Source organism: Platalea leucorodia (assembly GCF_965183815.1).
Source record: "Platalea leucorodia genome assembly, chromosome: 3".
NCBI classification, from domain to species: Eukaryota; Metazoa; Chordata; class Aves; order Pelecaniformes; family Threskiornithidae; genus Platalea; species Platalea leucorodia.
This window is the reverse complement of record NC_138825.1, coordinates 46,946,988-47,012,551: the sequence shown is the minus strand read 5'-3', so window position 1 is coordinate 47,012,551 and position 65,564 is coordinate 46,946,988. Positions and strand designations below refer to the sequence as shown.

The 65,564-nt window shown below is 44.0% G+C and overlaps 2 protein-coding genes across 3 annotated transcripts; one reads left to right on the top strand and one right to left on the bottom strand.

Annotated features, from left to right (window-relative positions):
* Positions 1–5,164: 5,164 nt before the first annotated feature.
* Positions 5,165–20,643, top strand: CCSAP (centriole, cilia and spindle associated protein). Its single transcript, XM_082305646.1, has 3 exons — positions 5,165–5,520; positions 14,414–14,697; positions 16,749–20,643. The coding sequence occupies exons 1-3, from the start codon at positions 5,226–5,228 to the stop codon at positions 16,920–16,922; spliced, it is 753 nt and encodes a 250-aa protein (XP_082161772.1). The 5' UTR covers positions 5,165–5,225; the 3' UTR covers positions 16,923–20,643.
* Positions 20,644–21,963: 1,320 nt separating this feature from the next.
* Positions 21,964–41,737, bottom strand: RAB4A (RAB4A, member RAS oncogene family). Of its 2 annotated transcripts, XM_082305433.1 has the most exons (8): positions 41,662–41,737; positions 33,688–33,768; positions 32,333–32,447; positions 30,719–30,781; positions 29,319–29,473; positions 28,292–28,387; positions 26,082–26,242; positions 21,964–24,822 (listed from the first exon to the last, which is right to left on the bottom strand). In XM_082305433.1, exons 1-7 carry the CDS (start codon positions 41,690–41,692, stop codon positions 26,127–26,129), a joined length of 657 nt encoding a protein of 218 aa, XP_082161559.1. In that variant the 5' UTR covers positions 41,693–41,737; the 3' UTR covers positions 21,964–24,822; positions 26,082–26,126. The 2 variants fall into 2 exon arrangements, with proteins under 2 accessions (XP_082161559.1, XP_082161558.1); XM_082305432.1 differs by lacking the exon at positions 28,292–28,387 and having other exon boundaries at positions 41,662–41,732.
* Positions 41,738–65,564: the final 23,827 nt, after the last annotated feature.

Genomic DNA, 65,564 nt, shown 5'->3' with positions numbered 1-65,564 from the left:
TGCAACCTTAAGGAGCAGGAGCCAGGAAGAAAAGAAAGGGGGGAAAAAAAAGACTGATACCAGCAGGGGCCTTGTTCTTTGCCCACGGCAGCAATTTTTAAGCTGGGAGCTGAGCTGTGTTCACATCATGTGGTGAAGAGCCAGCTTTGCTGCGTGCCCAGTCCAGGGCTTGCTGCTGCAGCAGCCAGAGGACACCGGGCAGTGGGAGATGTCTCTCCCTGCTCCTGGGAACACATCCCTAGCACACAGCCCCAGGAGTTACATCTCTTAGAGAGGTGGATGCAAAGCATGGACGGTCAGCAAGGCTTGGAGGAGCTGCTGAGGTTGCTGTAAACTGTGCTGCCGTGGGTGCTTGGAGGCACAGCCACTCAGAGCTGTAGCGGTAAAAAGCTTCAAGTTGCTCCAAGAAAAATGTGAGATTTGCACATGTAACAGGATTTGTGCTCAGAGCTGCTGGAAGCGGGGTTGCAGGGCTTCCCCGGCGGGTTGCAGCCCATCCTGGCCATGACCAAATTTCCCAGAGCTCTGGATAACAGCATCAGGCAGTTCTGGGGGACTTTTGCAGCCAAGTGCGCTGCCGCTGGCTAACCTGCCCTGCAGAGCATTTGAACCGGCTCTTCTGATCCTTCTCTCATGACAGCATTACCCTGTGGGCAGCTGGTGCAGACCTAAAAGGGATAATAGCCCGTGAAACCAAAGACCCCGCATCTGCAGGATTAACCAGGCTTCTATTAACAGCGCGATGGCTTGTTTTGTGAGGTGACTGGGACAGCTACCCCTAGTATTTGGCAGAGCTTCACCGATCTAGGTGAAGGCAGAGTTTCACAGGTCTAGGAAGCCTGTGTTTTATCCCTGCCTGGCAAAAGGCTCTTGCTCATTTGGATTTTATTCCATTAAACACTTAAAAACCACAGTTCTCTATGAGAAACAGCTTCTTTCTTTTCCCTGTTTCTTCTCTCCCCCAGACTTCACCCAAGCGATAGCTCAGCAGCCCAATTTCAGATCATGACAGCTCCTGTTCTGGCTGGAAGCCAGTCTGCCGATCTGAAAGCTGTGTTGACATGTAATTTTCCACTCCTACTACATACAAACTGTCCGCTGTCCCCCCTTATTGCCCAGAGCCACAGAGAGGTGCAATGGCAAAAGACTGCAAGTCAAAACCATGTGTAAACTACCTCACGCAATTACCCTGTGTCTTTCTGTGACCGCGCTCTGCAAGATAACATATGTGCTTATTTTTTGTTTACTGCTACTTTTTGCATAAAAATCAAGTTCTCTCCCTACTGTTGACTTTGCTGTGGTTATTTCAGACAGAAGTAACACTGTTTCCCAGGCCAGGCTGCTCTCCTCACGAAAGAGAAGCTCTGGTGCTCCCACTCGAATGGAAGTAGCGGAAGAAATGGGGACTTCTGGGGTTTGGCATTGATCAGTCATCTGCCATTGATCTCGTCTGAAAATCTCGACTTACCTGGGCACCTGGTTTGCTACCTGTAGGAGAGCAATAATCTAGATTAAGAGGCATAACTAAGATCCTCAGGGGAAAAGTGCTTTCACAGGAAAAAGCATGTTTAGAATTTCAAGTGGTGTCTTTATTTCATTTTTTAATGAAGGAAAAATCCCAGCAAAATATGCAAGGGAGGAAACTCTAGTATTAGTACTGGCATCATAAATATTGTAGTTCCTCATTCAGGAATCATTTAATAACTGGCTACTCTCAGCCATAGAAGTCTCTGCCACGAGGTATTGAAGCCAAAACTCATTAGGCTTAAAAAAATAATAATGTTTATACAGCTACGCTGAGAACATCCAGAGCCGCTGTGTTGAGGACGGGGAATGATTCTCATCTGGCACATACGGAGCCGCTTGGCTCTCGCTGGAGGGGTGAGGGAGGAGTTGTCCTTCACCCAGGACGTCTCAGCATCCTCTCCCAGAGCTGCCGAATGTGCTCCGGAGCCGGTTTGGGACAGTGGCTGGCCCGGAGGGACACTGGGCCCTGTTGCCTGGTGGTTTCTGCACTGTAAGCCTGAAGATTGATTGTGGCAGGCTGCGGGGAACGTGCCTGGCAGCCACCGCTGCTGCGTGCATCAGCCTCAGGTAATGTGTGATTTGCAACACCAGCGCTGCTGGGTGTCTCTGCATGCTTCTGTTACAGGTCTTTTTATACAAATGGTCCCCAGTCATTTCAGCTGCTGCCAATCCGCCCGGCACTGTGGGATGTATGTGCAATCCGTCGGGTGGGAGGGATGCACTAAGAAGGAGAAACTGGAGCGGGAGTGTGAAGGTGCAGCTTGCCTCATAGCACACGGGCGGCTGGGCACTCGTTTTCATGCCAGCAAGGGACAGAGCCCCCAAACCCAGTACAGTACAACGAAGAGGATGGGTGGAGGCAGCTACTAACAATACCACGTTATTCACGAAGTGCCGACACCTTGCAGGCTGATATGAAGAGTAGATGCCTGCTCTGAAGAGTGCAGAGTTCAGGGAAAAAAACACAGAAAATGGGAACTGACAGACCGCGTGCCAGGATCTGGTGTTTGTGGTTCTGGCATTTCACGTGTGACGGCCGAGACACGGGTTAATGACTGGGTGGCAGGTTTACGGGCACCCCAGGAGAAGTTTGGCCCTGCAAAAGGTGAACTCTTTTTTCTCTGTCAGGAAGGGGAGCCATCAGAGTATCCATGTACCTCTGATACAGCTGTGTCTTCCTAAACTGGGGACAGAAGTTCTTTGGAAAGGAAAAGCCATAAACAAATGTTGCCCGAAATTGATACCTGGGAACCACAGCAGCCTTTCATAACCACAACTGCCAAGCTAATACTTTGCAGGTTGGCTCAAAATGAGATTTCATACCAAATAACATTTTCTAGATGGAAAGCAAATGCTGCAAACCGCAGACCTTGCCCATTTATATGAAATCCACTAATGTCATCTGCTCGCATAGACTGAGCAGAATACCAGAGTAAGAAACCAGAGCCCCAACTAATTGGGGAGTAATCTGTTCTCCTCTCTAGCCAGCGCTGCTACGGCAGCGTTCTCTAGTGCCGTCCTCAGTTACAGGTATTTTCATACCAATTGTCTCCTCTTATTTTCCAAGAAACGTCCCCCGTTACAGCAGGTGGTGCTGAGGGCACGGCTGGAGCGCAGTGGGACCACAGGGGTACCAGTAAGGGCAACCGGAGAAGGCAGCGGGGACAGCCCAGCTGCCACCGGAGCCCTCAGTGGGGTAATGAATGAGCGAGGCAGCTCCCAAATGTAATCCCTGGGGTAGCACTGAGAGGGGGAAAACTGCTGCACTTGCCTGTTTTTCTTCCAGCGAAGCATGTAGGCAAGGCTCCTGGACATCTGCCTGGGATAGGGCACCACGCATGGCACAGCACGGCGAGAAGGTGCTCTCAGAAGGAGTTCCTCACTCGTTTTTGAAGCTGTTGTGTGCGTGTCAGGGGTGCTGTTTCTGTGCCTGTCTTCCCGGTAGGTAGGCTGCCCAGGCTCCGCTCCCTTGTAGCTCCATTGCTGCCTACCCCCGAGCACAGCGGCAGAGCCCAAAGGAGCTGGAGAAGCTCTAACCGGTTTTAAAACTGAGCTTAATAGGTTTGTGAACGCAGCTGTACGATGTCCAGGCCCTGGCCTCTTCTGATTCCATTTTCCTGAATCGCAGGGGGCGACCCTGGATTTCCCCAACGTCCTGCTCTCACGGGGCTGTTGCCATAACTGCAAGGGCTGGGGGGCTGTGAGGGCTGGAGGGACGTACCCCAGTGCTTCTGCAAAGGTCAGGCAATGTCTGCGCCCCCCTCCCTCACCCCAGGGCACCACCGGCTTGCAAAGCCTCAACTGGTCCATGCAAACACTGAGAGCTATATTCTGCTTGGCCTGAGCATCGATTAAATGAAACCAGTTTGGTTATAGTAGCTGTACCAGGGATTGCATCAACCTGCTGCACAGGCAGAGGTGCTGTGTACAACCACCGTCCCCTCACGTTAAAGCCACCAGCACTTTCGTTACACTGAACAGGCTGGGCCAGTGTTTTCCATCCCGGGTATCCGCGTCGGCTTGCATTTTTTCGTTTGTGCCAGTCAGCGGAGGCACAGGGCAAGGCAAGGAAAAAATACTGCTTCCCTCCTTATATAAAAAAAAAAAAAAAAAAAAAGTAGCTTCCCACAACTGTTTCTGAAAATCCGTCAGTGCCCCCGTGTGTTGGAGCGGCGGCCGGGGCGCTGCGGGGGGAGGGCGGGCCTGAGCCACCCGCCGCCCGGGGCTGGGCGAGGGGGCCTCGCCGGCGCCGTCTGCGCGGTGCGGCGGCGAGGGCACGGCAGCCGCCCGCCGCGGGCCCTCCGGACCCCCCAGGGGCGGGACTCGGGTGCGGGGCCCTAAGCGCGGCGTGTGGGAGAGGGCAGAGACACCCCGAAACCGCCGGGGGCCGGGGGCGCAGCCGGCCGGGGAGAGGCGGGGGGGCTGCGCCAGCGCGGCCGTGCCTGGGCGCCGGCGGGCGGGGGGCGAAGGCCGCCTGCAGAGGCCGCCTGACGCAGGGCTGGATGGGGCACATCCTGTTCTGGCGCGGGACGCACGGACGGACGGACGGACGGATGGATGGATTTTTAAAGCAGATTAACGCAAACCGGAGAGGGGTCCCTGTCGCTGCAGACGCCTCTGCCCCCGCGGCAGGCCCCCTGCCGCTACCCGTCCTTTTTGCCTGTCAGAAACGGAGCCCGAAGCGGCGGCTACCCCTGCCGCGGTGTCGCACGAAAAAGGCGCTGCCGTTGCCAACGCATTCGCCCTGACGCAGTGCGCGCACCCTGTGGGTTTAAATGTCCCCCGGCAGCAGCAGGGCTGCGCTGTCCCGCCTCGAGCCGGCGCCGGGGCTCCAGCACCCCCACCGCGGGGCCCCGGGCCCCGGCCCCGCGGCCGCCCTCGCCCCGTTCCGTTCCCACTGCGTCGCACGGCGTGGCGCTTTAACGTCGCTTCGCTTCACCTGGCCCCCCCGCGACATCCCCGCGTGACGGGCCCGCGCGCGCCCTGACGCCAGCGCGGCGGTGGCGGTTGGGGGGGGGGGAGGAGGGTGGCGGGGGCGCGCCGCGATTGGCGCGGGGCGGGCGGGGGCGGGGCCGGGCGCCGCTGTTTGGATTTAAACGTTGCAGCGGGAGGGGGCGGGCCCGGCCGGCGGCGGGTCCCGGCGGCGGCGGAGGCGGAGGACCCGAAGGGCCCGGAGGACCGCGGCTCCCGGCCCCGCCATGGTGGTGCCGGCGCGACGCGTGAAGACGGAGTACATGAAGCGGTTCAAGGAGCCCAAGTGGGAGTCGTGCGGCGCCTGCTACCTGGAGCTGCTGCGCTACCGCCTCAGCCGCCGCCTGCTGGAGCAGGCGCACCGGCCCTGGCTGTGGGACGGCTGGGAGCAGGACAGCGGCGGCGGCGGCGGCGGCAGCAGCACCGCCGGGTCGCCCTCGCCACCGGGCGCCGGCAGCCCCGCGGCAGCGCAGGAGGAGGAGGAGGCGGCGGCGCCGAGCGAGGCGGGACGGGCCAGCCCCGGTACGGAGCGGGGGTGACGGCGGCGGCGGGGGTTGGGGGGGTCTCCGGTCAGCTCGGGGGCGCGGGCCTGCAGTCCGAGCCCCGGCTCCCCTCCGGCGGGGCCGTGCTGCCCGCCGCCGCGGCCAGGCGGGCCCCGCCGCCTCCTCTGCGGGGGGCGTCAAAGATGGCTCCGTCCGGGCGGCCGCGGCGAGGTGCGGGCTGCCGCTGCGGGCTCCCCGGCGGCGCCCGGCCCCCGCGGCGTGACCGTGCGGGGGGCGCCCGGACCCCCCTTCGCTCGTCTTACCGCCCTGGGGGCGGGGGTGCCCGCAGGGGCCCGGCCCGGGCGGCGGCGGAGGGGGGGCGGTGGGGGTGCAGGGCCGGCGCCGAGGAAAGCGGGCGTCGGGGCTCGCCTGGGGCGGACGGGGGGCGTGCGAGGCTTCCCGCTGGCCGCCCCCCGGACCAGGGGTGCGGGCAAAGCGGAGCAGCCAGGGCTGGGGGCGAAACCTCTCCTCTCGACACCGAGGCCCGGTGCCTTTCCCAAGCGCTCGCCCTTGCCGAGCGAAGGCAGTGAAGTGCCATTAACCCGGTCCGGGGTAGGCCTGCGGAGAAGCCGCAGCTGCGGCATCGGAGGCGTCTCTTTAAAGAGCCAAGTGTTGGGAACGCTCACCCTGAGTCACAGCCGCTTATGTAAACTGTTGCCATGGGAGCGGAGCATCTCTGCCGTGATACAAGCAGCGTCTCTGGCAAAAAGCAGTGGCAGTAAGTTGGGCTGCGTGCCAGCGACCGGCACTTAACGCGGGTGCTTTCCGGGATCTGCATGCGTAACCTGTCTCAGCCCAACACTCGTTTTTTAACGCTACCTGAGGTTTGGTCTTGGGTTTGTAGCTGAGTACAGGTAACTCCATAGCCTTGAGCAGGTGCAGAGCTAATAGTACTTTGCTCTGTTCTAGTGTATCTTGCCTTTTGATGCCTCAAGAATTAACTGTGCACAGTGTGTAGACAGGTAACAACACCATCAAGCTTCCAAAGTTGGTATTTTTTTTATGCCATAGGATATCATCTCTTACTTATAATGAAAGAAAACTTTATCTGGCAGCCATTCATTGGTGTTTTGCAATGTCTTTTGAATTGGCTGTATATCTGTTGCACAGCAGCAGGGAAGATCCTGGAGAACTGTTCAGTTAAGCCTCGTGCTGCCTGGGGGTTGTTCTGGGGCTAGACCTGCTTGTTTGGAGTGGGGAGACTACTTAATCTGTTTCAATGTCCCTTGGGGCCTGAGCTTACCAGAATTATCTGTATTCTGATATTCAAGGCTAAACTGCATTCATTGTCCTTAAGAATACCGTGTTCCACAAAAGCTTTAGCCATGCTGTCATCTGTTCAAGAGGCCTGGTGCTTCAGAGCATGCTAGTGACGTGGGGTTTTGCAGTGAGCGGTAGTCCACGGTAGCCCACCCGTGGCTGGGTGGGCCTGTGGTACCCAGCCCCCTGTGGGGGTGCGCACAGCCTCTGGCTGCCAGGGTAACACACGCTACATCTCCAAAGCTGTGCAGTGAGGGAAGCACCCCAGTTACCCAGTATGTAACAAAGTATTAGTGGGTCTAATCTTGCTTTCCTCAAGCAGGCCTTGAGGAAGGTCGACTGGGGAGTATGTGCAGAAGGTGCAAGTATGCAGCATCTTGGCGAGAAGAAGCACTCAGGGATTGCAAAAGAGGAGGCAATAGTTGCATGGGAAAAGGTGATGTGTTCTGATGGGCAGTCTAAAGGCTTGGCTTCCAGTGAGAGGAGGGTGGAAGCTGTTGAAGCTGCACTCAGAACTTGGCACTTCCACCTTTTCTGATGGAGTCTGAACACGTGCCAGTCTTGGGCAGTTGCGGTAGGGACCAGAATTTCATTCTTCTGCTCATTGAGCCAGTGGGGTGGAGCAGGTAGCCTGCTACATTCTCGATGGGACTGGCAGTTGCCAAGGCTAGAGGCTGCTGGCCAGGGCACTCTGCTCAGTCCTTGGCCTGCTCCCTGCTGCTCTCCCTGACTCCTCTCTGCGAAGAGATCTGGCTGGAGTTACTTGGTAGCCTGATTCTGGTAGGGTCAGTTTTGGTGGTAGATAAAACCTTGATAGCTGTGGATATGCTGCTCATGCAGCCACTTTCTGTGGTCAGTGATGGTGTGTGTGACTCCCCAGTGCATGCAGAGTTGTGTCCTTGCTTACTGTTTCCTAGTGGCAAAGGGACTGTGGGGCAACAGTGGCCTGTCAATCTATGGGGTCTGGGGCAATTGTGCCTCTATAACTGATGCAACTTTGCCATGGCTGCTGTAAGGGAATACCTAATGTTCTATTAGGTCCTTGCTGTTTTACACCTACAAGGGGAGAAAACTCTCTACCTAACATGCATTTCTTTGCCAAGTGGCTTAGGATAAATGTTTTTCTAAGTTCTGCCAGTATTTAAGAGCTTTGCAAGTCCTTAGCAAAAGGGCTGAAAACAACTCTGCTTAGGCAGCTGGATTAAGTGGAAATTTATTGTATAGTAGTGTGTGCACTAACATGTAAGCAAGCAACTCATTTGGTATTGGACAATTACAAGGATGTATTTTTCTTTTGCTTAGTGGCTGGCTAATTAAAGCATGCAGAGGAGATAACATAGAAACTACCACTCTGTGAATCTTCCATTATTCAACTGCTTTTTTCTGGAAGAACTTAATTACACTGAAGTGCTGTGGGGGTAGCTGAGTGTGCTCGTGCTGATGACATCTTTTGTCTTCTGACTCTGACATCCACCCACACGCTGCGGCATCCTGGTCGTTACCTGGCTACTGCTGCTTCCCTCTGTTCTGTGGGGACCCTGATCTCTGGCTGAGCGGTACTGACAGTGCTTGTGGCCAAGTATGCTTGGCCAGCACTAATACTGCCTAGTATCTGAGGTAAAGCCGGTTTGTAATGGTGTTTGTGGCCACTGTTGCTTCTTTCCCTCATTAAGATGAGCCTGTAGCCATTTGTAAAGCTGTTTGTAAATGCTTCTGGTGTGTGTAGAGAAAGCTGATGTATGCAGCTTGACTTTGAAGTTTAGTGGTGTCGGTCTAAAGTACTACCAAGGTGAACACCTGAGATACAGTGACAAAACGAGTTTGTCCTACCTGCTACCTGCTGTCTTGTGTTTAAGCTATAGCTGAGTGGTACGAAGGTGCGCTTGGTGGCAACTTCGGGTTAATTCCTTCTGGCCCTGCACTTGCAGGAACTGTTTGTGGGACTGTTCTGTAGAACGTGCCCAGGCACAGAGGTGCTTTAAACATAATCCAACAAAATCTTGACCTAAATCAACTGGTCTAGTTGACACATCCTCAAAACTGTCAACAGAACCCAGTGGGCTGGTAAGTGAAAGACGGGAGCTCTTGGCAGGAGCGCTGCTGTCAGACCTGTTGCTTGTGAAATGATACTGCTGCACACACATGCAGGATAAAGGCATCTTTCAATCCTGATTGCAATTTCGCCTTCAGCATTTTTATGCAAGGGTCTTAAATGACAGCAGTGACAAGCTGGTATCGAGGCAGTTGCCACACAGTAGATGGAAAGTGACTGATCTGGATTAGTGCAACTCAGTAGAAGATCCAGTTTCAAACTTGTTCCCTGATTTTGTCTGTCATGATGTTGCAGGTGTATTTGCTGGCCCAAAACATGGGAAGGAGTAGCTTGTGGTGGGGGAAGAAGGCAACAGTGTCAGTTTAGGGGTTTATAGTACTGCGATTCAAAGTTGCTCCCATTTTTTTGGTTTGAAACAAGCTTTGCTATCAAGCCAAGCCAGTCATTGCTTTCTGAACTCTGCTGCAGGTGATGCCTCTGTGAATATAATCAACTCTGAACTGCTGTGGTGGTGGTTGCTCCAATACTGCCTCATACAAGATCTGTCTTGAAGCAATGATGTTGCAATGTTTCAGCTGTAGTAACTACTTTCTGCCTAGCTGTCGTCGGTTCATACCCACAACTGAGTATATGCCCCCTTGGAGAGGCCTTGGAGACCTGCCCTGTTTGGAGAGGTGTTTCTACTAAAGCAGGAAACTCTGAATTCTGCCCATGGCGTTTAAGCACAAAGTGCTTCTCCTGAACCTGAGGAAGCAGCAAACATCTCTGTGTAGAGATAATACTGTTGATCCCTAGGGCCTGTGGGTTTAATCAGAAGGTTGTTGATACTTCTAATAAGTCAGCAGAGCCTTTGAAATGGGATTCTGGTCTGCCCTGTAGGGCATCCAGTACTGTGGGAAGGAGAGAAGCTCCACTTGAGCTTCTCCTGCTTGAGCCCGGGAGGGGAGCTATTATGCAGGCTGGGCAATGCAGCAAGGTTAAGTGACCTCTTCTGGGCAGGAGCTTTCAACAGCCATATTGGGTGGGCCTGGCAGCCTCATTCTGCCTGCTAAGCACTTAATCCCCTCCTGTCCAGTGTGTTCTGCTTAGCATCCATGATGCAGTTTTAAATGTTCCTAGCTTTTTCCCCTCTCCTGTTTAATCCCTGTAATGCTGCAGCCAGTCAGTTCAGTTTCCTGTGTCTGCTGGAGCTGGCACACTGCATGGGAAGGAGACGGGTAGGTGTTGCTGGTGGTCAGGCTCCCTGAGCAGCTGGGTCTAACTCCTTCCCCGCTATCAACTGCTGCTTTTCTACCTTCCTGTGAAAAGGGGTGCCTAACGAAATGCCTTGGATACAAACTATAGTTTTAAATAAAAGGCTTAAATAACTGTTAAAGAGATCTGCCTTGTGCCTTCACCGACTGAGTTCTGTATAAATGCACTGTAGGAGTCAATTCATTGAAATACCTGCTCTAATAGCAGGTGCTCATAAGGTGCTCTAGTAGGCTCTGGCATACAGCATTTACTGTAAGACTGTGCGCAGGACTCTGCCTGCCATTTACCCATATGCTTTTATTGCTATTTTGGGACAAGCTGGCTCAATCACTTCTGCACCAGCTGGAACTATATCCTAGTGAGCAGCATCCCCAGGCATGGCTGTTGCCTTGAAGTAGTATCTTAAAGCTAGAGTATCCATGTAATTGCAGAGTCCTTGCTTTCCTGTTTTTTTAAGTCTCTAAATGCCACCTCTGCTGCTCAAGAACTCCGTGTTGCTCCATTCTCCTTTGTAGAGAAGGAAGATGCCATTTTCCTTTCAACAGAGGATGGAACAGCCTCCCAAAATAAAAGCACTCCTGTTTCAGAATTGACAGCAGTATGTCCCCTGTCAGTGTTTTATGTTCTCAAAACAGTGCTTCCTTCTGATAATGGCCTCTCTTACACAGAAGGGGACCTAGCCAGTCCTTTCTTAGGAGTGGGCTGTGTAGAGATGCACGGATAATATTTTGCAAGGGGATAGCTCTGTGCTGCCTGTTGTGGCTGTGATGAATGAGCTGCCTTGTTAGAGGTGAAGCTGTGTGTCCCAGAGCCCAGGACACAATGCAAAGCAGGTCTTACCACATTGAGGTCACTGCTGCTTGCTTTATCCAGCCTTGGCTATAATGACTGAAACTTTGTGCACCCAATATTTAGATATGTAAAATTCATCTAGCCTTTTTTTTTTTGTTCTCACTCTGTTCTCACTTCTTGCTCCTTTAGCCTTGACTGCTCTTCTTGGTTGTTTTGTGGGAACACTCAACTGAATTCTTAACAAATATTGCTCCAAATACTTTAACACCACTGGCTACTCTTAACCAAATACTCTGCTGTACTGCAGTACCATCTGTAGCGGAATGCTGCACCTGCACACCTTGGAAGGTGTGTGTGTGTATAGGCTAGCCTGAACAGGGCCCAGCACCAGGGCCTCTCTGCTGGCTGGCAGCAAGTAGGAAATGTGCTGGCAAGACTAACAGCTAGCAAGAGAGAGTATGAGGCTCGCCTTATGGGAACGCTGGGGCATGTGGCCAGTCTTCATGTCTTTACCCTACAAGTGCAAAGTGAGTGCAAGAGTAAATGGATGCTTAACCAGTGTGCCAGGTGGGTAACTTCCATTTCATCAGAGCTGGATGGATTGGATGGATGCAGAAATGAAATTAACGCAGTGTCAGATGGGGCATGTACTTGCTTGACTAGCTAAATCACAGCAATTAGCAAGAATGATTGCTGTTGTGTCATAGGATTGGCAAACCCTTCTACTTTTAATGAAGACACTTAGGTAAAATTTGTTCTAGTTGTTTGTGGTCAACCTCTCAATCTGTAAGCAAGCCTTACTACTTCTACACCAGTGGAGGAATTTCCTCTGTACACACCAGCGTGTACTGGTGGGGGCTGAAAGCGCTGAGACTTGGAACAGAGGTATTTTGCAGCCGACCCCTAGCACAACCAGAAATAGATGGTGTGGCAGCAAACTTGCAAGTTCAGCATGTGTACATCATAGACTTTGAATGCATCACTGTGTGTGTCTACCAGAAGGCAGCATCTAATGCTCAAAGGTAGTAAGTGATTCTCTTCAAGTGTCTAATGGCCTGCTGTGCTGTTAGGTTAATAAAAGGCTTTAGTTGCCTTTTGTATAAAAGGCATGGTTGGCCTAAAAGTCACAGAGACTTTAGATCACAATGTCTGCTTGTGCCCACAATGCTTAGGGGTCATACTCTGTGTCTAGCATCCACCTCTAACTTGTCCACTACTGTGGAAGATTTGCAGGATGGAGAACTAAAACAGGGTTCTGTATTTTTCCCAAAGTCATATTTCACTAATGTACTGAAGCAGTATATTTGATTAGAATCATTATAAATCATAGAATCATTTAGGTTGGAAAAGACCTTTAAGATCATTGAGTCCAACTGTTAACCTAGCACTACCAGGTCCGCCACTAAGCCATGTCCCTAAGCACCACGTCTACCCATCTTTTAAATACCTCCAGGGATGGGGACTCAACCACTTCCCTGGGCAGCCTGTGCCACTGCCTGACTACTCTTTTGGTGAAAAAACTTTTCCTAATATCCAACCTAAACCTTCCCTGGTGCAACTTGAGGCCGTTTCCTCTTGTCCTATCACTTCTTACTAGGGAGAAGAGACCAACACCCACCTTGCTACAACCTCCTTTCAGGTAGTTGTAGAGAGCAGTAAGGTCTCCCCTCGGCCTCCTCTTCTCCAGGCTAAACAACCCCAGCTCCCTCAGCCGCTCCTCATAAGACTTGTGCTCCAGACCCTTCACCAGCTTCGTTGCCCTTCTTTGGACACGCTCCAGCACCTCGATGTCCTTCTTGTAGTGAGGGGCCCAAAACTGAACGCAGTACTCGAGGTGCAGCCTCACCAGTGCCGAGTACAGGGGCACTATCACCTCCCTGGTCCTGCTGGCCACACTGTTTCTGATACAAGCCAGGATGCCATTGGCCCTCTCGGCCACCTGGGCACACTGCTGGCTCATATTCAGCCAGCAGTCGACCAACACCCCCAGGTCCCTTTCCTCTGAGCAGCTCTCCAGCCACTCCTCCCCAAGCCTGTAGCATTGTGTGGGGTTGTTGTGACCCAAGTGCAGGACCCGGCACCGAGCCTTGTTGAACCTTATACAGGTGGCCTTGGCCCATCGATCCAGCCTGTCCAGATCCCTCTGTAGGGCCTTCCTACCCTCCAGCAGATCGACACTCCTGCACAACTTGGTGTCATCTGCAAACTTACTGAGGGTGCGCTTGATCCCCTCATCCAGATCACTGATAAAGATATTAGGTTAGTATTAACAGAATAGTTCAAGACCTCTTGTCACCAGTCTGTAACACCTTACAGATCTCAAAGGTGGGAAAATTTTTTTGGCCATTCTTTTCCAGTCAGTAATTATTATCCATGGTCATTCACTTGACTATATTTAATGATGTTATAAAACAGACTTGTTCAAAACAACTTATGACCTTATTGTAAGGCTTACTTACAGCCTTTCTTAGTTTACCAGCCTTTCTCTTAGATTTATGAAGTATTACAGTGTTATACCAGATATGGCTTCCTTCATCTGATGTCTAAGACCCAAACTTTTGTATGTAAGTAGTAGTATGCAGGAAACATCAAGAATTGCTAGCTGTGAGGCACCACAAAGAAAGGAAAACTAGTTCCTCCATAGCTCTATAATGCAAGAAGATTGGATCTTAGGGAACAGTTGTTTCCCTGTGTTTTTATTATTTAATGTCTTAATGCTGATTCAGCCTTCAGTGTTGGTCTACATCTGCAAATTAACAATGATACAGACTTTAAATTCTCCCTCACAAACCCTACTCTACATACCCAATGCCAGGAGGACAAATGCTGGACCCTTCTTACAGAAGGTTTAAAAAGCCTCTGTGGGGGAAATGAGCCTTGGAGAGTATTGCCTATAGAGTGTGGTACTTTAAATGTAAAACATGCTTCACAGAATGGATAGCAAGGGTGATGCCTATCACTTTGTAAGTCTCTGCTTCATACTCCCCTCTCCTCCATAAACAGAAAACCATAATCAAGATGTATGTATAATCAGGGAGCTTGAAAATGAATCACTTTTTTTCTTTCAGTGGAAGCTTATAATATTAGGTATTTAATATTGCACATACTCTTTATCCGACTTCATCTCTGACTGGCTGGCAGCATCTACATGGCATTCAGCAGCCCATATGTTTGCTGTCTGAAAGATGGAAGCATGAAATAGTGAAGACAGAAGATCACTGGAAACAGTCTTTAAAATGCTGCCTGGAGCTGTCTGTTATCTGTAGCCTCACTAGTGAAAGGCATGTTTAAGTATGTGAAAGCTGATGTACAGAGGGATGGGCTTGGAAATATTGTAGTCACTAAAGAAAGAATGAAGGCATTTAAGCAAGGTATACATCTGTTGCTAAGGAAGTAATGACTTCTTCCATTTCTAAAAAAAGCACAGCTTCAATGATGTATTAAGAGAGGCTGTGCAAATCAGACATTACTATGTTGTCATTGGAAGCTTAAAGCATAACTTTTTTTTCTTTAGAGAAAGAAAGAGAAGATCAAGAAAAGCAGCAGAAGGAAGAGCAAGAAAAAACTGTAGAAAACACTTCTGTAAAGGAAGCAGACAAAACCAGCCGTACAGGACGACGTCCAAGTCGAAGTGCCTTGTCCAGTCGTAATGATCGAAGATCAGCCAAAAGCCCTCAAAAGACAGATGCACCAAAGGAGAACAAACATCCGTTTGCTCTGTATGGGTGGGGAGAAAGACAGACAGATACTGGAAGCCAGAAAACTCACAATGTCTGCGCTTCTGCTTCAGCGAATGAAGTAAGTAAAAGCTTCTGTTTTGTTAAAGGGCAGTGACTACTTAGTGCCTGGATAGAACATGTGTCTAATATCTAGGTAAAACTTTTCAGGGATGCCTTTCTTGGAGTGCATGGAGATTCTAGCAATAAATTCTAAAAAAAAAAAAAAAAATTCTAGCAATAAACCTGAAGAGGTTTGACATGTCAAAATCAAATAGCTCTTAGCTGTTACTCTGTTCTGAAACTTCCCATGTTTGAGTAATACTTGCAAGTTCTGATTAAAACTTGGCTATCTTGTTTCTGGCTGTTACAGTGCTACCAGCAAAACCGACTGTTATAAATTTATTTCTCCATTCTGAGCTTCATGAAAACAAGAGAAAAGCAGCAGGCAGTTAGCACCAGGCATCCCACAGCAGGCAGGTACATAAACACTGGGGTAGCGCTTGTGCTGTGAAAGAGTGACTTTTCCTGGGGCGCTCCCTAGGAATACGAGCCTCACTGAGAAGGTATGAATGCTTTGCTGCTAAAATGTCTGTCAAGCAGCTCGTTTCAGTGGGTTGCCAGAAGGGAACTTTTTAGAATCATAAAATTGTTGAGGTTAAAAAGACCCTTAAGATCATCGAGTTCAACTGTTAACCTAGCACTGCCAAGTCCACCACCACCACATCTACCCGTCTTTTAAACACCTCCAGGGGTGGGGACTCAACCACTTCCCTGGGCAGCCTGTGCCAGTGCTTGACAAAGCATTTTTGCGGACAGCAGAATGGTCTATCAGATGGCTGATGGACTGCAAGTTCGGTGTAAAAATTAGCAAAACAGCACAAACAAAATTCAAGGGCAGCACCAGAATTCGGCGGTAGTGGGGTCTGTTTCCTGGCTTAGCAAACACTAAAGTTGGAGTGTTACAACCGATCCATTTCTTTATTTTCTATAACTCTCCTAGGCTGGTAAAACATAATCATTAATGTACCCCTGCCAGTGTCTTGTGTTTATCTTATGACTAATGTAGAGTCTGAATCTATGACCCAAGATATCTGAGGACTAAGGTGGGTGGTGGTCTTGATGTGTAAGAAAGATAGAGCTGACTTCTGATGGGCTGTTTTGGAAGGTGTTTGAAGCATGGTCTTGTCCTTCCTGGACAGTGCAACCCTTTGATGGAAATGAGGAGCTTGGGCCTTGCAGCTCTTGAAAGAAGCTGCCCTTCCTGATAATGGATACTGTTACTGGATTGATAAGCTTTGGTCAGTGGTGGAAACAGTTGACCGGTGCTTTATGTTGAAGCGTAATAGAGGTTGATGCCTGACTTGAGCAGATATATTCATACTTTCTAAGACTTCTAACATTTCTTATGCTAGAAACCCCGTCACAGAACCCCTAAGATCAGGTCTTGAGTTTGGAGTGAATGGGCAGGACACCTGTGAAACACTTCCAGTTATGTAGTGCTTTGTCACTAAGGATGTTTCTTAAAGTGAGAACTACTACTTACTGCCTGGCTAGGTCACTTTTCTCAAATGTTTGAAAGGTGTTACTTTCCCCTAATTGAGATGGGAGACAGGGTTTTAAATCTGGAGATAGAAGCCAGTAAACACAGAAGCTGGCTCTTAAGATTGATGTAGGGAAAACAAGATAATTCATTAATATAAAAATGTATGTAGGTGTGCCTGCAGCATGTACTCAAAGTTAAGTTCTTCAGTCTCTAGTCAGGAGTCTCTAGGGATTTGTCTTACTACTGTGGCTTAGGTTTTAAGGGATGCTTGGGCATATTGAGGGATGTTTAAGAAATTAAAATGGTAGAAATAGGAGAATTGAAGTCTTTATGTCACAGTAAGACTGAGAAACACTCAAGATTTTTGGAATCTTTTCATAGTGTGACTTTGAGGCATTAAAAAAAAATCACAAAAATTTCTGTGCTTCTCTTCTGTTGGTAGTACAAATTAAAGAAGGAAATATAATCTTGCTAGCAAGCCCTGTTTCTTTGGGATGGGTATTGGGACAAATATAAAGTGATCCTCAGCTTTCTTGGGGGCGTTCCTAGGCTGTTTTCCTGCTGTAATACTAACTCTGGTCTTTTAGATTCATGAATCTGCTCTACGAGCAAAAAACAGGAGACAAGTGGAGAAAAGGAAGCTTTCTCAGAGGCGAGTGCGATCAGCGGAAGCAGAGAAAGCGTGGCGAATAAAGCCCTCCCCACCAGACAACCCTTGGATGACAGAGTATATGAGATGCTACTCAGCAAGAGCTCGGTGAATTTGGATTCCCTTAGGCATCTTCAAAAGAAGTTACGCATATCAGGACACTGGTGCAAGGAACCAAACTACTTATGCAAGGTTTTTATAGGGAGTTTCCAGCTGTTAAAATATTTGTTACAATATTTTTATCTTGGCTACCTACCTCACAGTGGGGTGTATTGTTGGAGCCATAACATTTGAAGAGGCTTTTAGATATAGCTACCCAGACTTTTAAACAATTCCCCTTTTGGGAATCTTTCTAATGCTTCATTTGACTTGTTTTGGGGATGGGAGGGGGAACCTTAGCATACAGGGAGTCAAAACAAACACTTTTTTGATCTTGGTTACAAATAATCTGTTGTCCCTTATTTTAAAAGTCCAAGTCATGGGGAGGTGATGTTGGGGAAAGACTTTAAAGGTGTGATGGAGGTGCCTTTGCATTTATAGTACTATTTATTACTTCTACCAAAATAAGTATATTAAGACAGGCAACAGGAAAGCCAGTGGATCTGGTAAACAGCACTAATAAATGTAGATGCTTTAGGCAGGCAAATACCAAGTGTCTGTATATAGAAACTTTCAAAAAACCTTGTTTGATTAGTGAATCTGCTGATGCTAACTTTCATTGCCATTTCTAAGGTCATTAGGATAAACTACTAATTTTCAGGGCAAGAAGCAGCTACAGGGTTGTGTTGCTGTGCCTGTTGTACCAAATAACTGATGTAGACAATCATTATCCGATAACTGCTGCTCAATAAGCAGTTGCTTGTTCTACCAGTATCAAGTTGTACCACTGTATTAAGCTTGTGGTCACACTTACTCTATGCTTAATCATGTAAATGCCAGTTTATTGAAGGAGAGGGCTGGCTCCTGTCTAGTGAAGTCTATTTTTAATGCTTAAGAATATCTATGATGCTCAGTGGGGGTCAGAGTGCAATATGCATTCCATTTGGTGGTATTGTACAAGTATACTGTTAAAGGTTTTGAACTTGAAAATCACGTTGATAAAAGTTGTAGATGAAGTCCTGAGAAGCTTTCTGCCTCTCAAAACTGGGGCAGAACTCCCCACTGTGGTGGGGGGTGAGGGCTAGGGAAGGAAGGAGAGGTAACCTTTAGTAAACAAGAATACATAATGGAGTTTGAACATTCACTTTGTAGGTCATACTTCTACATAGTAAGATAGTCATTGTTTGTGAGATACTCAGTGTTCTTTTTTTTTTTCCAAGCTGCTGTAAATTAATTTTTTTTGTTTGATAACTAAGCTTTAGGCAGATTATTGCTGTAGTTGTGAGCTTCAAAGTTTTGTTGAGATGTGTTGTGTGTTAGTTACATATGTTGGTTATCTCAGTTTAACTGTTTTGAAGCTTGTGTTTTACAGACTGGACACCTTCTCACAGGAGGCACACTTGCACTTCTGCAGCAGAAACCTGCACTAGTCTTAGCTTCATTCCACAACCTCAGTGAGTAAGCAGGACTCTAGAATTACTACTGCAACCAGAGAGTTACATGCTTAGTGAAAAGTTTGATTGGAAGCGTTACTGAAAGAAAGTAATCATGCAAAGGGACCAAGCACTGCTGCCTCCTAGTGTTAATTATATTACATCAGTAAAGGTTTCATGACTCTCAATTTTAATTTTACTAAGATGTCCTAGAATCCATGAAATTATAATCTGATTTTTACCTGCCTGTTAAGCATAAAGCTATAAAAATACAGACAACTCTCATTCAGGCTATCTACTAGAGATCTTACAGCTTTTAAGTCTAGGAATGCAAAGTATGATTAAGTGTGTTTTAAACACAGCAAAATTACTGTATTCCAACTTTTAAGTAAACGACAGGCTAGAACTTCCTAAAACTTTAAACAGTGCCCAAAACTGAGGCAAACTATTCCAGAGGATGCCTTTCTTCCAGATGAGATTCTCTTCCTTTTATATTCTTTTCCTCTTTAAATAGCTGCTGTAAATATGCTTAAGTTGCTTCTGATGCTGTTTCAATTCAGAAATCCACCCTAGCTTTGAACAACAGTATCAAAGCACTAACTCAGTGTTTAACAGCCTTACTCAGTTAAAAGCTCCGCCTGTTCCTGTTGCCCACAGGCTCTGTAGGCTTTACGTAACTACAGCAGATGGACTGTGCCCTCGGTGCATTTTGTCGCATTAAACAGTTTCCTTGATTATCTAGGGCAGGACTCATCTTGCCATGCTTTCAATGACAGCTTCTACAGTTCTCTCTTCCTGCTGAGAGTGGAGGAGCCAAGATGACTATGTGCCTGCCTTAAGTACCCATTTTGGGATAAGGTGGATCTCCCATTAGATATTGGTCTTTCCAATCGTTATAGAAGGCTTAAATGTCTTCTGCCTTGGATACTGGGTACCAAACTTGAAACATCTCAAACAGGCTTGTTCAGGTGTTCTACAGAGCATGAGAATCTTCAACAGCATCAAGGCTGCTGTGTACTGAGGAAATGATCTAGTTCTTATCCTTGTCTGGTCAAGAGCTGTTCCCCACCAAAACAATTTGCTAGAAGATGGTAGTGATGCTAATCAGGTCACGTGAGCCACTGTCATGCTTTTTCAAATGGTCTGTAGCTAAAAATAATCCTGGGTGCTATGTTGGTACTATCTTGGTTTAAGTAATATAATGCCTGAAGTGAGGGGTAAATTATTCTGCAAATCAGGTAGCCTTCCTGCATTTGGGCATTATGTGACTAAAAAAAGGCTAGTAGGCTTTCTTAGACTATGTGAAATAGTATAGTTCTGATCACTGCAAGCTGTGTATGCAAAATAGTTGGCATGTGCCAGGCTGACTGTTATTTTAGTGTTTTGATGTTAACAAATGGAAAGCCAATTGACTTGGAAAGCGGAACTTTTCGAGTGTAAAAGCTTTAATTGTATTCCATAGATTCCTACAGGAGGTGGCTGTTTTGCATCAAATTGGACTCACTAAAAAATGGAAAACCTAGTGAATGTCACCCTATCCATTAAGGAAGTTCTAAACTTTTTGTCTTGCATGGACTCTTGAATTCAGCTAAGTGATGAACACTTCTCACTCCTGTTTTAGAAGTAGAACTTTGTTTGTAAGAGCACAGTAAATACTCAGTTGTCCAAAGTCTTCATTAAAATAACTGTTTATTCCTTTTTGTTTCTGAAAGTACTTAAGCTAAGTGAAACAAGACTTTTACAATGTGTAATGCTGCAATTTAACTATAGTGTTGTGAAGACTAGTGTTTACAATGTAAAACTGCATAAGTAAGTCCCTGTAAAATACAGTAGCATGCCTGTTCAGTCACTGCTGTCACATCCTTGCAACTATGAATTACAGACTTTGTCACTGGAAGCTAAGATATAGTCAAGGTGATAGCTAAACTTAAGAGCCAACCTTAACAAAATTGAGGGACAGACCTGAATTTTTGGTAAGAATTTTATCCAGGTAGCAAATGCACATTTTAATCAATTTTTTAACATGTAGGGAAGTGTATCTGTTCTCTTTTTTTTTTTTATGGTATAATGCAGTGCCACTGAATTATAAAGGCCTCTCTGACTTTTTTTTTTCTTTACTGCGATAGGGACCAAAAGCTAGCAATCTGAGGGCCTCATGTGGTAACCTGAATGTTCCAGTTTATTTTCCAGCTCAGTTAGTGCACTCAGCAGCAAAGCCATATATGGAGCCTGACTCAACACCTTGATGGTATCCCCTATAAAATTAGGGGTACAATTGAATGGGAAGCTGCCTCAGCTATTGTTAGCACTGAATTCACTTTAAAAACTATAGGGAAATACCATCTAAGCTTGAAGCAATATGTGTTTTTTAAAGTTTTTAAACAGTATTTGTTGTTAATGCTTCTGTATTGTCTATATTTAATAGTGTAGTGTCAACTTGTATATGGGAATAAAATGAGTGACACACAGTGCCTTGACTGCTTGTACTGGTTTTTTGGGGTCTCAGGTTTTCCATTACAGGGTGCTTCAGTCTCTGCATGCAAACTGTAGCTTCTGCTTGTCCCATATATTCTCTTCTGGAAAGTTAGTGACAGGCTTCTGTAAGGACTGGTGTTGGGTAAAGGGATAGATAAAAAGTCCAGCTGAGAGCTGAGCTTGTCTCCTGTATTCTTCCTGTAACTCTCCCACAGATTCCCTTTTCCACTCTGACTGGCCTTTTGTAGAAAATAGAGCCTAAAATATAACAGCTATCTGAAGTGCTACGCATGCTGAAGCCTTAGGGAATCTTAATGTAGAACTTTGGAAAAAGAAGGTAACATGGGGAAAAACCTGGAAGCTCTATCACTAAGAACAAGTATACTCTTCCAAATAGGAAAAGTTAAGCTATTAAAGGATGGCTATGCTGAAGTTCTGTATGCTGCTGGCTTCACAGTAAATGAAGGAAACAAAACTATGTATCTATCTTTACTCTCTGTGGAATTACAGTGTATTTCTTGAGATTTTAATTCTGTTTAATTCTTTCTGCATATAGAATATAATGCAAATGAGTGAGTTACACAGAGTAATTGGGGTTTTTTTTTATAGCTTTTTTTTTTTTTAAGGACTTGTGGAAGCTGTGTACTTTTGAGCCACAAGGTACCTAGTTAAATACAAAGAATGGACAAGAGATGGGTCAACTGTGAATTGCCTGATAGTCTGGAGAAGCTGTAAGTGCAAATACATTCTGTATTTTCCCCTTGCTTTAGGTTTTTTAAAGCCTTAACTTCTGAAGCCACATTCTCTGAGAGATGTAGGCATATCCATGGCAGGAAAGTTGGCGCACCTTTGCAGCCATAACCTCTCAAGGGCACACAGGAGGGAAGAGATGGATTGTTCCTCTCTAATAGGGAGTGGTGGCAGCAGCAGCAGGGTTGCAGGGTTGGGGCCCTCACATGCCACAGGCAAAGCTGCTACCAGAGAGTGCAATGAGGGCCCTGCTTCTGGGAAATACACGGAAGCACTCCAGCTCCTTTAGCAGCTGCTGCTGCTTTCTTAGCCGCATGCTGACTATGCAGTAAATTTAGCAGAAGTGTTTTTTTCAAGACCATCTAAGGTTTGTCAGGTTATGGACTTCACTTAGCAGGCAAAACTTGTACAAGTAACCAGAATTTGCTGTAAGACACCTAGAAAATCAAGAAAGATTCTTTATTTGGTGCTAGATACAAGCATTAATTAAATAGTGTAGGCCAACAGACTCATTAAAAGGCAAGACATTGGCTTTAATAAGACATTTAAATCTTTTAAAGGTCTGAACAGCTAAAGCTCCACATCTAATAAATCCTAGGTTATAGGTACCCAGTATTATTTCATGTAAAACTCCAAGCCATCTTGCTTTGGTAAAGTACAAATTTTACACTAAAAACATAGATCATTTAACCTATTTATCACTTACTGTTTAAGTGCGCTGGGTTTGGTTTGCTGTGTGAACTACAATGCTGAAGCTTAAAATCTACTCTATAGATACAGGGCTGTTATTGGCATGATGTTTATTTTCAGAAATAAAATCCCTCAGAGGAGAAACAGTGAACAATATAGCTTGCACTGGTGAGAGCTATTGCTTCCAACAGTATTTCCCTCAGGAGTTGCCATTTTAGAAAGTTTCCTTTTAAAATGTCAGTGAGATGCAGCATAGAAAAGGTGGTGATGCTACAAAACATGCACATTAACCTGGTTGATGTGTATACAGTAAGAGTATATGTTTAAAAAAAAAAAAGGTAAAATATGTCAAAACTCATTATAATGACACTATTCTTTCCTTCCAGGTAGGAAGGGGACAGCTTAAGACAGTTGGTTACAGAAAGTAAAACTGTGCTTACCACAGACACTTGACCAAAATGATCCTAAGAACTGAGTATACAAAAGAGGCCAGTCTTGCATGTAAAGGGAAAAGGACCAGAAGTAGTATAAGAAATCCCCGCCAAACCCCTAAAATTTCTACTTAAAAGCAACAAAAGTGGTAACAGTCCCCCGCTCCTTTCAACTGCTAGTGTAATAATGGAAAGGAGTTTTGATCAACAGCCAGTGCCACTTCAACCATTGTAACAGTGACAGGAGAGAGACCTTTAGCTTTACTTGTGCTATGTCCCAGCTGATAAATAAGTCCTCAGTTTTCACTTTTGTCAGTGCACCCAGAAACCTGTTTAGATTGTAGTAAGGGGGAGGGGAACAGACTCCCCAAAATCTCATCTTTTCCCAGCATTCCAGAACTGGTTTGGGGTTTCAGAACCAAGACCTTTCCCTCCCCAACTCTGGCAGAAATACAACACATCTCAGTTAATAATATGCCATTTGGACTGGTGGAGGAGACAACTCTGTCCAACAGCTACCTCCCAGGACTTGCTTTTGGTAATTCCTTCCAGTTCTGAGTAGTGGAAGCCAAAATAAATTGAGTGGGGATTAAGACAGGTAAGTTTCTTTGGAGTTCTTTGATGTTGTGGTACTTCACACTCTTAGCAGGAAAAAAATACTCCTTGGGAATAATCATTATCAGTTATGTAACAAATCCAGTCCTACATATAACAAGATACACAGGAGAGAGAGAGAGAACACAGAAGTCTTTGGACCCAACAGCCTTTTTAAAACTAAACCTGGGCTTCTCAAGTACAAAGTATATTTAATTCCCTTTAATTCAGAGATGACCCAAGGTATATAGTTTTCAGATAAGCATTCATTTGAACCAAATGTCAGGATGAAGGGAATAGTTTTAAACATAATTCCAATTCCATGAAAGATGGTATGCCTCTGTGTAGCATTCTTGCTTTGTTCTTGTGCTTTAACTGCCCTCTGAATTACAGCATCAGTTTAGTTTTTAAACATGCATTTGCCAAGTGACCCTTAAAAAGATTCATATATAGAAAATAATAAAGCATGTATGACCTTGGAATTTCAATACAGAGTTCTGATCAAATTAATTATTTTGTTTTAATTTGCACTTCCAAGGAGACATCCCATTTCTAGTTATACAACTAACTAAGTAAAAATGTCACTAGTGCAAGTGAAACTGCCCACCTCAATTGGTTGAACGCAGCTACCTCCAGAAACATGAGCTTGGTTCTGCAGCTCTTGTCTGGCAAAACAAAAGCCTACTGTGATAATTCTCCATAAGCTCATGGCCCTGCCCTAGAACTACAACACACAGAGAAGATGCACAGTTCTGTTCACACATACGTTCCACCTTCATGATACCAGTGCTATACAAAACATCAGGACTAAGAAAAAAATCCAAGTCAGTCAACAGCCATTTGAGAGACTTTAAAGTATTTTTTCTAAACTTCTAAAGTTTGATAAAAAGACCTTCAGAAGTTACTTAAGTAACTGTGATAAAGTAGGATATGTGAACATCAATAAAAATTCCTTTTCCAACTTGACATATTAGTAAACATAAGTATGGGTCCTAACCATATGTTGAGAACCAGTCATGTCAACAGCTGCTTAGAACGTGGCAAACTAAGTAGGAAAAAATAAAACAACCTCTCACTGACAGTGCCAGTGGTTTTATAATTCAGGTCATAAATATAAACTATTGTGCAACAAACAAACATGACAAAGCCTACCTCAGTTAAATTTGTTTATATGATAAAAAAATAAAATATTAAACTGCTTGTAGTGCAACACTCTATCAGCATACGTAAGTATACCATGCTTTGTAAGTTTACTGTTACATTATTTACAGTATATAGCAATGCTTTAAACTAGAGGTGAAAGAACAAAAATAGGTAATGGAAAATGTTTACATACAGGTATGAGTCTTAATATTGTCCACCGAATTATCAAGTTTGCTTTGCAGACTTTTGTGTCACGTGAACATTCCTGCCCCACACCACACAGTACACCTTTCTGTCAGCAGTGGTCTGCTCTGTCTGTAGATACTGGAAAGATGTTTCTAAAAACTGCATAGCCTTCAAGCTTTCCTGTTTCTTCAAACACCATCTGCAAAGACAGCTGTAAAACACACAAGAACTCCATCAATTATCTACATCTGATCAATCTGAAAACTCAGCTCCTGAAATAAGATCGATAACTATTCACTCCTGTAGAGCTGTACCAAAGCTGGAGTAAATGAATGTCCTTTTCCAGCAGCCTCTTAGTTGAAGGATGACATTTTATAGAAGGAAAACAAGGGAGAAAAGTAGTTCAAGGATTCCTATCCATTATTTAAAATTCTGAGCTCTAACTGGGGGCTAAGCATCTGGAATATAGAACAAAATATGAGAATGTAGAATTACACGCTGCCTTATTTAACGTTCTGTAAAGCTTCTGCGGCTGTGCACTGCTCAAACTGATGAAAAATGAATACAGTAAAAATGATGCAGTAACTATGCCTGCAGTACTTGTTAATTTGATATCGCTGTCCTTGTATTAGAGAAATAAGGATTAATGGTATCAGAATAATTAACTACACAGCAATTCCTTAATTACCCTCATTGAGTGAAGGAAAAAGGACTGTCCTAACAGACAGACACTTACATACTGCAAGGAGTTAAGTAAAATCAGCGAATACTGAGAGGTGTCTTAAGGACAACTGTTTATAAGAAAGACCAACCGCCAAGCTGTTCTTCCGAGTAGGTTATGTGACTTCTAGTTCTCTTCCCCTACTACTGCTAAAGGGAAAAATCTGTTCCTCACTTCCTCTGAAGAATGTCTTTGGAAGACAAAAGACTGCACACCCATTCCATAGGCTGCAACAGCCCTAGAAGAGCTACTTTAGATGACAACACAAGTTTGAAATCCAGTATTATCTTTTATTTTCAAGTCTCAGTCTTTAAATGTCATATTTTCAGAAAAGACTATATAATACCTTTGGACAAGATACTGCACCATATATTTCGTGAATTCTCATTTCTAGTAATATTTGTCTATGATACAACACAAATGATTTGCTTTCTCTACAGTGCAGTAGGTAAGTATTAGGGCAATAATGCATTTCAGGAATACAGAATTTTTCAATGTTTTCCACAGCGTTACTCAGAGTAAGCAAAGATCTATAAATACTTCAGTAAGAGCACTGGTCTTGCTTTTAGTGGGCAGATGGTAGAAGAAAAATCAAAGTATAAAAAAAAAAAAAAGCCATTCTACTGTGCATTATTTCACTATATTCTATGTTAATTTACAGGCTAACTGTGAAAAAACCAAGCGCTCAATACAGCACATTTATGAAATATGGTAATTTACCCAACGCCCTGAGATTTTTGTAACCTTACCTTTTGTATCTAAAGTGAGTATTTGGGATTTTGTGTTTTGTTTCTTTAACACCCACATTCTTGAGCACTTTGTGCTTGTGCTCTACGTGGTGATCTCAGCTGTCTCAAGGCAGCATCTCCATACTGAATACCCGAGCCCATTCTTTCTGGATCCAATTCTCCTGATGAGAAACAAAATGGTCACAAGAAGATAGATCACTTGCAAATAATACATTCTAACTTAACTGACAACATTAGATAAAGATGCATAATGATAATCTACTCTAGTTATGGAAAGATCTATTGCAATTCTGTTTACTTTTAGGCAATTCCAAACCTATATCATTTTCTCCTGTAATTTCAATCATCTGCCCTTAATCATAATGACAAAGCAGTCTGTCTCTGAGTTAAGCTGGTACAAGAAATGTATTTGCACTAGCTACTTCTAACACAGGAAATGTCCAAAATGTTTTCTGTGAACACTGTTAAAAAACACCTGCTTTCAGAGACTAATATGCAAAGAAAGAAGTACTATAGATACCAAGCCAAACAAAAATGGATCAATCTGACGGCAGGATTCCATAAAGCACTGCCCCCAGAGGAAATTACCTCAGCCTTCCCCACTTCTGGTATCCATTTCTGCCTACTCCATACCCTGTACCTTCAGAAATGTTCTTATGGCTGTATGGCGGACTGGCCAAGATTAGAAACATTTAGTTTCTTAAAAAAAAAAAAAAAACCAAAACAAACAAAAACAAAAACACCACAGAAAATAGAAAGAATCCCTCTGAATAATTCATACCACTTATTCAGGTTCATTGCACACATATGCACCCTCTGTAAGTAAACAGATGGCAGCATGTTGAGGGGACCACTTGATAGCTCGGGAGTAGGGCTGCCATTCAGGAAAGAGCCTGGCTGAACTAGAGGAATGGGACAGCAGGAACCTCATGAAATTCAGCAGCTACGCATGCAGAGCTCTGCACCTGTGATGGAACAGGCCCAAGCACTGGTACGGGCTGGGGACTGACTAGGTAGATAGTAGCAATTGGTTAGCACTGGGACACGTTGCCTAGAGGGGCTGTGGAACCTCCATTCCTGGAGGATCTCAAAATGTGCCTCGACAAGCCCTGGGCAACTTGCTCTCACTTTGAACCTGAACACGCTTTAAACAGGAGGCTGGACTAGAGACCTCCATAGCTTCTTTCCAGTCTTAATTTTTCTGTGATTCGATGCATGTGTGCTGGCACAAAGAAAACAGGAGCAGCTCACAGAAAACAGGACTGACTTCTGTTGTGGTAATGCCTCTTTGAATCAGTGATGGAACAGTATCATAAGAAACTAGCTATACTTTGCTTTTTGGGTTTTTTTTTTGTTTGTTTGTTTGCTTGTTTAAAATGAAAGGTGCTGTTTGGCATTGATTTGATGCAGTAATCAGGAAATTCCCATGCAAATACCATATTCTTTTCATCTAAAAATTTGTGTTTGGCATTCAAAATGTGTAATTGGAGTCCGAGACAGACTTTTCAATATGGCCAATATTTCAATATGGCCAAACTTTGAAGATATCAAACAACTAGAAGATAAGAGAGGAAAACTGGAATACAAATTAGCTGTAATGACACCTAACACTTAGGAGCCTGTCTCGGATGGAAACCTGCCCACTTGTGCTGAGAAGCTTCTGGTTTATTTCTAGATCTGCAAAAGTAAAACCGGTTTCACCTGAGAGGCAGGAAGGTCACTGCAAAGAAACACAGTTGCTAGGAAACATCCCTGAAATTTTCAGTATTATTGTTCAAATTCTCTTGACTGTATTTCCTGCTACATATGAGAAGCAGCATTAAAAGTTATGTCTGCCCTGATACTAGGTTTTTATTCTGCATTGCTAAAACTGTCTAATGTCAGGCTTGATGTTCGTAGGGACATAGCAATGCACAGAATGCACAGCCTACACTCAGTTGACTGTTAAGGTAAACACTGTGTAAAAAACATCCATAATTCATACCACCTCGCCTTTTAGATATACAGATCTGACTTAAGATGTCCATTCCTATTAAAACATATGGGAAGCAGCTATAAACCAAATGGGTTATTTTACCACAACGAAATTTTGGTTCTTTGGGTTAATTCTATTAGAGAACTTTGAATGGCGATATTTCCATGTGTACTTTTAGTTTTCAGGGGCAAAAAAACCCCCCAAAAACATTAAAAGAATATAAACCTCAATTTACCTGATTCAATTTTATTGAGTATTTTTCTGGCACACTGTACAAAGGCCTCTTCAACATTTTCGCCCGTTAGTGCACTTGTTTCCAAGAACATCAGCTCTGCATTTGACATCAGAAAAACAATCTCAAAACAAGTCTGGAATATCTGATATTGTAATTCAAAGCATGAAAGCTAGGAACAATAATCGTTTTCTTAAGCAGAACTACTGTCAAATAGTATGGTCCAGAAAAATTAGTTTTTGATGGCTAAACCACAAAAAACTTCCTCTGAAATTTATACATTAACCCTAGAAACTTGGAATCCAAAGACAATAACCTGGGCTGTGCATGCAAAATAGTGCATGAAACCAAAGAACTTCATACAGTTTCCCATTAATAGAAAGTTATATGCAAAAGGACAACCAGCCACAGTTGGTAGAAAAGACTATTTAGAATTGATTTATAAAAGCAAAACCAGATTTTATTGATGGGAGGACAGCAGCACGGAAGCTCAGACTGAGACTGGCTTTAGCTGCCACAGAAATGTGTCCTCAGACTGGAAATTCCGAATACTACAGACCAGGTAATAGTCCTATGGATCCATGCCATCCACTGAGCTCAGTTTCCTATGAGTAAAACTCATTGCTTCCAATTGCAGCACACCCCCATCCAACCTCGTCCATAATCTATAGAATCTGTAAGATGCTGAAACCTAGGAAATCGTGCTCTTCATTTCCTCCTCAGCCCTTTGGAGGCAAGGCAATACCTGAAGTTGTATTACATTCCCTAGGGAATATATCTTCGCATAGAAGGTATTCTTTAAGCAGCAGCTGTGACTGGAAGAGTCACTGTTAACGAGACTTAAATAGTACGTGTAGGTCTCACTGCAGGCATTGTCCTCTCTCTATGCCTCATGTACTGACAGAATTCTCTTTTCTGTAGGTATCTGACAAGGTACAGTGGGCAAAGTACTCCCTAACTGCACAAAAAAACCCATTATTTTAAGTATTAAGCATCTTTGAATGCTACATGAAGATATCGCACTACTTACCATTTTCTTGTGCAAACCGGGATGCTTCTAAAAAAGTAACTTCACGATCTGCATCAAGATCCTTTTTGTTTCCACACAGAATTATCACAATATTTTGACTTGCTAACATTCTTGCATCCGTCAACCAATTAGTAAGTGCATTGTAGGTTTCCCGGCTATGTAGAAAACATCATCCTTTATTAGAACACACTCGTTTCTAGTGAACAGTTCACTGAACTAAAGCTCAGAAGGCAAATCTGTATTTGTGGCAAACCACAAATTTTCGCTATTCAGGCAAGTCACCTACATACCTCAATATGCCAGCTATGAACAGGGAAGAGTATCAAGTTCTTTCATGAAACTATTTAAGAGCTTAAAGTTTTTAAAAAGCAAAATTAAATCATCCACAACATATAAATAACAATACACAATTATAAAATACCCTGTGAATGCAAAAAGCTAAAATTTTAAGCACTGATCTAGTTTCAGCCTTTTGTGCATGAAATTTTGGGACAACAGAATGAGTTATTGTTTAACATGGAATTCAACTGATACTTAAGTTTCAGGTGGGACTGTAAGAATTTACTACAGTTGTGGAGAATTACCTGCCTGAACTTTCACAGTTTTGTCAAGACAAATAACATCTCAGGCAGTTACCCTGCACACACCATTAGCCATTGTAGTGGTGGTCAAAGATAAAGCCTTCAAGTAGGAAGACTGACGAATGAGTCCAACTGACCTTAAGCACAAAACACAGATTTCAAAGACTGCTCAGAGGAGAACAGTCCACTCACAGGACAAAAAGCAACAGATCTAGCAAATTATCATTAGCCAACAGGAAACTTATCTGCCAAGTACCAGTCAATGGTGGCCAGGAAAAAATGTGGAAATGTGTAATGGTAATTCTACTGGCTGCCTAGAATATTCAAGTATTAAAAGATGCAGCGATGAACTGAATTTTGGGCTACAGTTGAGGAATGTGTAGGTAGAGCGACCTTCTCCAGAGGTTGACCTGTTATACCAGCATACTATTAAGCAGATACCACAAATAGGAGTGTACCACCTTGGTTAAAAGTGGCTGAAGTCTGCTCTTTGTTTCCTTTGCAAGGCTTGCTGAGCCAGTGGTTGCACGTAGCCCATTAGAACAGCTACTAGTGCGCCAATTTCCATGTATTTGTCTAACCCTTTGAGACTGTTTACATTTATGACATTCACAATACATCATGTAAGCAAGTTCCAAAACTTAAATACACACTAAAACAGAAGTATTTTTTATACTTATTTTCCTTTCTTCCTCCCATTCTCCATTAGAGAATCATTATGCATTAATTGAGAATCCTGCCCATTATCCATCGGGGGAATCATTATGCATTAATTGTATCTCGTAGTCTTACAAGCAAAAGAGTTGCTAGCTTTCTTACCTGGTTATATCATAGACAAGCAAAGCACCTGCAGCTCCTCTATAGTAACTCCTTGTTACAGACCTGAAATAGAATTACACATGTACATTTCTGTAATATCTTCATTGTTTCAAATCTGGGTTGATATAACGCAATCTATATTATGAAACAGAATTCTCATTTACATATTTAAAATAAAATGTGTTTTTTAGACAATGTTATCAGCTGTGCAGCAGCAGACTATTTACAACTAGACTTTTGACGGAGCCGTTTCACTAAGTATAGCTGTACAGGGATTCTCAAAGTCCATTATGACCTGTGTGCTGCTGACGCTACAATACCATCATACTATATGGCCTGATACAGAACTGGGAGCTGATGGTGGTATCTGTGGCATGAAAACAGCATAATTAACTTATGTTTGAACGCTCAGCAGTGAGGAGAGAATGAGCGAAGTAGCTGTAATTGAACAATTTAAGACTCCTTAAGCTGAAGAGGAGGAGGCAAGGAAATCAAAGCAAAGCATCCTTCAAAAGGTAGAGGAAGAAGAAGAAACCTGCTAAGTATGCAGGGGTGTGATCAGCCTTAAAAAGAAAAGAATTAGATAGATTATAAAAAGCAACAGGAAAAAAAGGACCTGCAAGGCTGTGAACACTTTGAACCTGAAAGAGCAGAATTTGCACAAGCCTCTGAAAGTACAGAGCCTCCAAGGTCCTCAGAATCCCAGGGTATCTGGCCAACACACTGAAGAGCTCTCATTAATGGAGACTACATAGCACTGCCCAGCTTTACCTAGTCACGGATGTATCCAAAGAACTTGTCTAATAGAGGACATTTACCTTGATTGCTGCCCATTACTCAGACTTCTACCACCATACTCAGCTTTGTTAACCACTGCCCCCCCCTCCCAAAACCAAAGAAATCTCACACACACACACCCCACCCCCTAAAATATAAAAAAACCCTGATGTCCTATTTGATGGTGAATGTACTCAGGAATACATTGGATCTTTACTGAGTTTGATCTATGCCTCAGATGTAGGACACAGTTAAAATACAGCATTAAAAGTACATTAGTGATTCTAAGCTGACAAATACATTGCTTTTTCTTTAAGAAAGTTAAGAGATCTCCATCTTTCTAGAAGTGTATGTAGCCAAGTGAACTTGACAACTAATTTGTTTCCCTCTAATAAAATAATATTAAACTATGAAATTGTTCTCATGCAGATTCTGAAAAGCTTACAACTTCCTGGCATTTACTTATTCCAACCAATAGAACGTCTTCTAAACACAGAGTTAAGCACACACAGTTAGTTAAAAAACTATTCCGAGTTTGGCTGGTGAACAAACTTTTAGCCACATATTCTACTCATATACCTTAACTATCATGGAAAATACCCAAGGAAAGAAGGGCAGAACCTCAGATCCTGCAAGGCAGCATTGCTTTACTGAAATCAATGGATCTATGTTGCCATATCCAAATTGGAAGATCTGGCCTAGTTAATAATATGAAAGTAGGCAAACAGTTCCACTGACCAAGAAACTATGCCTACTTACAAGCAGGGATAAATAATACCCAACACCCACAGCAACAATTTAATAACAAACACTTAATAAAATGATTGAAAAGGGTACCTGAATCTCTCTTGTCCTGCTGTATCCCATATCTGCAATTTTACATATTTACCACCAACATTTACGATCTTTGAACCAAATTCCACTCCTATAGTATGATTTGAGTCATCTTTGACTACAAAAAAAAAAGAAATAAAAACAGGCTTATTTGGAGAATATTTAAAGTGAATAATTATTTTTTACATAATCCAATTTAGGTATAATCAAAACTCCTCAGTGTTCAAATTACAAACTACTTCCTGAACTTCAGATTCAGTGCCACTCTTAAGTCTACTGCCACCATGCAGAAGTAAACATTCTTACAATTTTTGAACAGCTTATTTGATTCAAAATTACTACTAGAAAGGCCTGCCTCAATCAAATCATTCCCCATTCACACTAATAAACAGCAAGATAACTTTTGTACACTTTTTTTCCCAATAGTGTTTTCTAATACTTTGATGCAATTTAAAATTAAAATTTATGGAAAAGCAGAACACAAAAAGACACAGTCTTGCCCACGAATAAGCAAGAGCTACTTCTTCTTTAAAGTACAAAGTTAAGATACTTGCTCTGTGTACACTGCTGATATCACAGATTCTCAGCAATATACAACTGCCCATACTAGAAGCAAGGTCACGGTTCAAGTTCGATCACAGAATCATGCCATCTTCCTTAGTGATTACACGTTATTATCCTAGAGCTATTCCTCAAGAGATAAGGTGAATTACTATTCGGCTGAGAAAGCTAACAGTCACCTTAGATTTACAAAGGTTTCTAAATGCATATTATTTTTGTTTAATCATGATGTTAAATGCACTACCCAACAGGAAATTTTCTTTATATCATCTATACATCTCTAAATAACATTTACAATGGGGTCTCTACTACTATTTATCATAGAACACAGTCCTTGACAAAGAACACAGAGTGTCTATTTACTTAGAAAGAGACTAGATGCTGGGAGATCCGAGTTCTGTCCAACAGGCTTTCTAAATATACTCAAGCAATTCAACTTTTCTTTCATCTGCTCAGTATTTTTTCTGAAAGACCCAAGTCTCTACTATATATCTAGGGAAGCTTATGGCTGCAAGACATAATTCTCATAAAAAGTAAGTGTATTTTCATCAACATCCTGTTATATTTATTTGAGAGTAATAAGGAATAATGCTTAATATCAGGTTTTTGATTAGAGGCAAACAGTGAGCAGTAAAGATAGACAGCATGGTTCTGAACATAATTCTCAGTCAAAATCCTCATCTGTACAAATAAGAGAATTATGGGAACTTCCATACAAAGAATAGATACTCATGTATGCAGAGCCTTCATCTGGTACAAAGCAATGGAGAACCCTTACTATGCTGACATATACTTACATTTCTTTTCAATAAATTGATGTAGTAAACAGGATTTTCCAGTTCCAGCATTTCCTATGACCAAGAACTTAAACAGGAAATCTGAAGATTGAAAGAAAAAAAAAAAAAATTGATAAATTTTAGTACGCACTCATGTTTTTGCCACCAGACCAAGTACGCGAGCCAGCTATTCTCTAGTAGCTGTTATTTCAAAGAGAAGGGAATATGTGACAAAATTAGCAAAATAACAATAAATCTGAAGAATAACCTAGTGTATTTAATAGCGATGTTACAAAGTACGAGCTAAGAATGTTATTTGTTTATGAAGATACAATAATGACAGGAAGAGATGAAAATGGCTGAATTTGAATTCAGTTAAAATAGGCTGAATTACAGGTATATGGTTGGCTTGTATTCCAGCAACCTGTTTTAAGGGTATGTAAGCTATTAACTATAGTCAGTACGAATGCCCTATATAATGATGTCGTTTCTTAAAATCTATGGTTTTGTACCTTTAAAAATTTTTGGGTTGTTTTTTTGTTTTGTTTTGCTTTTTTAATTCACATTAATTTGAACTTCTCTACATTAACTGCTTAATACTCATACTTTGTTTTAATACTTGTAAAGCTGGAACAACTACAATATTTTTCTACGAAGTTTACAGGCAAGAAGTAATTTTTATTCTGGGATGCCTGCTTTCACATTTCCTCCACATGGTGAATTAAGATACAGGTACTTCTGGCACTTTACCTATTTATGAGCCATTTACATCAGTGTGCATTAGTAATACATGTATTCAAGACTTATGGTCCATTTGTATTTTTTTAACAGTTACATATAATGCTTTAGTACTACCTCCCCAGATCTGCTTTCAGTTTGGCTAAAGACTGAAGAAAGCTTCTTTGTCTTGCCACTCTCAAATATATACACTCTGATAAACTCTGATTAGAAAGTTTACAATTGCTTCCCCTAATATACAGCCATCAAGGCAACCCTTACAGCTTGTGCAAGAGTCACTATTTATTTTTCTACCAGCAGCAGCTTTTTTTACAGTCATAGAATCATAGAATGGTTTGGGTTTCTCATATGGTAAAAAAATTCCCACTGCTGAAAAGTCAATAGCAAAACAGAGGGCTATGAATCCTGGGAATGTCCACCATCCTTTGCCTTCACCTGTCTTCCAAATTTTATTCATATTTATAATTAGGCAGTGTTTTACTAAGGATTTTTGCTTTTTTACATTTTACCTTTGCATGATTTTTCTTCTTTCAAATGTTGCAACAGGCTTGGTATAGATTCTGTATTCTACCCTCCTCAGAAAGAGATTTCTGTTTCTTGCTCACAAATACGACCATTTACACCCTCAAGACATTCTGTTCCAAACTTCTCTCATTCTTCACGCCCCCACCCAGCTGCTCACGCTTTCTGGATGAAAAAAAATAGTTACAAAAAGGATTCTGCTTCAGGTTGTGAAAATTTTGTGTTATCTCCTGTAAAGAAGGGCCCTTCATGTCATCTCAACTGCAAAACACGACAAAGCCGAGAATGCTTCGTTTTATCAAATCTTCACTATTAGTACGAAATGTAGATATCATAAATAGCCCCAAAAGTGTTAGGTTAAGAAAAAATTAATCTCTGAAAGAAAGCCAAGTTTCTCTTTTTATGGACCAAATATCACTAGTTAGCTGCTTCATGTACCTTTTTGTATATTTAAACTACTGTGGGTGTGTGTAATCTCACTGGTTTTACCACTTTCAGAAAGTTCCTCAAAATGCGAGATGTTCTGAGACATAGTCACAATTAAAACAATCTGTTTCTGGTCTCTACAGTTTTTCCAAAAATAAATCTGAAATCCAGTTAAAGCTGGTTCTCCTATGTATCTGGTGAATGCTGTTTGTCAGATTTTCTCGTTAAAAACAACTACAAAATTCAAGTCTACCTTCCTTTTTTCCATGGAAGACTCATATTATTGATAGTAGTATAACAGCTACTGTCAAACTAAACCGGCAGAAGAATAAACCCAAACCTCTATTCCTACACTAATTTGCTCTGTGATTGTAAGCACTGGTTGTTAAATGTGGTTCACAAAGCCATACTTGTGCAACCCACGAAACCACACTGAACAGCAAATTTAACACCCTGCTCCGTTCTGCGCAGAGAGGCTGTAGGCCGGGGAGAAACTGAACCTGTCGCTGTCAGGGACTGATCTGGAAGAGCTTGAGAACAGCAGTGTATTTTTCCTGAGGTGCTTTAAGTTGAGGTGATTTATAGTTTGCTCTGAAAGCAAGAGTGATATTTGGGGATTTTCTATTCATGGCTTTAAATTGATAACATATTCTAGCAGCACTTTATAATAGACTCCCAATTCCTATCAAGATTCTGTTGTGCCAGACAACTTTAAAAGGGAATCTTTCCTATAAATAAATCACTTATATGCCAATTTAATACCTGCTTACTTAGTAGACAAAAAATATATTCCCCTCTGGCAAAACAGCAAACAGGTTTTCTAAGGTAAAACTTGAAACTGCAGTTACAATTCACTTGTTTACAGTATGAAAGTAAGAAAAATGTGTTTTATTCCACTATAGAATGGAAATATCAAAATCTTACAATAAAAAAAATCAAAACCTTTCTGCACCAAAGGAGGCAGCAATGTTTCCAAACACATGTAGATTTGTAGAGTAAATGGCACTTTCAAGTTACATTCACAAACATAACTGTGCTTCTATCAGTTTAAACTCCAATTTTATGTAAATTGTTCAAAATAGCAAAAGGCTTTTAAGAATTATGTTAACAGTTTATCCACAAGCACTGGATAACACGCTTCAGGAAATACAGAATACTTTGCATATTTAATCAACTGCAAGGAAGGACAAGAAAAGGGATTTGCCAATACCAAAAGTCACAAATATCCATATTTAACAAGTTTTTAAGTTCACAGCCTAGCATATTAATAAGTAAGGTAATATGAGGTAAGAACAGGGAGAACATTTTTCATTTTCTTATTCTGGAACTTCTTTCTTATAATGTCATTCTGTAGGATAACAGGAACCACATCAATTACATGTTTATAACTTTTTTTATTGCTTGATTTAGGAAATGAAATATCTTCTCTTTGAACTGTACAGATGTATCTAAAAATTTAGCACACTTCAGAAACAGAGAAACTGAATGAGATTGGACAGATTACTTCTTTTAGCCCAATTGTAACATTACTGTGTACTCACACTCAGGAAAAATTTTTATATCTTCATTCTTTGCAATTTCACCAAATGCAACTCATATTCTACTGTCTGCACTACCGCTTAATTGCTCTAGTTTTCCTTTTTGGTGTCCTCTTCCCAGGGGAGTTAAGTCCCTTCATTGCATAGCTTTCCCCCCCCCCCCCCCCCAATTGACAAAGCAGCTCTGAGCTCCAACATTCCAGTCAGCTGCCAAGGCTGTCACCCTAGAGAAGTTTTTCTTTTGAATTCCGTTGTTCCTCCTTCATGGAAAAGCTGAAAAGCAACATCTTTCAGATGTTACAAATGCTTGCTACCATGCTGGCTACTGAAAAGGTCTCAAAAAGTTGAAGTATTTTGCCTGTAAATAAGATCATCATTATACAGAAAGGATTTAGGAAGAAAACTGAACTCTGTGCCAAAAGGAAAAAGAGTTACAAGACATGCACTAGAGAAAGCATAAAGTCATGAAAGATAGCATAGCATGGCTGTTTAAGGAAATAAGGCAATATAAAGAATCAGCTTACTCCCCTCTGTGAGCTACATGCATCACCTGATCCCAAATGGGTAGGGGGTACAGGGAACAAAACTCATTTTCTAGCACAGTCGACAAGGAATAAAACTCTGGCTCCACCCCAAAGATGCACCAGCAGCTAAACTACATGTTTGGGGGGGGTGGGGTGGGGAGGGAGAGGCAGCTGAGGGGAAAGGAGAAGGGAGACAATTGTGGGCTTTGACTCAAGTACCAGCAAAACCAGATGGCTGATGTGGAAACCACCCCCAGACACCCAACCTCCTCCTTTGACTGAAGTTTACTCCAGCAGAAGGAAAAACTGAACAGCTTCCGAGTTACTGCGCCTTAGTCTTTAAAATGTAATGAGAATTAAATTGTTTCTTATATGCTTGCTAATACAGAAGGGGGCAGGGGGGGAAGACCAAATTACATTCCCAATCTCAGTTTGGTCTTCTTCCAACTCCTTGATAAAGAATAGAACTTATATTCACTAATGCTGACCCTTTGGAAACTCTCTGCTTCACGCCATGAAAAAGTCTCTTCTAGTAGTCAGACATCTTCTATTTTGCAGCAGTCTGCATAAGGAAAGAGCGCTCTGAAGCATTGCTACTTGCATATGCTGCCTCTAAATGAGAGAAAAGAGGAGCTCCTCTCCCTGCTTACTCCTTTCTCTAGCAATAAGAGTTAACAAGATAAACAGGTCAAACAGATAAACCTGGTTCTGTTCCAATCTGCATAATGAATGCTTGAAAGGGGGAAGATCTGCTTCCTTACAAGCAAAAGAGCTATGCCTTCTAAGCAATAAAATCAGATTTCAAATAAACTGAAGGCCAGGGTGACAAATACAGAGACCATCAGATAAGTGTGGGGAGGGGGGAATGGGATGGGGAGAAAAGAATGAATCAAATTGTCCAGGTCAAAAAAGAATATTTTTAAATGGACAGAAAGACTATACATTCTTTGACAATGACAGAGATGGATAAATACATGTGATCAGACTGGCCGTAGTAGATACTGGTAGAGAAAACACAGGGAAGTAGGGACTGAAGAGATTTGACTGGAATCTTACATGTCACATTTACTCAAAGGTAGTAAAACCTTTCTTCTATCCTTCTACCACTTAAAACCCAAAGGTTGCTTTGCATTTACCTATTACAAGGCTAAGAGATTTTTAAGTCAGTCTGTATTTACCATAACACAAAAGCATGTACATTTTGCACTGGGAAGCAGGAGATGGCATGCATGTGTTGTTACATGGTAGCTATCGACAGAGAGGCCACTGCATCTCAGAAAACTCGAGTTAAATAATTTTCCTGTGAATAAGAGATTTGTTTCCAATGTTACAAGATAAACTTTTTAAAGAATGACCGTCCTCTCTCAAAAGCAACAGTAAAACGTTCTTTCTAAACTTAAGTCTCAAAATTCATGGAGTTTTCTTCTATTCATGATTGTTTTGGGTTTGGCACTTTGTAAGGGAAATAAATTGATCACATAGGAAAGAAATACAGAAATTAGAAAGTTAAGAACAGAAGACACACACCCCATGAAATAGATCTACAGGAGAGAAAATATGGATTGCAAACCATGAATTTAGTGCCAAGCCTATGAGAGGCTACAGACCTTGGTTTGGAAAGAGCTAAGAATCACAGCAAGGGACAGAAAAAGTTAGTAAGTCTGAGTGAACAGAAAAGGTTCAAAGCAGACAGAATTTGAGACAGAGAAGAGAACTCAGGGAAGAAAAAAAACCAGGAAGAGACACGTAAATTAACTGAGGTGGATAATGAAGTATGATAGGCAGAAAGGACACACCAGAGGAAAGGCTCTTTATTTCTCATAGATTGAGAAAAATTTTGAAAAAAATACACCACCCCCCCTTTCAAGGGGAAGAGAAGTTGAAACCTCACAGCAAAATTAAAGTCATACAAAGGTCAGACAGCAAAATGATATTTAAAAAAAAAACAACAACAAAAAACAACAACAAAAAAACCCCAAACAAAACCTCAACCACTTTCCTGAGCCTATCTGTATGGGATGAAAAGCTTGAGGTTACATAATTAGAATGGGTCATAATCCAGGTGATAAGAAAAATGCGATTTATCAATAAGCATCAACAAGGCCAGTAGCTACAGGGATTCCAGCACTGAGGCGATACAGCGACCACTGATCTCAGTCACCAGGGGGAAACTGCCCTAATACTTCTGTCATCCTTGATCATCACCGTAACAGCTGGGCAGAAACAAACCACTCCTTGTTAAGACAGCAGGCACATTAAATCCCAGAGAATTCATCAAGCACAGAAAAGCCATGATTTTTTCACATCATACTGTTTACTTTGAACTGTCAATTGGACTGCTACATATGTGGACAGGACACTGCAAAATTAGATGGTGGTTACTGTTATGGTCAGAGACGGTATAGCCATTGTTAAATTTTATGTTATAACTTAGTTTTTATTCTTCTATCTACCCTAAACCTTGAGACTCTCAAGTATTCTAGCTCAGAATTTTTCTAGCTCGTGTATGAATAGAACAAACAATGAAACTCAAAAGAGAAATATACCAAGCAATAATTAAACAAATAAAAGGAACAGACCACAACAACTGCAAACCTTCAACTTTAAGGGCTCCTTTTCTGGGACATCAAAACAATCGAAAAGTATCAACCGCTACAGTGGGCTTACAATTGCTATTTTGCATCACTGGAACAATGCAAAAAGTGTTGAAATGTACTTGTTACTGTAATCTATTTAGCTTGCTTACTATTACAGCATCAAAAGAGGAGCACTGCTGAAATTCTCTCCGTCATCTCTGATTGTCTACCCACTCACTTGCTTAGAGACCACCAGTCCCACTGTAAGCATAGCCAAAGTGATCCCAGATCTTGATCACAAGAGTTCAGAGCATGAAGAATTAGTCAAAGTCACATTTAAATCAACAGAGCACCCCTCTCTGGTTTCTATGTATAAGTTTTACATGTTTCAAGATAGTATGGATAAAATAAGCAGGGTCTTGATATGCTAACGTTCGCACTTCAAGGGCTGCCCCACACTCTTGCCTCATTTTGCCCTTTAGTTCCATGCATTTGCTGTACACCAAAGCACTGACCAGCGGTACAAAACGTCTTAAGCACTGATGACCACGGTATTGAAAAGAAACCGACTTACACAGCAGCAAAAATCAGGTAAGTTAGCCTACTAGTAAGAACTCCTGATGGGTGTCGCAGTTAGCAGAGGAGTTGTGTCCGATTTTGCTGTAATCATCCAAACTATTCCTTATTTTCAAAACTGCTCTAAAAGCAAGAGAATGCAAGTCCAGCTCTGAAGTCTGAACAGTGACTGAAGATAAGTTGTTGCAACAAAACTAGAAAATGACAATTGAAAGGGTTCATCACAGTATTCCATACTTCTCTTACTCTCCAACAACCTATCATATGGACTTTGAAAATGCTTACATGTATGACAGCATTCTTATACTGCAAAATATTACAGAAAGGGGAGAAAAAGCAAATCGATTCAAGCAAACAGAACTGTTTCAAGCAAAGTTACAAAGAAGAGAAATGAATACTATTCAGTCGCTTCCCATCTCCCCCACCTAGCCAGCAACACCAGCTCTGCCTGCCTTTTCGGCTCCTCACTTCTCTTTGACGCTGACACACCCCGCCAGTGCCAGCACTCCGACTTACTCCTTCGGGTGTTTCACTACTAGTAGTAGTTAGACATCCATGCCGACATAGGGACGTGGGAAGATATTCACTGATCTTTTTCCCCTCGCTCGCTCTCACGATCAGTTCTTTTCAATGCTCGCACATCTAAGACGACAGGACCGGACCCGCAAAAGAACACCGTCTCCAGTTAGAGAGGCGTGCGGCTTCTCCCAGGGGACCGGCACCGCAACTTTCCCTCCGAATTCACTTAGCGGCAACCGGTAGCGCCCAAGCTCCCTCGCCTAGATTTCACTCACGTTTCGAGTCAACGCCTCCGCGCCACGGAGGACAGTTGCGAACGCCCGCTGCCCTGTCGGCCCGGGCAACGCAGGCAGGGGCAGGGCGCTGCGGCGCCCACAGGGACAGGCCCTCACGGCAACGGCGGGGAGCCCGCCGGAGCCCGCGGAGCCGCCACGGCTCACGCCGCGCCGCCTCAGCCCCTGCTCCGCCGCCGCCTCCCCGCTCCCCAGGAGGTGCCTGCCCGGGCCCGGGCCCGCTCCCCCGGAGGGGAGGAGGAAGAGGAGGGTCCTCCCGCCCCGCCCCGCCCCTGGCTCCTACCGTAGGTCTCGGACATGGCAGTCTGCGACATTTCGGGAGCGGCGAGCCCGCCGCCCCCTCCTCCTCCTCCTCCTCCTCCTCCCCCCCCCTTGCCCGGGGACGGCGCTGAGCGGCGGGGACTGGCGGCCCGGCAGAGGCGGGCGGGCGGCCCGGGAGGGAAGCGCACGAAGCACCGGCGCCGGGCCCGCCTCCGCCCCGGCAGCAACGGCCGCAGCTGCGCACGCGCGCCCAGCCCGCCGCGCCCTCCGCCGGCGGCGGGGAGGGGGGAGCGCGAGCCCCGCCCCGCGGCGCGGCGGGAAGGGGCCGTGAGGTGCCCGGGCCCGGCCCCGGGCCTGCGCACAGCGCGCTGCCTCCGCCGCGCGTCCGCGGTGCCGCCCCGGCGGCCGCGGGCCGGGCTGAGCGGTGGTCGTGCCGTCAAGAAGCTGCCCGCCGCTCTCCTGGGGCGGGGGGGGGGGGGCGGGCTGCCGTCCCGTCCGGCCGCTCGCAGGCCGCCCTCGGGAGGGATCGTCCCTCGCTTCTGGCGCGTTTCAGTTGTCCCGGATCTGAGCCGCTTGCTGATGGCTTTCCTGCTAGTGAGCACGCAGAGCTGTTTTTCCCTGGTGCAGAGCCTCCCTGTGACGGTTCCTCCTGAAAACACTGTCCCACTGCCCAGCCGTAGTCCTAAAATGTCTGCCTCGGGTTCTTCGAAATCCCCCCTCCGCCCCACACTTGCCAGCGTTTCAGCCAAAGGCTGCAAGCATTTCAGCCTTTTGCTGCAAATCTTTTTGAGGGACATGGTACATATAAGCTAACAGGGATTTGGTGGGGTTTTTTTTGTTTTTTTTTGTTTTTGTTTTTTTTTTCAGAGCTCTTGACTTCACCATTGCTTTTGTTACTTCCAAGATAAACCCCAAGGAAAGTCAGATTGTTGAATAAACTTTCTGAGTGCAACAGCACTTGATTTATATTATTCTTCCTTTGATGTCTTATTAACTCCCCTGTGCTCCTGGTTAGTCTGGCAGCAAGGGGCACGAAGACCCCACAACAGCCTGTCTGTCTTTTCCCTCCCCAGGCAACGCTTCCCCTGTGTCCCCCGCATTCGTCTTTCTGCCAGTCCTTTTAAAAATTCCTCTTCTGTTACTTCTGGCTTTTAAATCTTGTTGCTCACAACTCCACTTCTCCATCGTCTCCCAAGCTGAAGGGAAAACTGCCTCTGCCTGCCCCAGCCGCTTCCTCACCCAGCCTGCTGCTGGTCGAAGGTCGGCTTTTAAGCTCCTACCTCGAATTGGTGAAACACGACAGCACCAAGAACCCCTCAGAGAATCTGCTGATTATTCCTGATGTCGTGGATACATAGAGACTTGCTACACTTTTCAAAGAACCAACTGCTTAATGAGTTCATACTATTAACAGTAATTAGAGGTAACATACGCAAGTTCCCAAAGTTATCAGAGCCCTGATTGCACAGAGGATATTGAGGTCTAAAATGCCACATGTGAGCATTTCTCTGGGGTATCTGCTCCCCGGGGCACTGGAGGAAGCTGAGGGGTCTTCACCTGAGCTGCATGGATCCCAGTGCATTGCAGACCAGAGCTTTGTGGCTGAAAGCTGTCCTCCAAAATGATATGTTTTGGTGGTAAGGTTGGGCCTTAAAGAAGTTTGGTCTAACATCACCAAATCCCTGATACATGTTGGTTATTTTTGCTAAAAAAAACCCAACCAAACAACAAAACCAAACCAAAACTGTTAACAAAAAAATCCCCCAAGATTGGCTAACACAGAAGTAGACAGATTTTGCTAGATTACTAAAAATATGTCATGTTATATCAATAACAGAACATGGACATTTAGACATCTTGCACTGTATAAACAGTACTTTAGGCTAAGAGACAAATTAGTCTTTTCAGATCTTTTTTTTATGTGCATCTTGCAAGATGAGGTTGCCTATGTGGAGGTTATATTTGATAAATATGTCATTGTGCTAACGGCACACTCCTCTGCCTCTAACCACTCTCAATGAGTTTACATGCACATGCCAATAAAATACATTAAAACTGTAAAAGCTATCAGTAATACTGAAGAGGAAGATGGAGGTTGGAAGAATGGTAAAGCAAAGACAGGGGAACATGAGAGATTAATAGGATTGGGTGTTTCTGTATTTCTGCTTTACAAAGGAAATTAGAACAAAGGATAAAATTCTGAAATAATGAAGAAAGATTGCACTAGACTAGCAAGTATATAGCTGATACCTCAGTGATTTGAGAATATAGGGTACTGTATGTTAGTAAGATCATTCTTTCTGATTAGTCAAAAAATAAATAGCTAGAACTGACCTCATCTGTGTCCGTCTTGAGTATGAGGGTGAAGAAAACCAAAAGCCAAATGTTTAATTCATCTTCTGATTTATGGTTTCATCTGCTAGAAACTTCTGAGTCATGTAAAAACAGATATATTATGTCAAATTGTATCTGCAGATCAGATATTGAAATACTATAATTTGTTTTCCACATTAGTTTCACCACAATTATTGTGCCTATAATTGGTTGTGGTTGTGATATTGCTGCCCAGAAGGTCACGTTGAGGTTTCTCTAAAAATGCTAATCTCATTTTTTACTAACCAGTGTACCATAACATTAGTGTCTGACACCGTAGGAATGGAAGAGGACCCACAAGATCTCCTCAGAGCCAGGGTCAGGATGGGGTATTCTGTGAAAGCTTTCTTCCAAAATAAAATAACCTGACTTCTAGGACTTTGCGGATTTGGACATGGCTTTCACTGACGTAGCATTGCAAGTGGCCAGATCCTTCTGTTTTCCTTTGCCGTATTGTAGGGGAAAAAAGTTCAGTCTGGATCTGAAGTTGGGCCGTGTTTTGGATCCACCTTCCCTGCGGGCTGAGGGCTGCTGGTTGGGGCTGGAGTGCAGCTAAGGTGGGGTGGGCTACTGCTTGAGGGAGTGGTGGGGCATGTCTTGGTTTGGTCTGAAGGTGGCACTACAAGGCCATACGTGGAAGGCACTACAGTAGCCTGACACTACACGTGTATTTCCTCTGTTAGTTATGGCTGTGTGGCCCACAGCCCAATCCGAGAGTCTGAGGTAGAATGGGGAACGACGTGTTCTGCTGCACTTTCCTCTTTCTGGTGTGCTGAATATGGAAAGCAAACCACTGCATGTGGAAGCTGCAGGCTTCAGTTGGATCTGAAGCAGCAATGCATTTGGCTCCAGCAACCCCAATGAAATATGAAGACAGGTGATTGATGCTCTGAGAAACCTCTGAGATTTCTGCGACCTCCTTGCACTCAGCATCACTGGCCCACTGGCTTTATCTGAAAACAACTGACACCATCTGAACACTGTCATCTTCGGCTTCCACAGAAGCTGCCCTCAACCTATGAACGTGGTTATCAATGAATGTAATTGCAGTTATGCATTGAAATTTATGGGTTGAATACTTCTAAAATCATGGGCTCATCCCTCAGCTGTTAGCCCAGAGTGATGGGAGGTGGTGAAGAAGGTAACTGCAAAGGTACATTGGTGTTGTAATTGAACTCCTTTATCTTGCCCCATGGTGAACTTTTTCAAGAATAAATACAAAGACCACAAGCTACACTACTGTACTGGCAGCTGGTAATGGCTAGAGTCCGGCATGCTGTATACTAGCTATCTTCATTTTCCTTTTATTGTGCTCTCTTCACCAGTAGTAGGGAGAAGGCAGCCACACTGTGCAACCTAGTATTAGTGAAGAATCACCAGAAACTGGGATAAGCTCATTTTAGGTTAGCTTTATGCTATACTGCAGAAGTACAAATTTGCCCTAATGTGGGATTGGGTACCATCTCTTTTTGTCTTGCAGAACCCTATATAACATTTTTAGGTGTTTTGTCCAGGGAAACATATTAATGCACTTTTACTAGCATAGAGGTATCTAGAAGCCCTATATTTAAAAAAGAAATGCATAGAATAGAAAAAAAAAAAATTAAAGGAAATCAGACTATAGGCCATAGCTTTCAAAAACAGTTAGTGATTTTATTTTGCAAGAATCATGTAAATAGAGTGAAGGGGCCTAAATACTTATTTCAGCATGTCAAGAGAAGCACAGGAAAATGAAGACAACAGAAATTTGGGACATGTTATAAAAGTACATTACTCATTGACAGTGTCTAGAACACAGACAGGTTTGTGTGACGCTCACCTGTGTTTTATAAACTTAGCCTCATGGTGTCACCAATTAACTGCTCTGTTGGTGAAATAGTGATAATGGGATGTAATTGGCTGCATTTGTTCACTTTTAACAGTAGGGGATGGCTGAGGGTTTGATATTTTTAATACCACATACTTGAACTAGAAGATTTGTTAGTAGATTACTCAGTGACACTCAAGGCCACATGAGTGTTCCCCCTTTCAAGCTCGAAGCGGTTCTCCCTGCTCAGGAGAGCTCACATGTAATGAAAAGGTTGCTCATTTGGGTCCTGTTTCTCAAGCAAATATCCTCCAAGATGCAATATAGCAGTTTTGATTCAATTCCGCAGCTTCAGTTGCTTTGAATGCAGCACCAGGGAGCAATCAAGGCTGGCTTTGGACACGGGTGTGAACCTGCATGGGTCACCCGGATGGCTCAGCAAGCGCTGCCTCTGGCTGGGTCAGTGTGTGAGCTGCATGCTCGAGGAGGAATTTGTCTTGCACGTCCCGTGCTACAGATAACCAAGTGGTGGATGCACAATCTCACACTCCCTATGTGCTTGTCTCCCAGCCAGATGAATCGGGGACTTGTCCAAAAGGTACCACGATGCCAGCGCCTTGCTGTGGTGGGGCTGCAAGTAGCAGTGCAGCTGGACCCTGGCCCATGGAAGTACTCCCATGTCCCTTGTTCAGGTGTAGCCTAAACACACACTGGTCATCTGGGCACCGTCTGTATCAGTGCAGAATGAGAGGCACCTCCGGAGAGGGCTTCAGCCCAGGGATCATCATCATCTGCCTTAGGACAGAATGGATCACCTGCTCTCCATTGGCTCTGTTATAGAGGGAGCCCAATGTAGACTTCAAAAAAGTAACTTTTAGACAGCTAAAATTAGGAGCTGTCAAACCCCACCCCAGGGGTGCATCTGCCTTTTCTCCAGGCCTTGCTTGCACGGATGGAGGAGGGACAGGGATGAGGTACCAGGCTGGTGGGGAAAACCACTGCATCCCCTGGGCCTGTGCCCTTCGGCTGTCCCCTGCCTTCCTGCCTCCCCATTGCTGCCAGCATACTCACAGCAGCCTCTGCCTGCAGCTTCTTTTGGAAGCGGCCAGGAGGTGTGTGCAGTCGGCTGATGGTATATTATCTTGCAGCTTCTAGGCCTGCTACTGGCAGTTCATCATGCCATTGGAATTATAATGGGCAACCTTTTGTTCAGGTTTGGTGACTAAACCCAAATTTTAATATGCTTATCTTCCTCTCTGAGCTGTTACTTTCTTTTAAACATGCAGTCTGCAGTGACATCCTTGTCTCTGAAAGCCGCTTTCATTAAATAACCTAACCAGACTGTGAAGCTCCTGGAATATATTTGTTTCGTTGCGTGCACAGACGCGATGAGAGGGAGACCTGGTGGGACACAGGCTGGCAGTGCTAAGCTGTGCTCGGTGGAGAGAGCTCCCTGACGGCCAAAAGAGTCCTCTGGTCATGAGGCGCTGCGGTTTTCAGCCACAGTGTTGTTAAAAGCAGCTGCAACTGCATTTAATGCTTTCCTCATATTGCTGTCCCTCCTGAGCATGGTGATGATATGCCAAATAAGAGGCCAGAGAAGGGCACACTGCACGCCTGGGAGAAGAGAAGGCAGCCATGTGTGAGGGGATGTCTCTAGGGCTGAAATCTTGATGTGGCTTTGCATGATCCTGGAGATGTGATCTGTGCCAAGATGGTTTGAGAAGACCGGTCTGCAGTGAGTGTTAAGCCTTTCACTGCTAAATATGTGCTAAGTTTCTCTGAAGCCACAGAATATTTCTGTCTTAAAAGCTGCAAGATTAGCATTTTTCAACTTGCTATCATATACTCGTGAAGCATCCCACAAAAGAAAATCTCTTAGTAACTGATCACCTATTAAGGAATCAGACTTTGGAGATTTTTTTTTTTTTGGACACACATAAAATTCAGAATATCTGAGGTCTAAAGTTGCCTTTTATGCACAATATTTTTGGTGTAAAAGACAAGGAATTCACCTTGTCGTTTGCTGGGACAGAGGTGACTGAGCTGCCCCATGTGGGTGAGGTGTGCAAGCTCCCTTGTGCTTACAAGGAGGAGTGCTAGACATGTTCAAGAGCGCCTGAAGGAAGAATCTGTGCCTAAATATAACAATATCTGTGTAGCAAGTGAATCTCAGTTCCCAAAATGCAATTCTGTCTCTGGCCGTGCACATCATTTTTCATGGCTGTGTTTCTGCCTGGTTCACCTTCACTTGGAGATAACCTTGTAGCTAGTTTTGCCTTGTAGCTATTATTTTCCATAGTATTTTGTGGAAAAGAAAAAGTTTGAAAATACTTGTGGTCTATGAAGAAGCTTCCTTCCTTTTTCTTTTAAATTATATTATCAAACTGACATGTTGATTGAAGTGAATGGGCATGGATTTCCATCCAGCTTAGGGTGCTAGTGACTGAATATTGTTATTGATGGCTTATATAAAATGTGTTTGATGATCTTATCTAGTTTCCTAGCTGTTGCTGTCACACAAAACCCACACAGATCTGTTATCACCATTTAGAGGAGAGGTTGAAGACAAATGAGGCAGATATGTTTTTCAGCAGATGTTACAGAATTTTTAAGTCTGTCAGAAGACCCTTTCACAGCCAGCTGAATGTTTTTGTTCCTTTCAGTCTTTCAGGTGCATTGTACCTACACCAGTGCCTACAACTGGGTACATCAGAGGCACGAGCTCTTCACAATGCCTCTTGCTGCCTGCTACAACTGCCCCAGAAGGGCAAATTCCCTTTCTCAGCTGCAAGGGCAGGTACACTCGGCAGCACCTCCTTCTGGTTAAAAGCATGTGTTTAACCCTGATTCTCACATATTAGGGTCCCTTTGGACCACTCTGGCATTGCAAATGTCCCTAAAGCAGGTACCTGGAGTGCAGAATTCAGCTCGTAGCATTTCTGCAGCTGCGTACTGACTGGGATTGGGGACAGTGCCTCCCTTCAGCCACGGGCAGAGAAATTCAGAACAGATGCTCATTAAGGCATCCCAAAACAGGTACCCTGCCTACATCTACTTGGATGCTTGCACATGTGCCCATCTGTCAGGATGGCACTGGGCCCGGGCTGGTCGGGTCCTCCTCATAGGCGCTGGTGCTGTGCCAGGCAGGGTGTTTGGTACCTGACCTCCGTAACCTGGCAAGTGACCTCCTAACGGCACGGTGGCCTCCTCGGACAGCTAGCACATATGTATCCGAACAATGATTTTTCACTCTTGACCACACTTGTTAACCTCCGCTTCAGCAGAGGAGGAACGAGGGTTCAGGGGCCGTTTGCCAGATACATGGGTTGTCCTGCAGGAGGCAGCTTGGAAGCTCTCACACCGCTTCTCCTTTTAAGGGACAGGGAGCATATGCCAGCAAAGCTCTTGGGCTGTTCCATGGAAGGTCATGCCAATGTCAGTCCATGGCAATAGGAAGAAAATGAGTTTAAAAAAAGTAGGAGAAAATCCTGCTGAGCTCAAAGCATCAATTGAGCACTTCCCTTGCTGGGTGGATGAAGTGTTGCCTGAGAATATAGGATGCTCTTCTGTATAAACAAAAGAACAGAAGAGGTTTTCTGTGCTGGAAAGTAAAGTGAAAAAGAAATGGAACTGAGCAAAATCCTGGCCACAGCTGAAAATATCTGATGCAATTGAATCTCTACAGGAACAACTCATCATCCTTTAAAGCTATATAAATACATATTTGCAGGCTTTTGTCAATTAAGCCATGAAAGCTCTGCTTGTGTGTTGATTTCAATATTGTCTAGATAGACAAAGTCAATTAAAGCAATTCAATGTAACGGAAGCAGTGTAGGTCAGCTTCTTCTGTGAGACCAGAGAGGATAATTTTCTGACACCACTTAGCTAATGGGGTGATGCCCATACTCCGCAGATCACTGACTGTGCTCAAAGTTTTGGCTCAGGATTAAAGTTTGCTGCAGCTGCGACACACAATCCCTCTGTAAGTTCCAGAAATCAGATTTAGGTCTGCATAAGGTCCTTAAATATAAAGCCAATGTAAACAGCACAGGACTTAATGGAAATCCTATAAAAGTATAAATCCAGTGGATTTACTTCCTGAAGCAGTAGCGAGAGCTAGTTGTGCAGAAGCTACGATTGATCCAGCATGCCTAACTCTATATTTTGTAATGCATCTTTTACAGCATTTTTCAAGCACGTTGTACGTCAAGGAGATTCACACTAAGACAGAAAAGGACTGTTTTCACTCCCTCCTTTGGGGTCTCATGCAAGGTTGTTTTGGCTGATGTTCTAGGCGGCTTCTGCTGCATACATTCAAAAAGATAATCTGCATCATGTTCTGAGGGTACATAGTGCAAGCCCGCTCTTGTTTCTCATGGGAGAAAACTCCACAGCCCAGGATGCTTTACACTGTGCTCTTCTTTCAGGGTCTGCGCCTTGTGCGTCTTTGGGTACGTTTCCTCTGCACAAGGGCTCAGGGTATTTTTGTTAGTAGCCGCAAAAATGACACTGCTTCTCAGATTGTAAAAGGAGATTTTTTCAGGAGATTTTCCTGCAGCATGTCAACACTAAAATGATATTAAAAGGCTTGTAACAAGATTTATGATCTTGGGCCTAGGCTTCTAGTTGTGATCTTCTTCTAATGGGATAATTCAAATGATGCTCATGGTCTACACTGATGGGAGAAAGCCCTGGGTGCAAATAAACAATTTGCAGATACTTAAAAAATTCCAGACACAAACCACGCAGAAGTCCAGAGGCAGGAGATCGAAGCTTTCTCTGTTGGAGACATTAACGAAGATAGCACTGGATTATCCTCAGATTAAAAAACAGCCAATTAACACCTCTTGCCTTTGCCAACTTCATTTCTGACCCATCATGTAAGAATTATTACAGAAACCTCAGGGATTCATTAAGACTGAAATATAGAGGTAATTTTCTTTATTGCTATCAGCAAAGCAGTTGTTTACCTGGGTTACCCCAACACAGCCAGGCAGCAGTGTTGTGGTGGGCAGTCTAGAAGTGTCACCCTTAGGAGAGTTTAAAAGAGCCCTCCTCCTAAATATGCTGTTTAGGCCCTGCTTTCTCTTATTTTACATTCTCCCTTCCTAATTAACTTTTAGTCAAGGCAATTAATATATTGTTGCTCTACAAATGGCTTCCACAAAATATAAATCATCACTATATTTTCATATTACCTTGTCTTCATGACTAACCAACAGGAATTCTAGTAAACTTATAAAACCAGCACATTTTCATTTTCCTTCCTAACTAGGAAAAAGGCTTCCTATAACCTTTCTGGGTAACATACTTACATGCCTACAGTGAAGTTCACTGACATTAGGCGAACATCTCGCCTCTAAATATTCTCAACCTGTATTTCTGCAAAATTAGAGTATTCCCTCAGGGTTGGGAGAGACCTTCCTGGCTGGACTGATAACAAGATTACACACTGATAGGCAGCCTTTCTTTGGAAAGAAATTTTAATACATCTTCAACGTTTAATCTTGTTGCTGACAATTTTGGTCCTGTAATAGTAATCAGATTTTGCTAGTGTCATGTCACTATTAACTTCTGGTACTAGAAAGTTTTCTATTCAATCAATTGTTAATATTGCAAGTTAAATCATAACCGATGCAGCTACAATACACTTAGCGCTTACTAAAATTTTAAATGAAAGCTAACAGTAGTTGCTGAACCTTTCTGTTGGCCTTTGTTGTATTTTAAACAATAAATATCCACATGCTAATTATACCTTTGCTTGGGTGTTTTTCTTTGCCAGTTTTTTGGGGTACATCACACACAGCGGACCAGAATTCTTCTAATTAATTTTTCTGGTAATTGTTTTTCTCTTAGCTTGCACTGCGCACCTTTTAGTTGTCACTCTAAACCCAGCACGCCTATGGACAAAGTGAAGCTGGATAGCCGTGTTTGTATCTTCCTGCTATATACTTTAAGGGAGGCATTGAATTCATCCTCAGTCTAATAGATGCTGGTTTCAAAATGACCAGAAATGTCCGGTTGTGCATAAATACCAGCATCTCATGAATCACACATATACAGGTAAAAACTCCAGAATGACACAGACAGGGGCTTCCTGTCCCAACAGTAAGAACCGTGTTTGGGTAAAGTGTGAGGGTTGCCAAAATGCAAGCAGTTCTTAAATTATGATGTGCTGCAACACCATGGCAAGTAATAAAACTGTGTGAGTATAATTATTTTAAAATTATTTAAATAAGTAATAAAATTAGAAAGAGATCTTTTATTCTTAATTTGTAAAATGTTAGCATGTTATCTTAGCTATTATCAGCTAAGTAAATGGTTTATTTCCCTATCCATTTGTATTTGGCTGAATAATTATGCTAATTCCCCCTCCATTAGTCAGATGACGTACTATAAACTGAATCCACTACAAGTTTGTCTTTTGTGCTGATGCATTTTACACATAGAACTTTGCCTAATAGTTTTCATCTGCATTTTCAAGAAAGGTTCTTCTTAACCATAAATGTATACAACAGGTTCTGCTATCTAAAAACCTTTAAAAATAAGCAAATCCTATAGCTCAAAACTGAGCTAAAATGAGAATTCTATTCAGAGAGCACCCACTGAGTGTCTTGGTGGTTTTGCCTCAAAGGTTTTGTAGGGTTAAAGGGAAACCCGCCCCTCACCACACCATCCTACAATGAGTATCTTTTCCCGCTTCAGGCTTTTTCAAGTATTTCCCAATTTATAGACTCTTAATACATGTTCTTCGTATTTGGCAAAACATAGGACACGCCTGCCCCTGCCCCAGCTCGCGCTGAGAAGTCCCTTGGTGACTTTTTTCTTCACAGGAACCATCGAAATTAATAAACCTAGAGAGCCTGCCCACTGCTTGCTTCAAGTAATCATCACAGAAATCCTTTGGGCTTCAAGTTGCAAATCCTTACAACATTCTAAAACAACGTCATTATTAAAAGAAAACTATTTCTTTATTTCATTCCTAACAAATTGTGTAGAATTATAGCCTAATTTCACTGCTAAAGAATAAGCTTGCAGCAGCAATTCAGTCTTTAAAATTTCCACACCACCAGGCCAAGTGGCTATAAATCATAGCTGGTAGGGGCTGGTTGAGACAGCTTCTGGGGAGGCGTTCTCCAACTGATACTATTTCAATTAATTAACATTGGAAACATTATCCACAACATTCTTGCTTTTAATAGCCCTAATTGGATACACGTAAGTCTCATGTATTAACAGCTCAGTGAAATTCAATCATTTGTGGACAATTCAGACTTAAAACTACATAAACTAGTAATGTTACAATATCCTTAGCTTACCAAGCATTCTCCCACAAAAACGTGTCAAAATAAATACTGCTTTGGCTTCCCCTCTTTAGCAGGTGTGCCCAAGTCGGTTTATAGCAACTGCAATTAATTATCTAATTCTCCCTGGACCAATGCCCTGTGCTTGCAGTCATCGGTTTCCTCGCTGTTGTTTTAATAATATGATTAATTTGATCCATCCTTCCAAAAAACAAGGCTCATAGAAAACAGGTAATTTAAACTGGGCTTCCAGTAGTTCCAGACATCTGGCCGCTATGGTTGGAATCAGGAATCATCAGCGTCACCCCTGAAGGAAAGTTCCTCGAATGTTCCTAGAACTGCTCCCAAACTTTCGTTCTAGCGATGCCCCGGCTGGGGCCAGAAGCTGCTTTTAAAGGCAAGGCTTGCCTCGTCTCTGAATAAAACACACGGATCTCCCCATGTGGGGGCACATAATTATATGTCTCTTCTAACCAACACTTCATTTTCAAAGCTGATTGTCAAATACAGAAATCATAAATGTATCATCATTCAAATAAACCCTCAGTTTAAGTATGCCAGTAAACTGAAAAATCTCTAATAACATTACATTTATTAAGAACAAAAATGCTGCTGCATCTATCTCTTATTAAACATAAATGCTTTAAACAGAATGTCCTTCAAAAATCTGCCAGCTCTTGCTTTCTGAAAGGTTTATTGAAACTTATCAAGTTTAAAGATATTTTTTGATCGTACCAAATAAATTATATCTTCATGGGCAAAGAGAAAAAAAAAAGAGAAAAATGAAATCTAAATGTTATTTCATACAATTTTACTAATTAAAAGGAAGTTGTAAAATTCCTGGGAGCCAAATTTTCTAGCCTTTGTGGAAGCATATACAGCATATATGTCTGTCAAATTCACAAAATATTTGTATTTAGTCAGTGTCAGTAATTCCCCAAAAGTGAGGCTGTGGAAAGTGCACATAACCCTGGCTGACCAGCTGCTGAACAGTGGCCAGAAAGCAGGCTTGGAAAAAGCAAAGAAGTAGCGGCTGCCACAGTGGAGGAGGAAAAAAAAAACCCTACAAATAACTCAGCAATTGTCTTGGAGCAGCTAAATCTGGAAGTGTTAATTGGTAAAACAAAAGGCTGTGATTTTCTAGTGGGTTATTTTCAGCTCTGCTGTATCAGGGACCTGTTTCTGACCGCCCGGGGAGCACGGCCTTCCGCTTTGGGGACTGAGCGATGCCTTGCTCTCACGCGTGCCTGCAAGAGGTGTCACTGGCGGACAACAAGGCCAGCTTTGGGACGCTGGTCGCTCTTGGGCACTGTAAGTGATTTGAATAATCCAGGCAGATAATTGGGACAGAGTGCGGGTAATTTACACCAAAGCTGAAGAAGAAGAAACACTGTGGCTTGTGACAGATAACTGTTTCAAAGTCTGGGTTTGGGCCAGACAGGCAGCAAGGGCAAGCTTCCCATTTTGGAAAGCTGTTTTCTGGTGGAAGTAGTGTTTTCTTAACCACCGCACACGCAGAGCATCCTACCTGCTAGAAGAACCCAGCACCTTAGTGCATCCTCCACACAGACATCACCCGACATCTGCAGACCTTGCTGGCATCAGGCCACCAGCACCCCCCTGAAATGTGGATGTTTCTGTAGCAGGGCCTTTTAGAAAAGAAAGTAACAAGTGATGTCTCATCTTCTGTCTCAGGGGAGAAGATGTTGATCCTTAGAAGATGTTTTTGTAACAGTTCTCGTGTGCCTTCTAAATGTTGGTTCTTTGAACGACTACATCTGTTCAGCTGGCACCGTGTAACTGCTCTACCATTTTTCACCCCAGCTGAAGCTATTGGTCTGTGATAACTTGCTGTTGTGGATACACAATAATTTTTAATGAAGTTTTTTCCAGTTCCTACTCCATCCCATCTGACTTTTCTGTTGTTGTGTGTATTCTTATTTCTCATGCAAAGAAACAGGAATCATCATAGTAGCTTGCAGGAAAAGTCATTTGTCTGAGTAAAATCCACTGCTAACATAAATGCCAGCTACTCACTGGGAGAGGAGATGGATACATTAGGAATGCTATAAATTGTCTATTTCTTCTATCTTGACCCAGCATCTCCTGGGAGGTTTCAGTTATATCAGAGCATAAATTCTTGAGGGGCTTGAGTCACAGGTTTCAGCTTGCTCTCATTCATGGTAATGAGAGTCAAGATCCTTTCCTGCATTGTCTTTGATTCACTGTACCAGCCTTGTGCCTGGATTATATGCCTGACCCTCTGGTTTTCCAAGGCTTGCAGTTCCCACCTCCTGAAGATGAGTGGAGGAGGCTTGGAAAAAGTTACTGTCCCAAATGTCACGACAACCTATAAAGACAGACCCAGCTTTGTATTATCCCACCTTCTGGTGATGTAATACAGGGCACAGAGCCAACTGCAGGAGGAATTTTGCTGTGTGAAGTCACAGAGGCATGAAGCAGCTATGTTTCTTTTTTGCTGAGCGCCTGGGAAGTCAGAGATGCTGAACAGAGATGGGGCAAAGCCAGAAGATGGGCTGACGGACACGTCTCCTGGAGCAGAGCTTGTGCTGGAGTCCTGAGCCCACCTGAAGGCTCATAGCTTGAGCAGGGGGAGCACGGGGCTGCAGAGCATCCCCTGGGAGCGACTCTTCCTCGGGGCAGAGAGCGATGCCGAAAGCCAGGAAGGGTGTTTGCTCCATGTGGCATGATGCCTTGCACGGCGGAGCTCCAGCCGCAGCTGGGGCCTCAGGGCACTATGGCAGTTGTCAAATAAAGAGTAGGAATCATCATTTCCATATCATATTCAATGCAATGATTCCTCAGGAAGACTTTGCTGTGACGCGAGGAAGAAAAAACCAATGTATCACAGGAGCCCAGGAGGACCCTCTCAGAGAGGTGTGAGTGATGCCCTGGCATTTGTGTCCAGCCACGTTCATCCCCGCCAGTACGGAGCCACTGGAGCACATCTGCGCTCAGGTTCACTGGTGCGCACTCTCCATTTAGATTCGTGTCCAAGGAAATGGGGTTTGACCTCTAACTGCTCCAAAGGGATTTTCTCACATTCTCCCATGGCTCTTACTCATGTTTCTCGTGTTTAGTACGACCACACACTGAAAAAAAGCTCTTTCAGTCACGTAAAACTCCTCCCTCCCCGCTCCCTCTCTCCTCCCAGACTATGCTGGGCCACATATTTGGGTAAACTATGTGGAGGGGTTTTCTGTGTTTGCTGTCTGACATTCTCTGACTACAAAATCATGGGTTAATGAAATGTACTTTCTGAATATGTACACGTGCTGCTGACACAGTTGTTGTTTTGGCCAGCAGCCCTTTTCCCATGACAACATTAGGGAGCTGTCTCTCTGGGAGGTGCCTCCTGAACTTTGTTCGCTACCCCTTTACATGTCAAAAGCAGGAATGTTCACTTCTGGGATGACAGGAACGAGCTCTCCTAAAACACAAGCCAGCGTAGCTGCGCTGAGCTACGATCTGCATGATGACACACTCTTGTGTAATTTAGGGATAGGACAAATACTTCATTGACCTTTACTCTGATATCTGCTTGTTTATCTGCATTAGATAAACAGCCAATGGCTATATCTCACCCTCAGCAAACAGCAAGTTCTGTCAGCACCGCAAATACCATTTGTTGCTTTATTTTATGGGAAGGAAGGAAGATTACCTTTTTATTACTGCTTTCAGGGATGCCTCACTGCAAGGCCTGCTTCTCTCCGCCCTGGATGTTAGGAGCTTTTATACCCTGGGCTGGATTTTGCCCTCTGGCAAAATTCTGCCCCGTACAAGTTCTCGAGCATGTTGCACATTTGATGAGACTGACAGCAGTCAGCTCTAGGCTTAAAGACAGAAACAGCAGATCCTTATCTGAACTTTTATGAACTGGGTGGGGGGGAAGGCACTCTGGTCTGGGTCATAGATGGAGCTTCCAACAAGTTCCAGCTCGGTTTCTATAAGGCTGTCATAGTCCTGGTATAAGAAGAGAGAAAGAGACAGCCCTTGACTAGACCTTTGCAAATTATACCTCCATTACCATCTAAAATGCTAGTATAGCTAGACCTTTGTTTTATTAGTTGCAGGGAGTATAAAGCAGGTTTGTCTTATGCAAGCAGCTTCTCATCCCATCAGCACCAGCCTGGCACGAGAAGGGTGTCTCCTTTTGATTTTCTTGGCTCAGTTAATGTGGTTTATTTCACACTCAGAAGAGCTAGATGCTAGAACTTAGCAGGGGAGAAATTCAATTTCAAGCTTGAACACAGAGTTTGGGATCTGGTTCAGATTTCCAGTTTCCTTTAGCTTGTGCTCAGCACCAGTGACCAGATTACTGGAAGGACCCCTTCTCTCAGTCTTCCCTTATTTATACTTAGGATGAATGTGAGACAGAATCCCAAACGCAAATGTCTCCCAAATTCTGAGACCTGGCTCCAAAATTTTGAGAGCTTTTTTTCTCTAGGAATAAAAAACATCCCTCCAACTTGCATTTTGGAGAAGTTAACACCCAGTTTAGCTTGATCTCTAACCTATCACCCTGCCTTGATAGGGTTTAATTTCTCTACTGAGTTCTGTGCAGTCTTTTTTCTGATCAGCACTTTGTCTGCATTTTGCGTCTGAGACAAAGACCACAAAAACCTTACAAGGATATCTTCGTGGACTTCAGGGACAGCTACATTAAGCTACGACATGTTTCCCTGTGCCTTCAATCATGGGTTTTGGCAAAGTTGTGAAGAGATTTGGTTCTGTCTTATTGAAAACAAGAAATCCTGGTTTTTATTTGAGTCACTCTTTGCTTTCTCCTTCCTGTGCTGAAATGTTCAGTAACTTACGGACATCTTCCTAAGCAGTGTTAACATTTGATCCAGAAACCTTTGGTGATCTGCTGATTGATATACAGCCACAGGCTAAAAAACCCCCACTTTCCCTGGACTCGCTCCAATAGCTTTGATCTAGAAACTGAAGAAATTTGCAAATGTTTTGTAATAGGAAGGAGAAAGATATTTTCCAGAACGTTGAGGAGATATTGTCCAAAATGAACTGTTACACACTAAGGTGGAGATGACATATGAAATAGTAAATACACAGCAAGGCTGAATTACTCATGGAGAAAGGAAATTGGCTGCTTACCTTTGGGAATGGAAATCTGAATGAACCTAAGGGTTTAAAATTAAATAAGTTGGATGGTTTCAGTCCTCTCCCTGGGTTGTGATAATGTCAGCATCACGTCTTGATCTCTTTTGGAAACGCCCTTTCTTTCTCTCCTTTTCCTTCTCCCACAGCATATTGTTGCAGTATTGTTGCTGTCAGCTTGTCATTCTGATGGTGTTTGCTGCTTCTCCCAAACTTAAGGTGAGCAGAATTGCAATTGGGCAAGCATATATGGAGTGCTCCTGCTTGGTATTCAGTGGCAAGGACAGATGGCTACCAAGCGGCTGGTGGGCATAGATTTTCAATACCGGTGCAGTCTGCACAGATTTATTTTCACAGTCCAGTCTGTAATCCCTAGGTTTCTTGAGACGCTAAATGCAATTCTGAACGTTTTCCAGTCACACTGCATGCATGTGTGTGCTCGTTGTTTGCTTGCGTGTGCACGTGTGCATGTGCATGCATGCATGCGCATGCGTGTGTAGATGCTTGTGTCGGGGAGCCTCCGGGGTGCCAGGACTTATCTCGTCTTGAAGGGGGGGATCATCACTCTTCTCCTGTCTTCAGAAAACAGGATGGCACTGTGATGAGTTGATAGGGAAGTCCTGGACTGATGTGAGCTTTTTCAACCTCAAAACTGGTATGCAGATTCAAAGAGTACTTGAACTCATCTATATCTATTGTTCTTCTCTCTTTGCCATGGCTTCTATTTTCTCTTCTTCCTGACAACCCAAACAAACAATGTTTCACTCCCTCTCCTCCCACTTCAGCTTGCACAGTAACAGCTCTCTGGATCTAATTGCTAGCTTAGCTTCCTTCCTCTCCTTGTCTCCTTCCTCTCCTCCCAGCTCAATTTCTGGCTTATTTAATCCGCCTACTACCAGATGTTTCCACTGTGCAAAAGGAACTTCTAGATACCTGCATGGGAGGCCTGTCTCATTGAAGCAGGGAAACCTGTTTGTTGAGGCAAAGGTATTAACTACACCTACATACGCAGCCATATGATTTCAAGCACGGGTATCTGCAAATCACCATTCTGGAAGTTAGGTCTTCATTTTGGTTCTGCTTTCTCTGACAATCTGCTGTCAAAAAGACAGCAGAGAATGACAGCATCAGACAAGTTTATTTCTTGCAGAAATCCATGAAAGCTGTACAGAGGGCACAAGCAACCCTAGCACGGAGGGATGGGAAGGGCAGTTGCATCTATTTCACCTGGAAATTCCACATCTGGCAGGATAATCCAGATTTCTGGGTACTGGAGATGAACAGAATGACCCAAAGCAGCTACAACGTGTCAGGATTTGTCCCATAATAGAGGCTGAATGTCAAGAAGGATTAACTATTTAGGTAGATAATGAAAACTGTTATGTTTGATAGGGTAATGGGAAATATAAATCACTGTGCTACATGACCTAAGGCAGCTACTAACAGACTAGAGTTTGGAAAAGACTTTCCCCATGGGCAGATGGGCAGATTATTCTTTGGTTTTCCATGGCAGAAATTCTCGTCTCTAGCGCTGAAACATTTGCTACTGGAGGATGTTGTTCCCTGACATTTTAAGCTGGCCTGAGATGGGGCTGCAACAGGCTGCCACCTTCCACCCTTCCTACTCTTCCATGCAGGAGTCTCCGTCAAACTGAGAATGAGGGAGTTTTGTCCATGGGGACCCTCTGAAGGGTGAGTGGTGACTGGAGAAGGCAACTCCCCAGGGGCCGAGGCTGTTCCTGGCACCCGTTCTGGGAAGCATGTAAGCACCTCCATAACTTAGGGCAGATTTTAAACTCCTCTCTATTCAGCACTGGGATGCTGCTTTGCCCTTGATCCACACCTCCAGACTGTTGACAAAACTTTCAAGCCTGTTTATATATACTTTGAGCCTGGGCTAGTTGCCTAGGTGGGGCTGCTAGGTCTGGACCAGAGCCTGGGTTTTGTTTTAATTAGGTCCTTAATCTGCCCGCTCTGCTGCATGCCGTGCAGTTCCCCAGTGCCATCTCATGGCTCCTCCAGATTTTATTTATCGACGCTTGTCCCATTTCACTTTGGATTCCCCACCTGTGCCCTACAAGCCCCCTACCGCTTACCTACAGCCGGCTGGCGCTGGGGCACGGCTGCAGTCCCCAGGGCCCAGGGAGCGAGCCGACCAGCGTCAGGAGTCGTCCCCGCCGAGTGCTCACAGGTGCCAGAGGAGCACTTCAAGCCTCGGTGCACTCCTTGTGCAACATGTTTGCAGGCTCTGTAGGTGCCGGGCTGTCTCAGAGGGGGTGGAAGAGGGGGATCAAGCAGGTGACTAATCAAGGTGAAGAGAGAATTATGCCTCCTGAAGTGAGCATAAAGTGACGCTGAACCTAGTGTTAAAAGCATGAAGTTAAACACACACTTATGCATTTTGCTGAACTGGGCACCTTATCGTATCCAAATAGGGGCTGATTCTGCAACCACTGTGTGTGTGAATAACACATATACGTATATGTATAAGACGAGCAGATACAGACCGACTGGGGGGGTGGCAGGAGAGGATGCTGAGGAAGCTCTAGCCCTTTCCACAGGCCCACTTAATTCAGCCCGTGCATGCACACTCAAACACTGCAACAGGTAGCGCACAACTGTGTAGCCTTCTCCATCCTCAGGCCAGGTCCGGCCAGTGTCAGCGGACTTCCCTCGTGCAGGGGAACCACTTAGGTGTCTCACTCGCACTTTTTTGGGTGCCATGGCATACCAAATCTAAGTACTAGGACTTCCACTTCATCTGCATTAAAACAGGACAAAACTGGTACAAACAAGAAAAAAAAAATCTGAGAGTTTATTGCACCACCCAGAGAAGATAATGGAGAAAATGTTCCCTTCTGTCCTGGTTTATACCTTTCCTTCCCTCTCCGATCACCTTGAAGTGGCACTAGAGTGATTGTGTTGTGAGCTGACTCTGAAAGCTAAACAGGCTGAAAGCTGACTGTCCAAAAAGCGAGAAGTGGTTTGTTTTCAGGCAGGATCATGTGTGAAGAGGGCACCTCAGGCCAGTCCCTAGGTCCTCCTGCAAGGGGAACCTCAGCTCTGACTTTGCTGGTAGGGCTGATGATCCCGTTGCTGCAGTCTGGATGGACCCAGCTCACATTGGAGGCAGATCCTCAAGCTCTGCTCTTCCTAAGGAGTTTGGCTGCTTTGTGCTGAAGTTTTTAGCCAGCAATAGAGACACAAAGAGTCTCAATCCTGCTCTTCAACCTGTAATGTAAACACTGCTAAACATGAGTCAGGTAAAAAAAAAAAAAAGTTCTTTTGCAGAAGAGCCGGATAACCAAAGTATTATATACAGAAGCATTCCTATTGACTACAAAAACACAGCACCCATTTTAGCTGTCTGCTATATATTGAAACCAATAATCTTGCCAGAAGTTGCTCATGGGTTGTCTCCCTGATATGGAAGAGAGAAACATCAGTTCTTGCTCAGAAGCAGCAGAAAATAAAGTAGTAAAGCGAGCCCCACTGCAGGGTGTGAAAATGGAGCCTGGAGCCTCTGACCCATCAGGAGCGGAGCAGCTCTCTCCGCCTGCCTGCAGCTGCCTGGCTGAGTGGGCCTGAAGGGTGTTTCTGCCCTCCTGCCCTTCCTCGAGGGCAATCCAGCTGCGGGGGGCAGCTCTCCTTTGGAGTCACAGCCTCGGCACGCCGGGAGCGTCCATCTGTGTTCAGCTTTTCCCCGAAGCCTTTCTGCGGAGTCAGAAAGAAGGATACTCTGGTGCCTCACACCTTCTCAAGAGATGGCAATGTATCCAGCGCAACACAGATACCAATATGAAACAGCAAATACCAGTATCTAGCTTTATAGCTCATTTTTGCTGGATGCCTAACCTGCAAAGGGAGAGTGCATGCTGGCTCTGTGTTTTTAAAGCGGTATGGGCATTATTAATGATTTTCAATTAAAAAATAACAACAATAATGTGGGCAACAATGCCTCTGGGAGCGAGGCTGCTGTGCCATATGCTGCCAGGCAAACACCAGGGGAATCTCTACCAAGGGCACTGGGCGGCTGGCCTGGACTGTGCCTCCTTGCTAAGCTGTGAGGTGGCAGTGTTTCAAAATTCAGCTGCAGCACTAGGGCTGCTTAAGCTTTCCACTGTCATCCTCCTACAGGGGAAAGATCATCGGTAATACTCTTCTGTAAAGGGTCATTTGCCTCCTGTTTCTTCTTAGGGTTTATTTAATAAACCCCTTCATGGGGACATGAAAATTTACAAGAGCTGATTCTGAGTCTCTGTTTGAAATGCTGCTGTCTTGTTTGGAAGTAAGACACTGGCGCATGAAAATTTTTGGTACAATTTAAGGTGTAAGTTTATACCAGTCTAGTAATATAAGCTAATTTAATGTGAGAAGGCCTCTCCTGTTTTATCTTATGTCAAATTTGGAGGTACTTAAGCTAAGCTAAATAAAGCCACTCTTACGCTGTTATGATTGCTCAGTTGGAAGGCTCTAGGACTATAAAGCATTGATATAATGGGCAACATGTCTTATGATGATGATTTTCTCATATCTGCCCACAACCACATTCACAGAGAGATGCTGTAACACATTTCTCTCCAGCATCACCCGATGTGCCCTGTGAGATAGCACTGTGTCGGGCGTCACGGTGGGGGATATATCAGACAACTCTGCTGCAAAGGGACGTGGCTCTGGGTTGTCCCTATGGAGCGTGCTGGCTTGTAGCATGATTTGCAGGACGGCCCTTGCAATTGCAAGGCAGCACCTCTCTCTCTCTCCCCCTTCGTGACTGTACAGGAGAGAGATCAGGGTTGGCAGATCACCTCAGCACAGCCTGACACACGAAGCCCTGCAGCGGGAGACGGGCTGTGTCGTGGGGGCTGTGAACGCGTGAGCCGCATCCCCAGCCCCAGGGAGGTGCGAGGCTGGAGTCCACGGCATGGACTTTGGCTGCTGGAACTCGAGTCTGTGCTCAGGGTCCAAAATCCATCACACTGTGCTACAGGGGCATGCCAGAGCAATACATATGACACAGCATGAAATGAGCAGGAGCCTTAGGTGCTGCAGAACTGGCCCCCACGTGCATGTGATCCTTCATTTTAAAGACCCCAGCATCAGGGATATTTTCCCAAGTAACTTTTATTAAAGTAGAAATCGCCAGGTGAGAGGGTCAGAAGATTTTCTGAGTCTGGAGAAATTCTTTGCTGGGTAACTTTAAAAGAAGGAGTTACATAAAGTCAGGATACTTTAAGATCTCTTCTACAAAGGTCTAGGATCACAAATTTGAATCAACTCTTGGTGTCTGAGAAGGCTGCTTGGCTTGTAAATCAGTCTCTGTTTACAACTGCTGGTGACAGATCCCACGCTATTAAAGATGATGTCATTTCGTAGTGAAGTATCTGTTTTTCCCATGGCAAAGATGGATCTGCCACCCCAGATCAGACTCTTGGCTCATCACATCTTGTTTTCTGCCTCCAGGGATGGACAGTGGATGGTGCTGTAAAAAACAGCAGTTGTCTTCACTCACTTATACTTCTTTAAAATTCATATATCCCATGAAACGATGCTACCTGCTTGTCTCATCACCTGCACATGCTCAACTAATGCCCTAATCCATTAGATTTGACTACACTTTTAGTGTCTTGCATCATGTCAGATCTTGATGACAGTACAAAACATACTGAATCTGTATTTATTCCCCCAGAGCTGTACCACCGAAGATTTAAGTGCCTGATTCCCTGTCATTCTTCAGTGCATATGCAGGGCTCTCCAGGAAATTGCAGCTAGTAGTTTTTATTAGAAGCCTTTACAAAAATCACTTCTGGCCTGATCAGCAAGTGTTTTCTAATAAGCATGTTCAAGAATGGGTGAAAGAAAGAATAGCCACACTTGATTTAGTCGATTGTCAATCCCAGCATATTTCGTTCACTCAAAGGAAGCATGCTATTAATGCACGCACACACGCTGTTTATCTATCTATCTATCTATCTGCCTGCCTACCTACCTACCTACCTACCTGAAAACAGAAGCAGGCACACATGAATAAAGTAAACATACATATTCTGCCCATCAGCTCTATCCATCTGAGTGGTCTGAGGCTGGAGGTCTGGGTCAGGTCCCGCAGCGTGCCAGCAGCACGCACCCCGCACCTCCATGCCTGCCTTCCCCCCACTGCTGGGAAGGGCAATGTGGGGCCGCTGGGGAGACTGCGGTTCCTGAAATCCTAGAGTGCTGCTAGATGTTAGGCCGAGCAGCTACAATTTTTGCATACCAAAAATCACCCTTGGAGGATCAAAGGGAAAAGATATTTTTCACTTCTTGGCCTACAGAGTTTAGAGACATTGCTGTTGCACCCACATGCAATCACTGCAAATGGCTGCCTCTGAACAGGCAGTGAAACGCCTAGTTTGTGAGGTGCCTTGATTGATATTTTAAAGTGTCCAGGAATAAAAGCCACAATGGGTCAAAACCTAACTTCAGAGTCAGGCCAAACGCATGGGAGTTGGGAGCTGATCCTTCAGTGAAGGATTTACAGTACAGTGTTCTGGCGCTGGAAATGGCCCTTAAATATTTGTAGCCACTGTAAGGTCTCTTTCCACTGCCAGACTGGTATAAAGAGGTTTTGGTGTAAATGAGAATTTGGCCCCTGGGAGTTCTGCCTGGGTAAAATCATTTGGATTCGGCTATGTGTTACTATAAATCTAGGCTTACTGTTGTCCCTCCCTGTATTGAAAACTGATGTTCTAGCTGGTTCTAGCCCTGACTAGCCACTACCCCCGTCACAAAGGGACTTGCAACTAGTGCTGCACATAAAAGACACATGGAATACCTTAGATAACTTTGAAAGAAAGCCCTTTGCTCCAGCAAAGGAGCTGGGTGTTGGTATTTACAGCAGAGAAAACCCAGACCGCAACAAATTGGCAAACAATATGCAAATAAAAGAATAAGCAAATTGGAAAAAGGGAAGTGGAAGTGGCACTCAAAGGCAAAATCCTTTCAACAAGACAGCTGAAATGAACGCTCAGTGTCTTCTGGATGTAGCCAGCTGATAAAAATATTCACTGCTGAGAAATGTCATTACTCTGAAAAAGAAATAAAGATTAATACTCAGAAATGAGGAAAAGGCTGGAAGTCCCTGGTGACTGAAAGATGAAGAACAGCATCGTTTAGGCTTTGCTCGTTGTTGTTGCTAACTCTCCAGGGAGACCGGGGCTGTGCGCTTTGTAAGCTTTATTGGGACTGCATTGGCATTAATCATGGGCCTGAAGGCAACATGGCATGTTGTTTGGCAGACGATGCTATGTGATATAATGGAAA

Coding starts and splice junctions, on each gene's coding strand:
- CCSAP (XM_082305646.1), top strand. CDS start 5,226: ATGGTGGTGCCGGCGCGACGCGTGAAGACGGAGTACATGAAGCGGTTC. Junction 5,521..14,413: donor GGCGGGACGGGCCAGCCCCG/GTACGGAGCGGG, acceptor TTTTTTCTTTAG/AGAAAGAAAGAGAAGATCAA. Junction 14,698..16,748: donor CTTCTGCTTCAGCGAATGAA/GTAAGTAAAAGC, acceptor CTGGTCTTTTAG/ATTCATGAATCTGCTCTACG.
- RAB4A (XM_082305433.1), bottom strand. CDS start 41,692: ATGTCGCAGACTGCCATGTCCGAGACCTACG. Junction 29,474..30,718: donor CTTGTCTATGATATAACCAG/GTAAGAAAGCTA, acceptor TTTTCTACATAG/CCGGGAAACCTACAATGCAC. Junction 26,243..28,291: donor ACTCAATAAAATTGAATCAG/GTAAATTGAGGT, acceptor GTTTCTCATCAG/GAGAATTGGATCCAGAAAGA.